Here is a 72,089-nt window from a genome sequence, read left to right as displayed (position 1 = left end):
GTAAATAGCTATAGATTAAAACCTTATTTAGGAGGTGATATTGTTCAATTGCAAGAAATAATTGAATAGGTTAATTTTGAAAAGTAGTGATTGGTATTATCTAGCTGAGGACTTAAGACTTAACACTTCTAGGAGGCAACCTATGTATGTATTATGCTAGCACCCATTATGTTCTATGTTCAACATATATTTCATGCAACTTTTATCATTCTTATGAGAGCATGCATTTGTAGTGTTTGTTTCTATGTTTTATTTACATATTAGTAAATTCCTTTCATGCATAATTTAATATTATCCTCTAAGTACTTATATATTATAATTATTTAATTAACCCTTATAAAAATGACAATTAAAAATTAAATAAAATTAGGATAATTATAAAATCCTAGATCTAATTTTGAATGAACTTTTTTTATACTTTATAGGTTGGAAAACAAATACCCAAGTCATTTCACTATTTGAGTAATTATGCTAATTTGAATTTATAAGCTATACCTTTATGAAATTAACTTTTAAATTGTAAGATGAATAATTAGTATTAAAAGTTAGATATGAGTATACGAAAATTTAAAATTATAACTAACATGAAGAAGATAATAGTAATATCATTAAGTCCTTACATTAAAATCATTAATATTATGTGAAGGTCTAAAGTAGAAGCTGATATTCAAAATAATTAATTATATACTCCATAAAAGAAAAATAAAAAGAACAATACAATAGTTCTCAAAGAAAAGGAAAAGAAAATGAAATGATTCAAAATAAAAAGTTGAATCCATTTAAAAATTGGTATCAGTGATAAGATAGTGTTGCAACTAGTGCTCCTGAGTTTATGGTTTTAATGATAATAAATATTACTGATTGAATCTTTATGTCTCTTAGTATTTGTAGTGACTATTTGCTTTTGTGTGTAGTAATATTTCAAGTACATAATGCACCATTCAATGAAGGTTCAAGGCTCAAGATTGGATAAAATAGGATATGTTGAAAGAGTCTATGATTTTTTTTATTTAATTTTTATTTTTTAAGTCAAGTCCTATAAGGGTGTATGCTAGTTTAGTGACCATGCACACACACTCATGGAAGTGATATAGTGAGAAAACTAAATGTTTTGTTTTCATAACTAATCATACTCTATGATTAACTATTCAAAAAATCATTACAATCACTAATTGTGTAATTAAAGCTATTCAAACTAATCATATTGGACGATCTTTATCATATAGGAAGATAAGTTGAAATCATGATCTTAGCTGCCAATCATAATTTAGGCTATAATTTGAAATATAATTTATGTACTAATCCTATTATGCGATAGTTATCATAGTGTATGATATAATAAAATCTTATCTAAATTAATCATGTGATAAGGAAAATGATTTTGTTTAATTTGTTTAATTTGATAGTACTAGATAATTGGAGCCAATCATACTGTATGACAAGATCCCTACATGGGACTACAATTTATCATCGCCAATCATATAAGATGATAAACCAATTCCTTTCTACTAATTGTATTGGATGACTCTTCATATCGTACTGGATGATCAACACAATCAGTTGAACTAATTATACAATGCATTAAACTTCATACAATACTAACATATATAATTTAAACTAATCATACCATATGATTTGGGATAGTACTTTACGATTATTGATGACATAATTGAGTTTTTAGGGTTTCTTGAAACCTTCTTTTCAAGCTTTCTGAAAAGTCTTTGTAAGAGTATTTTTTCCATTCACTAAGTTATTTCTTTTGAAGAAAGCTTGAAGAGAGAGCTTAGAGCTTGGGAGAGAAAGGGTGGATTTTTTGAGAAAGGGAAAAAATCCTTGTGGGTATTAAGGGAGTATATGAGGGAGTTTAACACGGTTGCTCTAAAGAACTTGCATCTATGTTCCTCCAATTGTTAAGGTTTATCTTGAGGGAAGCTTTGGGAAGATGATCTCTTTGGTGTAGAAGGACCCGGTTACTCCACTGCACTTGATAAGGTGAATGTGATTCTTGGTTCTCTACCTTCAACAGAATGGTGAAAAAAGAATCCAGGTTCTTTTCCTTCACTAGGAGGGTGAAAAAGGTTTCCAAATTCTCAACCTTCACCAGGATGGTGAAGAAGGATTAAGGTTCTCTACCTTCACCAGGAGGGTAAATAAGTATTCCAGCTTCTTTTCCTTCATTAGGAGGGTGAAAAAGGATTCTAGGTTCTTTGACTTAAGTAGAAGGCTGATAAATGACTTTAGGTCTTTTACCACAATGGTTGGTTGAAGAGATTTTTTAATGGTTTCTCCACTTAGTTGTGGGGCTAAATGAGAACAACTAAAGGTTTAGTGTAATACCTAAAGAGGACTCTGAGGAGTGGTGATTGGTCATTGTTTGACCAAACCACTATAAAATTCTGGTGTGTTCTTATTTTTTTCTATAATTTACCTTACTACACTTTTTGATTTTCAAAGGTTTTACGATAGATTTATTTTTGTAATAATTGCTTGATTAAAACCTATGGTTATTATTTTGTTGTGTTGATTAAATTGTCATCACTAATATTATAACTTCTAAAAAGTTTATTAGATTCTGCATTAAGTGATAATACTACTTTCAAGTTAGTGTGCTTAGGAATAGTTCATTTAGGCTTAACATCCTTTATAGAACTTTCAGATAAAAAAGCTAATATAAGGGGCAATGAACTAGTGAATGTAAAATTTTAACTACCATCAAATTTAATCCTTAAAAGTCAATTGTTCACTTCAATAATTAAAAGTTAATGATTAAATGTTTAACTTATAATTTCAAATTGTGTTGTAACTAGAATATCTGATTAGTTTAATTGTTATAATTTGCCCAAACTAGAAGTATAACCTTATTTATTTTCACTAATTCTCGATAGTGTTGTATTATCCTATATTTTAGTAATTTTAGATTATCATTTTTTTGTTGATCACTTAATAAGAATTATAAAATTTTATTTACTTGAGGACAAGAAAAAATAAAATATGGGGAGGATTTGAAGAGTATAAATAATGTTATATTTTATATGTTAAATTACTAGTGAAACAATGCTATTTTAGTTATGTTGTACAGAAAAGAAAGGCATAAAATTCCAAGTATCATACAACATGACAAAGTTAGACACTATACCACAGCAATGCCATCATTAACATAGCTAGAGTGCTAAATATGGATTTGGGGATGCTCAGCCTATATCTAATTGTGCCTCAACATTGTAGAAGTCAACACTAAAAAGCCCAGTCTTTATCTACACAATACCAAATACTAGTGCTAATAAGCTGAGGGATTGCCATGTGGATGCTATAGAGCTGAACTGTCAGGAGTAACACATCGATTTTACTATAACTGACCAGGACACAATAAGCCAGTGAAGTGATATATTGATTCATTAAATTATGAGTCCATTTCAACAATCACTATAGAGGAGGAAATTCTTTAGTGCTTTATTGTTAGTTCATTTTATGGGTGCTAAGATGCAACTGTCTAGAGTGTCGTGGTGCCAGAGTCTATTTTTTGCATTTTCTATAAATAGCCTATTTGTAATGTTAGTAAAGCAGTTCATTCACTAGGTTAATTTTAGTCTTCACATTGCTTCTATGTAATTGTTTAAGGAGTGATAACTTAAGGAATTTAGTGAGCACTAGATCCACTTCGTAAGAGTGTTTGGTCAATATTTGTGGAAGCAATTCTATAGGTTTAAGGAGGAGTTTAGAGGAAATCATTGAAACCATCCAGTGATATATTTTCTTCTATACCTTAAAACATGTAAGTGGTAGAGATTGTGAACAAAATTATAAGAAAAAAATACCTTAATCAAATATATATAATCCAATTTGGAGGAACCCTTAATATTTTAGTTGGAGAAATAATGAATGTAGAAATTAATGTAATGCTAGTTAATCCAACCTAGTCGATAATTTTTAAAATTCAACTAAAAATCCTAATATTAATCCTAAACATTTTTATACCCTAGATTAGATGCCCTCTATACTAAATTAGTTAAAGACATCCTTAATAAGAAGAGAAAACTTTGGGAATTTAAAACTTTAACATTGATTAAGAAGTGCAGTGTTATTATATAGAAGAAATTCCCTAAAATGTCAAAGGATCAGGGTAGTTTTACCATTCCAATGACTCTAGGGGACAAATACTATAGAAAAGCACTATTTGACTTAGGTGCTAGTATTAGACTTAGAGGTTTGACCCTCCTCAGTTACTATTTAGCTTGAGATATATTATATTTATCCTAAAGGGGTGATATATGATGTTCTTATCAAGGTAGCTAGGTTTATATTTCTTATTGATTTCATTATCCTAATTATAGAGGAGGATAGAGAGATGCCCATTATCTTTGGTAGACCTTTCCTAGTCATAGGTAAAGCTATAATATATTCCCATAAAAAGGAGCTGACCATGACGATTTAGGACTAGGAAGTGACCACAGACGTGCTTGAGTCCATGAAGTTCCCTATTCAAAGAACTAACAATTATTTTTGAGTTGATTTATTATTGAGTTAATTTATTACTATGAATTGTAAGGAAGATCTTTTATTAGATAAGACTTTGGATGAATCTTGGAATGAGGATGCTAATTATGAGGGGTTAGAGGAATCTATTTGTTATATTGGTGAGACGTCTAAGGTATTTAATGAGAGGTATGAAGTTTTTTGAAACCCCATCATTTCGTAGAACTTAAGCACATCTATGGAGAAATCACCTATTTTAGATCTTAAGGCCTTACCTAGCAATCTTAACTATTCCTTTTTTTGGAAGTAATTCAACTATTCTTATAATTATTTTAGCCATTTTAGGAGAAGATTAAAAGGGAAAGTTGATTTTGGATCTAGGTGGTTATACAAAAGCTTTGGATGGACCATACCTAATATCAAGGGAATTAATCCATCTTTATGTATTCATAAGATCTTGATGGAGGAGAATTCCTTACCAAAAAATGATACCCAAAAATGATTGAATCCAACAATGAAGGGTGAGGTTGAAAAAGAGATGCTTAAATGGTTAGATCTAGGAATTATCAACCCCATTTATGATAGCTCATGGGTGATCCCTATTCATTATATCCCAAAGAGGGGTGGCTTTATTGTTGTTCCTAATAAACATAATGAGCTTATTCATACTAGGATAATAATTAGGTGGAGGACCTATAAAGATTATTGGAAGATGAATAAAGCCACCGTGAAATATTATTTTTCCTTATCATTCATAGATCAAATGTTAGATACATTGATAAGTCCTCATTTATATTATTTCAAATATGGATATTTTGGTAACCACCTAATTCTTATAGTACCTAAGGACTATGATAAAACTACTTTCACCAGCCCTTATGGTACCTTTGCCTTTAGAAGGATGCCTTTTGGATTGTGCAATGCTCATGTAACTTTTAAATGATGTACGATATCTATTTTTTTAGGTTTAATAGCGTTGTGCATTGAGAAATTTACATATTTGGCACTACTTTTGATTCTTGCCTTAATCATTTGACTTCCATGCTTAAAATATGTGTAGAATTAAATTTAGTGTTGAATTGAGCAAAGTGTCAATTTATGGTGGTTGAAGGAATGTGTTAGTCATAAAATTTTTGAGAGAAGGCTAGAGATGGATAAAAAAAATGTTCATGTTATTAAAAATTTGTCACCAACGTCTTCTGTTAAAGGCCTTAAGGTTTTTTTAGGACAACCAAGATTTTATAGGTTATTTATCAAGGATTTTTTTTTTCAAAATTTAAAAAGCTCTATATCATTTGTCAAAAAAGGATGTTCCATTTATGTTTTATATTGGGCTCTATGATGCCTTTAAAAGAATGAAATAACATTTAATCATTGTGTACTTTTTTCTTGTATCTGATTGGTCTTCATATTTTGAATTAATGTGTGATGTAAGTAATTATGTTGTAGGTGCTATTTTAGGCCAAATGAAAGATAAAAGAATTCAAATTAAAAAACACCCTTTGTTATTTAATAAAAAAAATCCAAATCAAAACAACTCAATTAATGAAATCCCTTTGGACATATCAAAGATACACAACCTTCTTAACAGTTATAGATGGTCTGATAAGACAACTAACATTAACATAGGCTAGGCCAGTAGTTATTTTGGTATGCTTGCAGATGTCTTTCTTGAAAGTTCATTAGGGATGTTAGACCCTATGAACTGGCCAAAAGCTAATTAAGAGAGAGAGGTGAATTGTAAAAGAAGAATCTTTCAATCAAAACACAAATCAAAACCAATATCACCACAATAAGAACCAAAGTGCGGAAATTAAAATGTGGAAGTAATAAAGAAAGAACGCACCAAATTTATAGTGGTTCGGTCAAACCTTGACCTAGATCCACTCCTTGGAGGCACCCTCCAAGTATTGCACTAAACTAAGTGTTTCTCGTTTAGCCCCCACAGCTAGGCGGAGAAGCCCTTACAAAATCACTTCCACCTTCCCCGGTGCGGCGGAGTCGCCGGGTTCTTTGACACCAAAGAGATCTTTTTCTTTGGTGAACTTCCCTCGAGACAAGCCCTGAATCCGACTGTATTCAGGTGCGAGCTTACTGGAGCAACCATGTGGAACCCCTTCCACACTCCCTTGAGTCCCCCCTCATAGGATCTTCTCCCTCTCTCGAACTCCACCCTTTCCTCACTTCCTTTCAAGCTCTCTCTTCAAGTTTCCCCCAAAAGAATGAAGCTACAATGGCTGCCAAAGACACTTTACAAAGTACCTTGACATCTCTTAAATAGAAGAGCTAAAAATGACCTCATTAATGCAAGTTTCCGACTTTATCGTCCAGGCCGATAGGCATATCATCATGGATGATTAGTTCAAATATGAGGAAAATCGTTCTGAACATCGCCCTGAAATGAAGCTGGATGATGTCCAATTGGCCCGGACGGTCTTACGATCGGCCCGACTGATTTGATAATGCAAATCACTATTAATTGCTTTCCTTAATTTCCATATTTATTTAAGAAAAATTGCTCTGGATCGGCTAGGCCAATTCTGATAGGCCAGGCCGATCCTTCGGGATGATGTCCAAAAATAAGTATTTCCTAAGTAGATCTGGCGGCAGATTCTTTCTGAATTGAGCATATTGTCCTGGCCAATACAAAATCATCTAGGACGATGTGTTTTGCATAATGACGGCTGCTTTAATAAGGATGCCCTAATTAGGGTTTTTGCTTTTGAACGGATCATCCAGGCTTATATAAATATCATCCCGGATGATGTTAGCAAAAACAGTAAAATCTTGGGAACAGATAAAAAATCTTCTAAGTTACAAAGCATCAGGAGCCACACCAACTACAATAACTCAAGAAAGGAAAAAGTGTACAAACTGACTCAGACCTACTCTACCCAATCTTGAGCTGGTTCCAAATTGTAGTCTGATCGTGTGAACTTGAAATGTCAGTAGATAAGGCCGTCATAGAGAAATTGAAGTATTTGCTATCATCAAAATCATAAATCATGGATCCGCAACAATCTCCACCTTTTTGATGATGGCAAACATTTCAATTTGAATATGCAAAAAAGAATATTTTCACCTAATCTCCCCCTCACTAGAATAATACTTTAAAAATTAGGGGAGATAAAAATATTTTTGTTGTTTTAAATTTTTTTAAAAGAGAAAAAAAAAGATATAAATTCAACAGTACAGACTCCCCCTTTGATATTATCAAAAAGAGAGGAGGCACAAACAAAAAACAAAATGAATAAAAGACAAAAATGTTCCATGATCTAGTGAAAAAATAAATATTCTTAAAATGAAAAAGTTACCTCTTGGTTTTAATAAAAAACTTAGTAGAATTAGATTGACAACGCATAGCCCAGAAAAGGTTAGAAATTTAGAATTTGATAATCCAAACTCAAGTTATTTAAAAAGGCTAAAAAACGTTTTAATTCAATATCTAAATCAAGGAATAAATTAGAAAAAGAAACACTAATTATTTAAAACTTCTTTCATAAAATATATCTAATAGAATATTAATGCACGAATTATTGAATCAGGAATCATATTTTTCAAAATCAAGTATCGAAAGTATCAAGGGTTTTTTTAAGCTTTTAAGAAGTACAAGAAAGGTTAGCATTAAACTTTGTGGGCTCATTTTATGCTTCTTGTCAATTTCTTCCTTTGACTGTTTTTAGTAAAGTCAATTACAACTTTACCAAATATTTCAAGAAAAAATAGTAAGTAGGATTTTCATTTTTAGAAGGTGAATGTGTGTGTTGATCAGAGAAAACATTTCACGAAACAAGAAGAAAAAAAATTAAAGAATAAACAAAGACAAAAACACAAAATAAAATTGAAACAAAATAAAAAATAAAAAATAACTTAAAACAAAACACAACACAAATAGACAAACATGGCTTTTAACCATTATTTTTCTCTTGTTCCGATGCTTCAGAAACCAGGTCTGCCCAGGAGATTTTTTGCTTTTCATTATCTCCCAGTTTAAAATTTGCTTCGCTTTACCCTTTTCTTTTGCTGGAAGAATTCTTAAATTAGGGCAATGATTTTTTATATGACCAGACTTCCTACAACGAAAGCAAATAATATCAGAAGAAATATTAACATTCTTATCATTTTTACATTTATTCAACTTTTGTTGATGCTTATGCTTTGGTGAGCTTTTTAATTTGCTTGACAAGTCATTCCATTCGTCACCAACTAAGCTATCTCTTTCCGTATCTTCAGCTTTTAGATTGACCTACATCCACATGTCTTTGACCCAATCTTTGCTCATAGGCAATGAGTGAGCCAATCAAATTATCAATAGAATATTCATTCAAATCTTTTGATTCACAAATAGTAATTACTTTTGCATCAAACTTATCTGGTAGACAACAAAGAATTTTGTTAACTATTTCAAAATTTGAAAATTCGTTTTCTAAAACATGCAATGGTGTTACAATTTGGATAAACCTAGTATACATCTCTAAGATTGTCTCATAAGATTTCATAGAAAATAGTTCATAATCATGCATTAACATATTCAACTTGGAATGCTTGATTTCACTAGTGCCTTAGTATATGGTGTGTAGTTTATCCCAAATTTTTTGCATCTAATTGATTTCAGTAGTGCACGTGGATACTAACATAAAATCATCAGAATTTAAAGCACAGAAAAAGCAATTTAAATATTTTGCATCTAATTGAGCATCGATTAGTTCATCTCTATTCCATTGACTAAAAGGAATGTCAGTTTTAATTCTATCTGAAATACGTGATGGTGATGAATAACCAGTTAAAATCATATACCACATGCGAAAATCAATCGATTGCAAAAAAAATAGACATGCACATTTTCCAAAATTCAAATATAATATTTTCAAACAAAGGTGGTCTGGTGATTGAATAACCTTCTGCAATATTATGATTTAAAAAATTATCCATGGATCAAAATTCAAAATCTTTTAAAAACTTATTTTTTAAAAACGGCTCTGATACCACTTGAAAGTGCTATGATACCACTTGAAATTACTCAGATGACACTAAAAAGTGCTTTGATATCACTTAAAAGTTCGTTAGGGATGTTAGGCCATATGAACTGGCCCAAAGCAGATTAAGAGAGAGAGGTGAATTATAAAAGAAGAAACTTTCAATCAAAACACAAATCAAAACCAATATCACCACAATAAAAACCAAAGTGTGAAAATTAAAATGCGGAAGTAATAAAGAAAGAACACACCAGATTTATAATGATTCGGTCAAACCTTGACCTACGTCCACACCTTGGAGGCACCCTCCAAGTGTCGCACTAAGCTAAGTGTCTCTTATTTAGCCCCCACAGTTAGGCGGAGAAGCCCTTACAAAATCACTTCCACCTTCCCCGGTGCGGCGGAGTCGCCGGGTGCCATGACACCAAAGAGATCTTCTTCTTTGGTAAACTTCCCTCGAGAAAAGCCTTGAATCCGACGGTATTAAGGTGCGAGCTTACTGGAGCAACCGTGTGGAACCCCCTCCACACACCCTTGAGTCCCCCCTCACAGGATCTTCTCCCTCTCTCAGACTTCATCCGTTCCTCACTCCCTTTCAAGCTCTCTCTTCAAGTTTCCACCAAAAGAACGAAGCTATAATGACTACCAAAGACACTTACCAAGTGTCATGTCATAGCTTAAATAGAAGATCTCAAAAGGAGCTCATTAATGCAAGTTGTCGACTTTATCGTCCAGGACGATACTAATATCATCCTGTACGATCAGTGCAAAGTAAGCCCAATCAGCCGGGATGATTTGAGATGATCAGAAGAAGTTTGTTCATATCGTCCAAGATGATAATATATCATCCTGGATGATCAGAACAAATCATGGAATATCGTTCGAAACATCGCCCTAAAAAAGAGCTATCCAATGTCTAATTGTCCAACGTATAATCTCGGACGATCCTACAATCGTCCAAGATGATTTTATCGTCCAATCAAGTCATAATTGCTTTTATTAAATGCCAGATTAATTTTGAGAAAAAATATTCTGTATCATCCTTGACGATATTTTATAGTCTTGGACGATCCCCTGGATGATGTCCAAAAATAAGTAATTCCTAAATAGATCTGCCGGCAAATTCTTTCTGTTTTGAGCCTATCGTCCTGGCCGATACAAAATCATCCAGGATGATGTTTTTTGTATAATGACGATTGCTTTAATGAGGATGCCCTAATTAGGGTTTCTGCTTTTGAACTGATCGTCCAAGATGATATAAAATATTCTTAGACGATGTTACCAAAAAATAGTAAACTTTAGGGAACAGTTAGAAATCTTCCATGTTACAAAACATTAGGAGCCACACCAAATTCAATAGACTCAAGAAAGAAAAAAATGTACAAACTGACTTAGACCTTGTCTACCCAATCTTGAGCTGGTTCCAAATTGCAGTTTGATCGCGTGGACCTAAAATGTCAGAAGATAAGGCAGTCATAGAGAAATAAAAGTGTTTGCTATCATCAAAATTATCATCCATGAAAATAGATCCGCAACAATCTCTCCCTTTTTTATGATGACAAATATTATGATTTGAATTTGCAAACAGGAAACATTTTCTCCTAATCTCCCCCTCACTAGAATAAAACTTTTAAAAAATGGGGGAGATAAAAAATTTTTGTTTTTAATTTTTTTTTTGAAAGAGAAAAAAGATATAAATATAATAACAACAATACATTCTCCTCCTTTGACATTATCAAAAAGAGAATGGACACAAACAATAAGAATAAAATGATTAAAAGACAAATATAATCCATGATCTAGTGAATAGAACAAATATTCTTAAAATAACAAAGTTACCTCTTGATTTTAAAATGAATGGATTGACAACGCATAATCCAGAAAAAGTAAGAAACATTAATTTTTCAAAACTTCTTTCATAAAACATATCTAATAGAAGATCAATGCACGAATTGCTGAATTAGAAACCAAGATTTTCAAGCACAAGTTTCGATCATATCAAGGATTTTCTTAGGATTTTAGTAGTATAAAAAAAAATAAGCATATTTTTTTGCGAGCTCATTTTATGCCCTTTATCACTTGAATGGCTCTTTGAGCATCTTTTAATTTTTAATATACTTTAAGTATTTTATTTTCAATTTGGCGTCATTGCGCATCTTTTAGTTTGGCATCATTGGCCACCTTTTTTTATTATTTTAAAAAAATATGCTTTCTTTCTTATATTTTTAAAACTCCCAAATTTTTGACAGCACGAACAACTTGATTCAGAAAATTTTAAGGTGGATTCAACAATCTTGCAAAAGATTCCTATGCGATAAAAAAAATGTAGGGAGATGAAAAAAAAAAATTAGTTTCAAAATCCAATTTAACATATGATGAAGTTTTGAATCAAAAGTAAATTAACCTCTTTAAGAAGAGAGAAAGAGAAATAAAATCATGAGTTCCCTTCCTCTGACTATTTTTAGAAAAATCAACCACAACTTTCAAAAAAAATACAGGAGGTAGATTTTTCATTTTTTAGAAAAGTGATCGTGTGTGTTAATCAGAAAGAAACCAAAAAAAAATTTAACGAAAGAAAAGAAAAAAAAAAGATAAAAATAAGAAAATCACAAAAATAAAAGATCAAATAAAACATGCAAACAAAAAAATACAAACAAAGGTTTAAGAACCATCTTGCTCCTGATCTGATGCTTCAGAGATCAGGTCTGCCCAAGAAATTTTTTCCTTTTCATTATTTCTCTAGTTTAAAATTTGCTTCGCTTTACCCTTTTCTTTTATAGGAAGAATTCTTAAATTAGGGCACTGATTTTTTATATGACCAGGCTTCCTACAACGAAAGCAAATAATGTCAGAAGAAATATTAACATCCTTACAATTTTTACCTTTTTTCCATTTTTGTTGATGCTTATGCTTTGGTGAGCTTTTTGATTTGCTTAACAAGTTATTGCATTCGTCACCAACTAAGCTATCTTTTTCTGTATCTTCAGCTTTTAGAACAATCGTTTCACCTGCATCCAAAATTCTTTGACCCAAACCCTACTCGTAGGCAATGAGTGAGCCAATCAAATTATCAATAAAATATTCATTCAAATATTTTGAATCACAAATAACAATTACTTTAGCATCAAACTTATCAAGTAGACAATAAAGAATTTTGTTAACTTTTTCAAAATTTGAAAATTCTTTTCCTAAAGTATGCAATGATGTCACAATTTAAATAAACCTAGTACACATGTCTAAGATCGTTTCATAAGGTTTCGTGGAAAATATTTCATAACCATGCATTAACACATTCAACTTGGATTGCTTGATTTCACTAGTGCCTTCATATATGGTGTGTAGTTTATTCCAAATTTCCTTACCAGTAGTGCACGTGGATACTAACATAAAATCTTCAGAATTTAAAGCACAGAAAAAATAATTTAATGATTTTGCATTCAATTGAGCATTGAGTTGTTCTTCTCTGTTCCATTGATTAAAAGGAATATCAATTTTAACTCCATCTATAACACGTCACAGTGATGAATAACCAGTTAAAATAATATGCCATATGTTAAAATCAATCAATTGTAAGAAAGTAGACATGCATGTTTTCTAAAAATCAAATGAGATATTTCAAATAAAGGAGGTCTCGTGATTGAATAACCTTCTGTAATATTACGATTCCCAAAGTTAGCCATGGATCAAAATTGAAAAAGTTTTCAAACTAAGTTTTTATGAATCATGCTCTGATACCATTTCAAAGTGCGAGATGGCATTAGAAAGTGCTCTAATACCACTTGAAAGTTCGTTAGGGATGTTAAGCCCTTATGAACTGGCCCAAAGCTAATTAAGAGAGAGAGGTAAATTGGTAAAAAATATCTTTCAATCAAAACACAAATCAAAACCAATATCACCACAAAGAAAACCAAATGCGAAAATTAAATGCGGAAGTAATAAAGGAAAGAACACACCAGATTTATAGTGGTTCGGTCAAACCTTGACCTATGTCCACTCCTTAGAGGCACCCTCTAAGTATTGCACTAAACTAAGTGTCTTTCTTTTATCCCCCACAGCTAAGCAGAGAAGCCCTTACAAAATCACTTCCACCTTCGCCGGTGCGGCGGAGCCGCCGGGTCCTTTGACACCAAAGAGATCTTCTTCTTTTGTAAACTTCCCTCGAGATAAGCCTTGAATCCGGTGGTATTTAGGTGCGAGCTTGCTGGAGCAACCGTGTGGAACCCCCTCCACACTCCCTTGAGTCCCCCCTCACAGGATCCTCTCCCTCTCTCAAACTCCACCCTTTCCTCACTCCCTTTCAAGCTCTCTCTTCAAGTTTCCCCCAAAAGAACGAAGCTAAAATGGCTTCCAAAGACACTTATCAAGTGTCATGTTATATCTTAAATAGAAGATCTCAAAATGAGCTCATTAATGCAAGTTGCTGACTTTATCGTCTAGGACGATACTAATATCATCATGTACGATTAGTGCAAAATAAGCCCAATCAATGGGGGCGATTTGAGACGATCAGAAGAAGTTTGTTCATATCATCCATGATGATAATATATCATCCTGGACAATCATAACAAATTATGGAATATTATCCTGAGAATCACCCTGAAAAAGAGCTGTCCATTGTCCAATCGTCCAGCAAATCATCCCGGACGATCCTGCGATCGTCTAGGATGATTTGATCATCCAATCAAGTCATAATTGCTTTCCTTAAATGCCAGATTAATTTTGGGAAAAATAGTCCTGGATCGTCCTGGATGATATTTTATAGTCCTGGACAATCCCCAGGATGATGTCCAAAAATAAGTAATTCCTAGATAGATATGGCGGTAGATTCTTTCTATTTTGAGCCTATCATCCTGGCCGATACAAAAATGTCCAGGATGATGTTTTCTGCATAATAAAGGCTTCTTTAATGAGGATGCCCTAATTAGAGTTTCTACTTTTGAACTGTTCATCCAAGATGATATAAAATCGTCCCGGACGATGTTACCAAAAATAGTAAACTCTAGGGATTAGTCAGAAATCTTCCAAATTATAAAGCATCAGGAGCCACACTAAATATAATAGACTCGAGAAAGGAAAAAATGTACAAACTGATTCAGACTTAGTCTACCCAATCTTTAGTTGGTTTCAAATTGCAGTCTGATCGTGTGGACTTGAAATGTCAGAAGATAAGGCAGTCATAGAGAAATAAAAGTGTTTGCTATCATCAAAATCATCATCCATGAAAATAGATCCGCAACGCGATATATTATCATCCTAGATGATATGAACAAATTTCTTCTAATTGTTTCCAATCGTCCCGGCTGATTAGGCTTAAATTAGACTGGTCGTACAGGACAATATTTATATCTTCCTGGAGGATAAAGTCGACAACTTGCATTAATGAGCTCATTTTGAGATCTTCTATTTAATCTATGAAATGACACTTGGTAAGTGTCTTTTGTAGCCATTGTATCTTCATTCTTTAGGGAGGAACTTGAAGAGAGAGCTTGAAAGGGAGTGAGGAACGGGTGAAGTCTGAGACAGGGAGAGGATACTATGAGGGGGGACTCAAGGGAGTGTGGAGGGGGATTCCACACGGTTGCTCCGGCAGGTTTACACCTTAATACCATCAGATTTAAGGCTTGTCTTGAGGGAAGTTCACCAAAGAAGAAGATCTCTTTGGTGTCAAAGGACTCGGTGATTCCGCCGCACCAGGGAAGATGGAAGTGATTTTGTAAGGGCTTCTCTGCCTAGCGTAGGGGGATAAAGGAGAGACACTTAGTTTAGTGCAATACTCGGAGGGTGCCTCCGAGGAGTGGACGTAAGTCAAGGTTTGACCGAACCACTATGAATCTGGTGTGTTCTTTCCTTTATTACTTTCGCATTTATTTTCCACACGTTGTTTTCTTTATGGTGAAATGTGGTTTTAAGTTTTGTGCTTTGGTTAAAAGATTTTTAAAACACAAATTCACCCCCCCCCCTTTTGGTTTGTCTTGAGACTAGTTCATAAGGGCCTAACTTTCCTAACGAACTTTCTAGTGCTATCATAGAGCACTTTCACACTATATTTAATAACTACATGTAGGAACGCATTGCACTTTTTTTTTTGCATATATATTTTTCATATTCTACACTATCATTAAAATGTACTTAGGTTCTTAATGTAAGTAAGAAAGCCAAATGCTAAATGTAAAGTTCCTAGAATGTATCTTGATTGAGTTGTAAAAAAAGTTGTAAATGGTTAGAGGTGTTTGCATATACATAGGGAGATCCAAAATGAAATACTTTATCTTCCTTTAAGAAGCATTATATTTTAAAATATTATTGGAGACATGACACCAGAAGACAATAAGAAAATGCATTTAAACATGTATTCATTGCACAAGAAATCCAAGTATATTATGGAGGATCTTGGCCAACTTAATTTTTAGTAGACCTTGAGTTGTATATCTCTTTTTGATGAAACATAAAAAGATTTTTATTACATAATATTATTTCATACACTTCTTCAGATTACATGCATTGCATTCATATAGGTGGTAGATCTGCATTACAGGGTAGCCTTTTCTAATAGGTTTCTTTTGATGTGCAAGTTTTAGGCTTTGCAAGAATATTTATACCAATTCTACGAGGATACAGTATTTGTATCATATAAACTAACACCTTTACCTTGGCATGCATACACACTTACATTTTACTTTCTATAATGTACAATAAGCCAACACAAAAGCCTATGGAAATAGAAAGGCGGGGTTAAAGTGACAGGGCTACCTTACTATTTTCTATTGTTTAAGGCTGTTATGCAGTTAGATTTTTCTAGAAAATTTTGACTTAATTTTTTTTAGAAAATTTAGTGTTAACTGAATAATGAAACTTAGAGTTTAAGGTGTCTTTGCATCCAATTTTTATCAGTAAGGTGCATTTGATGCAATTCATATTACTAAACTCTAATTAGAAATTTGAACTAGAATCCTTGATAGTAATGTTTAAAATAGTTTTTTTTTACGTGCATTCATTAGACATACAAATCAATGTTTTTAAATTATGTGCTTAGGTGGTTAGCTGGCAGTGCTTTTCATGCAATCATAAGTCCATATGCATTTGTACCCCTATAATTTCCTTCAAGTAAGGATTATTCTGACTTAAAAATAATTTTTTTAAATTGTCAAAACTTTCCAAAATGATTGATTGAAATCTCTAAATCGAATATATTACATTTTAAATCTAAAATAAACCTAATATCAACTTTAATAAAATGTTTTATCTTTTGAGATGTAACTAACTATAGAGGTTTGTCCCTTTAGGATCCCAAGAACCCAAATTAAAATAAACCTTGCTTTAGTTTACTAAAATAGGGGTAAAATCTTTTGGGCATAGGATAAAGCTAATCCTTGGTCAATTTAATTTTTTAAATCATAGGTGAAAGTTTCTTTCATCATTTAATTTTAATTTTACATTCCCTATGCTGAGTTTGCTTATAAAATATTAATTTGTTTCTCTTTTCTAGTCGATAGTGATGCATTAATCTATCTCTCAAGTTAGTATAATATTGGCTCTGTGGATTTGACTAAAGAAACATAAAAAAACATACCATCACATTTATTTTTCCACCCCATCATTCAAAAACATAAAATTTATAGGTAGTCCTAAATAACATCTTGCATATTTCAAGGGTATTTATTATAAAGCTGGTGGAACTAATACCCTACTATTCTAAAATTTTTTTAGTAACTTATCTAGTATTACTTTTGATTGGTACTCTAAACTTCCTAATGGGTTGAATCATTCCTTCATTGAAATAGAAAGTCTATTTGTAAAGAGATTCATTGGTGCAAAACATCACATCACTATCGGCGAGCTAATAGTATAAAAGCAAAAATCAGGTGAAAGATTAGTAGAATATAGTAGGAGATGAAGGAATCTTAGCATGAAATGTGAGTTGCTATTATAAGAGCAGCATATAATAAATATCCATAGTCAAGTTACCTTTCTGTTGAAAGGCCTTTCATTTAAGTCATTGGAGAAGCTATTGAGAGAAGCCTTTAATCTCTAAGAGGAAACACCTCAATTGTCATTCCTAAAATATCAGTATTCCATAGAAATGAAGAAGAAAAAACCTAAAAAAGGTTCTATAAAAGAAATCAAGATCAGTATCTGTGGTTGATAAAGGAAAAATAGGTGATACACATTCAAGTAGAGAATTCATGTCATCCTCGTCAGTATAAGTAGGATAAACATACTTCATAATTATAAATAGTTTAGATCTTGATCATCTACAAATGGGGAATCCAAATCCCTTAAACCTTTAACAATGTATGAATTTTATTTTTTCATGTTGTAAATAAGAAGTTAATGAAAAAAGATTTTTCGTATATCTCATTTCTTTCTTCTTATGAATATCCAATTGAAAACACAAATAATAAAGAAAATAATTCTCATAAAATATTAATTAAATTAAATGAATTAAAAGAGTCTATGAAATATCTATCTGATAGGGATTTCCTTATTCTCAATGTTTAGTGTAATCCTATCAACATTAAAGTAGAAATATATGATTCACAAAGCTTGTATTAAAAAAATACAAAGATAAAATATGATCAAGAAGCAAACCAATTCATCACTTCCTCGCCTAAAAAGGTAATTGAAGTCAACCTTATAGTGGTACGGTTCTACCTCCACGAGCTTCAATAGTCGATGAAGGAAAGTAAATTACAAATAATATACTAACTTCAAATCAACCTAAACAAGTTCAAGATTTTGATGTAGTAAATATATAAGTTTCTAATGTGGATTACAATTTTTTAGCACATCTTAGAAAGTTGCAAGTGAAACTGAGTATTTACGATGCCTTGGTATTTTCTAAAGAAATTATGGAGGCTTTACTTAGCTTTACTCCTTCCAAATACATGTATGCCTCATATGGTATTAACACAATCAAGTGAAGTGTTATATTTTAAGGATGTTCCAGGAGTCACATTTTCATTTGAAGATCTGCTACTGGGAACCACGGATCATAATTTTCAATTATATATTTTTGTTAATATAAATAATTTAAAATTACATTGCATCCTTATTAATTTGGGTGCATTAGTTAACATCATGACTCTTATAAATTTTACATATTTTAAAAGTGGATACTCATAATTTTAACTCTGATAAAATGATGTTGTAAGGATTTGACAAAAAAAGGTGAGAGAGCTTTGGGTCCAATAGACCTTCACTTATGAATAGAAACTTTGAAAATAGAAGCCAAATCTCACATTATATATTACAAGGCTTCATTTAACACTCTTTTAGGGAGACCCTATCTCCATGAATAAAGAATGGCACCTTTTACCCATTCATTAATGTATTAAATTATCTCATGAGGGAGTAAAGTACTATATTAATGGTGACTTGCAAGCATTTTCAATTCTTAAAGTTGGTATATAAGAAGATGGTTCATACTATCTTCTTAAAAAATAGACAATATTTTCTAAAAAATTGAAACTGGCTAAAGTAGAAGAAAAAGAAAAAAGATGAAAAAGAAAGAGTAGAAAAAAAAAGAGGAAAAGAAAAGAAAAGCATTTTGATATCGAACACAATATTTGCTAGTCACCTACTCTTGAAAGAAGTGGTAGAATGGCTCAATGATCTAGAGGGCGAGGTCAATAAAAAAAATCAATTAATAAAATAAATTTAAAAGGAGTATATACAAATAATGAAGCTTGTAATACATATTAGTTTGAAATACAACTTAGAGGATGAAACTGATGTGTTTCAAAAGATAACAACATGCTATAGAATAAAAGAACTATATAGGACAACCAAAATTTAAAATTTCTAGAGAAGCTAACAATGATGAAGATATGGTCCAAATTACTAAGGAAGATAATGTAGATATATCTATTATATAAATATTAAAGAAGTATGTGAAAATTATAACCTTATCTGCATTATCCTTAAGTGATGTAAAAAGGTTCAAAGTGAAATCTTCTCCTCCTTCAAAACAAAATTTTAAAGCCAATGCTGTTGTGACCTCTTTTAGTACAACCACATAACATGTTGTAATCCTTATTGATCTATCCATGGATAAAATAATAGAGCCTCCTTCTAGCTGATATTCAAACTATATAAATAAATTTGCTAAGAAAGATTTAGTATCATCAGATTAGACTAGATGTAAAGACTAATAATTTTAACACTCATGTAATATAAAATATAACAAATATACATATGGATCAGAAGATAGACTTGCTATTCTACATTCATTTGATAATGATGAATATTGCTTTATCATGTCAAATAATATGGATTATAATAGTAACTTTTAGCAGAGTTAATTCTTTTAAAAAACTATGTATAGAGAATTTAGATGATATGGATGAATTTCAAGTTATGGAAACACCTCTAGAATCTGAAGAGGAGAATGATCTATAATAGTTGATATAAAAGGAAAAAAATTGTGCAAAAAAGAAGAGACACATCAAATTTTAATAAGTTCTTTTTTTAATAGTGAAGAGTTAAATAAACTGAATGAGTTACTTAAAGAATTAAAAAACTATTTTGCTTGGAGTAATATCAAGACTTTGTGGTTCACAAAATAAAAAATTCAATCAAAAGTAGTTCCTATAAAGAAAGAAGCTAGAAAAATTTTGCTCAAGGTTGAATAACATTTTATTGATGAAGTTAAGAAAAAAATCAACCATGGCTTCATTGGGGAAGAGAAATATCAAACATGGTTTGCCAGCATCATCCCAATAAAGAAGAAGAACTAGTAAATTTGTATCTACATCAACTACAAAGACTTAAAAACAACGTATATCCTAAAGATGAGTTTTTCCTTCCTATGTTAGAACTCATGGTGGATATTTATTCCTTGCTTGCAATATATTCCTTTATGGATGACTCATATGGTTATAATCAAATCAAAATGACTCTCAAAGATGTATAATGTACTTCATTTAAAACACTGATTGGAGTCTACTACTATAAAGTTATGTTGTTTGGATTAACCAACACTAGAGAAACCTACAAACAAGCAGTGATTAGGATTTCTTATGAACATATCCATCATAAAGTGGAGTGCTACATAAATGATCTAGTCTTTAGAAGTCTCAAAAGTGAAGGTCATTTATATCACATGCTAATTATTTTCCTTTGATTATGATAATTTGATTTTAAAATAAATCCTTTAAAGTTTGTTTTCAGTGTAACCTTAGAAAATTTGTAGGTTTTGTAGTCCACCACGTAGAATTGAAATCAATCATAATAAAATAAAGGTGATATTAGAGATGCCACAACCTAAAAGTCTCACTAAATTGAGATCTTTTCAAGGTCGATTGGCATATTTTAGGAAATTTATATGAAGTATTACAGTCAAATGTAAACCATTTGTAGCTCTATACAAGAAAGACGTTTATTCATAGTGGGATGAAAATTGCTAGACAGTATTTGATAGTATTATGAAGTATTTAACAAATACTATAGTCCTAGCTTTCGCCATTCGAAGGAAGCCATTAATTTTATTTACAATAGCTTTATGTGAATCTCTTATAACCTTGTTAGCTTAGGTTAATGAGCAACAAAAAGTGAACACACTTTAATATCTAAGTAGATGTTTACTTCCAACTGAAGAAATTTATTCACCCATTGAGAAACATTATTTGGCCCTAATATTTATCACTTAGAAGTTAAGACAAAATGTATTATATCATAATGTAAATTTAATCTCAATTATAAATATGTTGCATTATTTGGTAACTTATCCATTATTTTTAGGGAGATTAGCCTGATGGTTGGTGATTCTATCATACTTTTAAATCACATTTATTCCCCTATGTGCCGTGAAAGGATAAGCTATTGTAGATTTCTTAGCATCTCATCTAGTATAGGATGATTATGTGATTAATAATGAATTTTTAGAAGAACAAATAATAAAATTAGAACTAAATGAAAATTTACCTAGGAATTTTATTTTGATTGAGCTAACTCCAGTCAATAAGGGGCATCTTATGACACATCCCTAAAGAAAGATGGAATTGATATATTATTTATCATTCCAAATAAAGGTTTAATGTATTAATCTTACCACATGTTAGTGCCTTATATAATAAATGAATTTATGTATGAGGCATTGATAACCAAGTTAGAGCTAATAATCTTGAATGAAATCCAAGAGATAAAAATCTTTAGAGATATGTAGCTGGTGATCAAACAAATAGCCAAAATCTATAAAGTGTTAAAGAAAAGTTTGATTATGTATTATTAGTATATAATGCATCTTCTCAAACAAATCTTAAATATAACTTTGTATATGATTCCTTATGGAAAGAACTCTAGGGTGGTTGCCTAACAAAACAAGATAAAACTTTGGCTTATCCTGAAGAAGATTTAATTGTAATATATGTATAAGGTCATAGAGCCTTATTATTTATATGCATTGAGTATATCAAATAAAAATCCCCAACAAATTTGAAATTATTTTTACAATAGAAGATGAAATGGCGGATTAGAGAAAACTTTTCATAAAAAACTTTCAAGAAAATAAGCTACTTGATCATAAATTAATATTTTGTCAGATAAAAAAAAGAACTATATCATATGTTTTAATTAATAACACCCTATATTGAAGATCATTCAATCAGTTGTGGTTGTCTTGTTTGATTGAATAAAAAGCAAAGAAAATATAAAAGAAGTACATGCTGAATTATGTGATACACATTAGTACAAACAAAAGATGAAGATGAAAATTAAATGAATGATAGATGACTGCTTAAATGTTACATGAAATTATCCTCAATTGCAAGTACATTGTGTAGTTCTACATCATTTACTAAATGTCCTACCTCCAATAATTGCATCTTGGCCTTTCAAAGCTGGGTTACAAATATCATTAGTTTGTTTTATCTCAAGTCTTCCAGAGGTCATAGATTTATATTTATAGCTACAAATTACTTCTCTAAATGGGATAATGTTGTTCTATTGAGAGAGTTCAATGCACATTACACTTTAAACTTTTTGAAGACCATGTCGTGCATTAATTTAGCATTCTTCATCATATTATATTAGATAATGGTCGTTCGATTAAGAGCACTACAATAAACAGTTTCACTGCACATCATAATATTAATGGGACATACTCAACAATCTATTAAACTCGAGCAAATGGATTGATATAGGGCATTAATAAAACTCTGGTTTAAATCCTAAGGAAAACCTTATATGATAATAATTTTCATTGGTAGAAAATGTTGGTTGAAGCTCTGTGGGCATATCAAACTCTTATAGAACTGCAACTCAATCAATGCAATATGCTTTAGTCTTCAGTTCAAAAAATGCTATTCCTTTAGAGGTGAAACTACCTTCACACAAAATTATAATAAACTACAACATAACATCTGACTAGAATCCTTAACTTTGAATGGAAGAGAACAATGGTTTAAAAGAGAAGGGCTATAAGCTAAAGAAATCCTTGAGTTATACAAAGCCAAATGATTCAAGAACATGAAAAAATAGTTTTTCCAAGAACTTTACAGGTAAGAGACTCAATCCAAGTTCTATGAAGATGACTTTTTTCCCATAAAAAGATAGAAACAAAAATTCAAATTTACTTGGGAAAGTTTGTTCATAGTGGAGATATTATACAAAGGAGGATCTTATTATTTGATTGATTATAAATGTGATCAGCCAATGATACCTATAAATGGATTATAACTCAAGAAGTACTATAATGGATGATGTACTAAAATAAATTTTTAATAAATGAAATTTGATGTTCAAGTTGTTAGTGTTGTTAAAGTTATATAAACAAACTAGGTTCAAATGATAAAATTGGGTTTGGATAAATACACTGAAACTAATGGATTAATTTTAAAATTTCCTAAAGCTCATTTTAGATAGTTAGGCAGTTCTTAAGGATTGATGTGATCTTTTGATCGCACCTCTTTTTAGAATTTTATCCAATCAATAATACAATTTTGAGGTATCATTCTTATCAAACAATAAATATCCATTAAGAGTAATCCAATCATCAACATGTCGTCTTATATACTCTAACAAAAATATTCATTTGGTTTAATCCTATTTTTATGGAATGTTATATTCTTCATCGAGAACCCGAAAAAATAGATGTTAGGAGTTGACCCATTTTTGTTATATGCTTTGAAAAAAGTTAGGTTTAAGACCATTTTCATGGCATCCTATGTGCTCAATCGAGACCCCAAAAATATTTGCTAGGAGTAAACCCATCTTCAATATGGTGTCTTGTATTCTTCGACAAAAATAACCATTAGGTTTATTCCCATTTTCCTGGCATCCCAGTGCTTCATCAAAAGAAAAAAATAGTCATTAAGAGTAAACCCATCTTCATTAAGGTGTTCTATATGCTGGGACAAAAAATATTACATTTAAGCTCATTTTCTTTGTGTGCTATATTCTCCATTTAGACCCCAAAACTAATCTTTATGAGAAAACCCATCTTCAACATGGTGTCATATATAATACAACCAATAAATAGCCATTAGGTATAAAACCCTCTTCATTGTGATATCCTATTTGCCTCATTGTCATCTAAATTTAGCTGTTTGGTGTAAAACCATTTTCATGGTATCCTATAAGCTCCATTGTCAACTAAAATTTTTTATTTGTTATAGATCTCCCATATAGGTCTAAATCTTAGCACCTTAAACATAGGTGTGAATCCCTATGCTTCTTCTCCTTATGACTTAACCTTCTAGTGGTGTATAACTACCCTCGTGGAACCATCCTAGTTGCAATCTAAACCTTATTCTTAAAGATTTACATATTCTTCCTTTGATTATGCATTTCTTTTCAAATTCTGATTAATGGGGTAGTTGCTTTGATCTAACCATCCAAATATTCATATTTAGGAATCGATCATCCATTCAAGTCCAAATCTTTCTTATTTAGGGTTAATTTCCCATTCAAATTCAAACATTACATTATAAGGATTAGTATGCGTCCCTGAGTGGTATCCATTCTTTTGAATTTTAGTTGATCAGATGTATTACTCCGGGTATCATTCTATTCTTACCTCTCAAATATACTTTGTAGGATCATTTCCTTCTCAAGTATCCATCTAAATTCAAACTAAGACAAATCTCAAATTAATCTGTAATCAAATTTAAATACTAAACAAATCTTGGGGATTTATTTGATTTTTTGGATCAATACCAACATGTGTGATTTACTTTTTAAGTTCATCACACCTATTTGGGGTCCATTTATTAACCTTATTTATGACTGAGGTCATCTATGTTGAAACTAGTTTAATATGAATTAAGTTGTTAAACCTAAGCTTATGTCCCAGCGGGTAACCAAGAGGGGGGGGGGGGTGAATTGGTAATTAAAAATTTATCCCTCTTTTAAAAAATTTTATACTGAAAATAACTTTAGTGAATTTTGTAGAAAACATTTTTCAACCACAAGTTAAAACATTAAAAACAAAAGTAGTGGAAAAAATAAAAGACACAAGTTTTATAGTGGTTCGGTCAAACACAACCTACATCCACTCCCTGGAGCCACCCTCCGAGTATTGCACTAATACCACTAGTGACTCTCCTTTTGCACCCACAACAAGATGGAGAAGCCTTTACAAAAAACTCTCTTCCACCACTACCTAGTGTGGCAGAGAACCGTCGTCCTTTTACACTCTCCAAGTGTTGGCAGAGAACCGTCATCCTTTTACACTCTTCAAGTGTTGGCAGAGAACCGTCCATCCTTTCACACTCTCCTTGTGTAGGCAGAGAACCGTTCGTCCTTTCACACTCTCAAAGTGTGGGCAGAGAACCCTTCACCTATTCACACTCTCCAAGTGTCAATAGAGAACAGGGTATCCTTGACAGATCTTGTCACAAGAAATCTAGGAGGAGGAGAGAAAAGTGTGAAATAATTACAAATCACAAGTGGAGATTCTTACCTTTGAGTACCAAGTGAATCCTTCATGCTCTAGTAGTAAGAATCCTTCTTCAAACACTCTCTCACACTCTCTCCTTCACTCTTCCTTAAGTTGACACGAAGATCAGTAGGAAAAAAGATTATGAGACAGTTTTATACATTAATGTAGTCTAATAAGAGACATGAAATTGACAATCTTAATTACATAAAGTTATAAGCAAAACTTAAATTTAGAAAAATTAGATTTTTCTAATGAATTTAATTTTTTATTGCACTTCAAGGTATAACATTCTTAAGATAAAATTTTTTATAGATTATCTTATAGGCTAACAAACATTTCAAAACAAGATTAAAACCAAGACAAGATAACTTATATTGATATCATAAAAGAGAATATTACATTTCGTGAAATTTGATATCAATACTACATAAAACATAAAAGCTAAAACATAAAATAAAACTAACGCATAACTAAAACATAATATCACATTACAATCACATCAACTTAAAGAAATCACAAGCAAGTACATGAGTCATTATGATGGGCCTCGATCTGGAGGAGGAGGAGGAGGTACAGTATTAAAGAAATTAAAATAATTTCTTATCATGAGAATATTTGAACTTATATCATTTATCTGTTCTAGCATATATGCCATGTCTTGATTGTACTGAACATCCTGCTGCTGTAAGTGAGTTTCAATTTGATTAAATCTTTAATCAAAATGAGATTCTAAGCGATCAAATCTCTGAACAAAATCTTGATAATTTGGTTCACTAGCAGGTGCAGGTTCAGGTTCCTCCTCTGAGTCACTAATAACATGTGTTTTACATGGTTCATCTTTATTGAAGATTGCTCTAAAAGATCCGTCATTTTAGTAGAGAGGTTCTTCAAAATCTTGAACTGGATGAACCAATTCATACTTCTCTAAAATATAGGCAACAAGATGTCCTAAGGCAATGTTCTTCTTTCTTTTATGGGCGACATGACCAATTTTAGAAAGTCCATAAAGATAGTCAATGATTAGTTGGGCTTCATCTATAGGTTGGTAAGTCATAATCAAGTACGTTACTGTTGAAAGATGAGGAGTAATATTGACTCTATCACCAGCTTTAGGAATTATGGAAGTTTGAAGAACAAGCTGGATGATACGAGCATGGCGAACAAGAGAGGACACTTTAGGCATATGCTCCTTAAATATAATTCCATTAATCACTTCATTAATTTTAGTCCAGTCAAAATCAGAAGTAGGGGTTAAGGTATGGGCTCTAATCCCTTCAGTCCTTAAGTTCAGAAAAATTCCTATGTCTGCCTTTGTGATTTGTATTTTCTTTTTAAAAACATATAACCTAATCACATAATGGTTAGAATTGAAAGACATGTTTGCTAGGAAGTAGTGAAAGGTCTCTTTGTTGTAGAACTGGACCAGTGTGAGAATGAGACCAAATTGAGTGGAAGAAAATAAGTTCATTACCTAAAAGGTCAGTTGTTCTTGAATAAGAACTCTAGAAGGGGTGATCTTAGGAGAGGCAAATCTAGGAAATGACTCTTCGTTGGCTTTGGACAGAAAATTATCACTTGAGTTCTTGGGTGGACCCTTGGCTAGAACCTTTTGCCGTCTACTTGAGCTTGCCATGGATAAGATCTAAAAGAAAAAAGGGGTCTAAAAGGGATGTGTGAGTGATGACTGTTGAGTTCAAAGCCTGTCAATTTAATGAAATACAACTGTTTGTACTGACAAAATTACTTTCATCTCGAATAAAATTTAGTTAGTCCCGTACAAAAAAATTTTGTATGGACGAACGAATTAGTCCAAAAAAATGGCTTTTTGTAATCACAAAAGTAACGATGCGTTGATTCGTACAGACTTTTGACCAAACGATCATACAGACGAACAGGTGTTCATCCAGGATGATAAAAAATTTAAGATCATTTTGATGGCAGTTGAAATCATCCCCCACATCAAATCGCCAAACGTTCGTCTGTATGAACCAAATGTTCATACGTACGATCATGCATATTAAACACGACCTTATCCATTTAACTGTCAATCAATCGTACAGACATTCGAAAAGTTCATCCAGACGATCGTGATGATCGTACAGAAGAAGTAAAAAAAAATAAAAATTGAAAAATTGTACGTAAACTGTTTAAATCCGACAGTTTACACACTAAACAATTCATCTCGTACGAAAATAATTTCATCCTGAATGATTGTCACTCAATTTTTTATTTTGTTTTTAAAAACAATCAATCAAAATTCTATATGTAATAATTTTATAAAACTAAAATACAAACTCAATCAAAAAGTGAAAAATAAAAATACAAACTTAATAAAAACATGATAAAAAAAACACATAAAAATCACAAAATCACAAATACACATAAAAATTCTAACTTGAAAAACACACATCAATGTTGCAGAAACATTTTAATTAAGCATTCAAATCGATCACACCAAGCCTTGTTCTTAATGCACTGAAAGTATCAAAGGCTAAATGATTTGTAAAAATGTATGCAAGTTGATTTTTTGTAGAAACATGAATGAGTTCAATTTCTCCTTTAGATACATGATCCCTTATGAAATGATGCATGAAGTTTTTATGTTTGGTTCTTGAATGTTGAATAGGATTTTTGGAAATGCAAATAGTAGTAGTGTTATCATAATAAATTGCAATGGTGCCTATAGTTAATCCCAAAGCACTTGTGCCACACAACTTCCTAATGCAATGTATTCATCTTCAGTAGTAGATAGGGATACATAATTTTATTTTCTAATGGACCAAGAGACTAAAGAATTTCCAATAAATTGATATGTTCGAGAAGTGTTCTTTCTATCCACCCAACAACCTGTAAAGTCAGAATATGAATAACCAATTATTTCAAATGAAGAGCTAAACTTATGATACCAAATTCCTAAGTTCTGAGTTCCTAACAAATATCTTAAAATCCTTTTTACTGCTGTCAAATGTGATTCTTTTGGATCTGATTGAAATCTAGCAACAAATACACTAAACATGATATCGGGCCGATTAGCTGTCAAGTAAAGTAAGGTCAATTATCCCTCTAAATTTCTTTTGATCAACTAGATTTTCCCTTAGGGTCCTTATCAACTAAACTGAGGAACTCATAGGTATATAACAGGTTAGCATTTTCCATTTCATACTTTTAGAGGATTTCTTAACATACTTTGACTGACTAAGAAATGTACCCTCTCATTTGCTTATGCTAAAGCTAGAAAGTAACTTAAATCTCCCATTAAACTCATTTCAAATTCACACTCATTTTTTTAGAAAAACATCACAAAGATTTTATTTGAAGAATTCAAAGATAATTCATCAACATAAATTTGTATAAGAGTATATCTTTCCAATTTTTTTTCAAAAGAGAGTTGTATGCACACTTCCTTTTTCAATATCTTTCAAGTAGGAAGTTTTCAATCTCTCATACAAGCCTAGGTGCCGCGTTTCAATTCATATAATGTCTATTTTAATTTGAAAATATGATTTGGGTATTCAGAATTTTCAAAACCTAGAGGTTGTTCTACAAAAATATCCTCTTGAATTACCCCATTTAACACTTTTTATATCCATTTAATACAGTTTAAATCCTCTAAAACAGGCAAAGGCTAACAAAACCCTAATTATGCAAGTCTAGCTATAGGGGCAAAAGTTCCTTAAAATCACCTTCAATCTTATTATACCCCTTAGAAATATCTTGCCTTATTTCTAATGATATACTCTGAGTCATTCATTTTATTTTTGAATACCCACTTGTTCCATACTACATTTGATCCTTTGGCTGCAGTCAATTCCCAAACTTTATTTCTTACAAATTGATTTAACTCTTCTTGATTAGCCAAATCCAAAATTCATTTCGAATGTGCTTGATCAATATTTGTGGGTTCTATGGTTGAAAAGATGGCTGAATGATTGACTTCCTTGTTTAGTCCATGCCTAGTCCTTTCACCCTCACTTGGTTCACTTATTATCAACTCCTTTGGGTGGTTTTTAGAAAATCTCAAATATCTAGGCAAAGGGTTTTCTATCTCCAAATTTTCTTCAAATTTATTTAATCAATCTTTTGGGAGTTAATCTCAATCTCTTTCTTCTACAACATTTAGCTCTTCCAAAATTTCAGATTCATCAATACAATATGTGTGATCTCCTTAATTACCAAAGTTCTTTTGTGGTAAATACTCTATAAGATTTTCAACACTTTTGTATCCTACAAAGATTCCTTCATCTAATTTTGGTATCATAATTTTTTCTATAAGGCAGATTTTCTATTGCATTATGAATAAACACTCTTGTAACCCAAAACATGCAAATATGACAAATTAGGTGTTCTTCCTTTTAGCAACTCATAGGGTATTTTATTTAATTTAGATCTCACATTCATCCTATTCAGAACATAACATGCATTGCTAACCTCCTCAGTACAAAAATATTTAGGAAGTGTATATTCTGCCAACATGGCTCGGGCGACTTCTATTAATGTTCTGATTTTCCTTTCGACTACCCCATTCTGCTGAGGGGTTCTAGGTGCAGAAAATTTGTGATCAATTCATTTTTCCTTACAAAAATCCTCAAATATTTCATTCTCAAATTCTCCTCCATAATCATTTTGTATAGTCATAATTTCACATCCTAGCTTTCTTTGAATCCATGTCGAGAAGTTTCTAAATTCCTCAAATGATTCACTCTTATAAAATAGAAATCTAACCCATGTGAATCTAGAGTAATCATCCACAATCACAAATCCGTATACTTTCCCTCCTAGACTTACAATTACAAGTGGTCCAAAAAGATCCATATGCAAAATCTCCAATGGTTTACTAGTTCTGAGATCCTTATTGGACTAAAAAGAGGACTTCACTTGTTTTCCTAATAGACATTATTCACAAAGATGGTCCTTAGTAAAGTCTAGTTTTGGTATACCTCTCACTAGGTTCTTTTAGGTAATCCTCCTAAGGTTTTTCATGCTAGAATGATAAAGTCTCCTATGTCAAAGCCATGACTCATCAGAAATAGTTTTTAAACAAAAAGAAGTAGGAGTTTTAACGCAATTCAAATCTAGCATATACACGTTGTTTATCCTTATACCATTCAAAACATCATTTCCATTTAGGCTTAATATGCAGCTAGTAGGAAAAATTTTTACACAATATCCTTTGTCACTTAGCTAGCTTATACTTAACAAATTTCAAAGTAAAATTCTTAAGATATCCAATCATACCTGACCCAACCACCTTCTTTGTGGTGTTATCTCTAAGTGTAACATTGCCTCCACTCTTGGCTTCTAGTGATATGAATTATGCAGTATCTCCAATCATATGCTTTGAGCATTCGCTGTCCAGGTACCATATGCTCTCACGAGGTCTTGTGAGAGAGCGACCGTACAAAATTATCAAACATTAGACCTGGGAACCCAAACAAGTTTGGGTTCTCCTTTTGGCAATTTATAAATAGATGCATGTATAATATGTCTAGGTTTATGCATCTTTGGTTTCCACACCAAATAAGTTTTCTTCTTTAAAGTACAGGTGTGAGCTATGTGTCTAATCAATCCATAATTATTACATTTGACTTTTGGAAAAGGATTCCTAAGTTTTTTACTATTCATTTATTTATTTAGGGATTGCATAAATTTAGGATACAAAATGGGTTTAGTGAAATCTTCAAGTTTAGGGGGTATCCTATTATCCTCGAGAGCTTTTATGTTCAATATGTAATATGAATTCATATCTTCTAAAATTTAATTTGTATAATTAGATCTATAAATTTTGCTCTCAAATTCATCCTTAAAAATTTTAAATACTTTTTCAAGTTCTGTATAGGAAGATTTTAACCTTTCATGATTTTTATTCAAGTCATCATATTCATCAAGTAATTTTATGTGATTGTCATCAATTAAAGCATGATCTTTCTTAAGGATTTCATGTTCCTTTTATAGTTCCTCTAATTCTAAGCTCAGACTAGTATGTATTTTCTTTATCTTTCTATATGTATCATGCATTTGTTCAGAAACTTCAAAAAGTTTGTTGTAAGTCAAGTCACATACCTCTTCTTGATCTGACTGATCAAGATTATCGGCCATTAAGCATAGATTAGTGACTTCCTCTTCCTTTTCCATTTCTGACGAGTCCGAAGCTATGTCAACCTAGAAAGCTCTTTGGAATTTCTTCTTGCCCTTCTTCATAATTGGTTTCTCCTCTACCTTCTCGTTGCTAGGAGTGGCTTTGAGTTTTGGGCAATTGGTCTTAATATCTTCAGGTTTCCTACACTCATAGCAAATAACATCATTTAAAACCTTAACATTTCTATTAAATTTACCTCGATTCCATTGCTAGTGTCTCTTTTGCTTCCTCTTTAGAAGGCTTCTGAATTGTCTAGTCATTAGTGCGATGCCATCTTCATCCTCAGGTTGTGAGTGTTCACTCTCTGTCTCCTCCACTTTCAGTGCTATGTTCTTCTCCCTTCGTGGTTTACCTGCATCAATCTTTCTTTGGCTAACTCCTTGCTCATAAGAAATTAGTGATCCAAGAAGATTGTCAATAGAGTAAATATTTAAATTCTTAGACTCTGTAATTGCAGTAATTTTAGCATCATAAGAAGTAGGCAAATAACGAAGTATCTTATTAACCACTTCAACATTCATCAGTTCCCTACCCAATGCATATAAAGAGGTAACTTTTTGTGTGAATCTTGTGTACATATCAGAAATGAATTCATTTGGTTTCATGCAAAATAATTCATAGTCATGCAACATGATATTGAGTCTAGATTGCTTAACATCATTAGTCCCCTCATAAGTTATACAAAGTCTATCCCATATATCCTTTCCACTCTTGAAAGTAGAAACCCATATGTTGTCTTCTGATTTAAGAGCACAAAAGAAAATATTCAAGCATTTGGCATTTAGTTGTGCTAAGTCACGTTCTTCTATTATCCAGTCCACAAAAGGTGTTTCAACTCTAACTCCGTCAACTAGTCTAGTTATTTTTGTATACCCTTCCTGAACTAAGATCCACATATGGTAATCATGTCATTGTAAAAATGTAGACATGCGTGTTTTCCAAAAATCAAAAGGAATATTGTTGAAGAATGGATGTCTAGTTATACAGTAACCCTCAGGTGTATTTTGTTTTCTAAATGTAGCTATCTACGTTAAACAAAAAGTAGTCTAAACTTATAATTTTGAAATAAAGCTCTGATACCACTTGTTGAAACTTGTTTAATATGAATTAGGTTGTTAAACCTAAGCTTATGTCCCAGCGGCTAACCAAGAGGGGGGGTGAATTGGTAATTAAAAATTTATCCCTCTTTTAAAAAATTTTATACCGAAAATAACTTTAGTGAATTTTGTATAAAACATTTTTCAACCACAAGTTAAAACATTAAAAACAAAGTAGCGGAAAAAATAAAATACATAAGTTTTATAGTGGTTCGGTCAAACACGACCTACATCCACTTCCCGGAGGCACCCTACGAGTACTGCACTAATACCACTAGTGACTCTTCTTTTGCACCCATAGCATGGCGGAGAAGCCTTTACAAAAAACTCTATTCCACCACTACCTAGTGCGGTAGAGTACCGTCATCCTTTTACACTCTCCAAGTGTTGGCAGAGAACTATCATCCTTTTACACTCTTCAAGTGTTGGCAGATAGCAGTCCGTCCTTTCACACTCTCCCGGTGTAGGCAGAGTGCCCTTCATCCTTTCACACTCTCCAAGTGTGGGAAGAAAACCCTTTAGCTTTTCACACTCTCCAAGTGTCGGTAGAGTACCAGATCTCCTTCATAGATCTTCTCACAAGAAATCTAGAAGGAGGAGAGAAAAATGTGATGTAATTAAAAATCACAAGTGGAGATTCTTACCTTTGAGTACCAAGTGAATCCTTCACACTCCAGTAGTAAGAATCCTCCTTCAAACACTCTCTCACACTCTCTCCTTCACTCTTCCTGCAGTTGACACGAAGATCAGTAGTCAAAAAGATTATGAGACAGTTTTATTGGACTTTATATAGGAAAGACACGAAAAACCATCCAAAGACTGTTGATTTTCAAGGCTGTATATGGTGGATCATCCCGTACGATTGTCAGATCGTCCCGTATGAATCTACTTAAATCAGTTGCATACGAACCCAATGTATATAGGTACGAACTGACTTTATACCCGATCATCGTCCTGTACGAACTATGTTCGTCCAGTACGAACAATTATTTCATGTGTTGGTCTCAACAAACTGTAGGATGGTACCAAAGTTTTAAAAGACAGAGCATTTCATCCTGGGACGAATGGGAGTTCATCTGGATGAAAATTTTCCAAAGAGCATTTCGTCCTGGGACTAATAGGAGCTTGTCTGGACAAAAAGTTTTTAGAGAGCATTTCATCGTGGGACGAATAGGATTTCGTCTAGACAAAAATTGTCCAGAGAGCATTTCGACCTGGGACTAATAGGAGCTCGTATGGATAAAAATTTTCCAGAGAGCATTTCATTCTTTCACAAACAGGATGAATTGTCTGGACTATTCAGCACAAAGTGAGAATCCAGATCAGATCGTTCCGGCATGAATTGAGAAATTTGTCTGGACGACCAGGACTTATAAAAATTTTCTCACTTCTTGTTAGTTCCATTACTATTTCGAGGGGATTGGCTGACTTGATCATCCCATACGAACAAGGTTCGTCGCGTACAATTAGTGTGATTTTTAAAGATTTTCCCAAGTGTGTGTGTGCTAAGCTTATTAAATTAAAATCATTTTTTCTCAAACTCAATTACAATAAAATTACAAACTTCAATTTACAAACTATCTCATGCTGAATTTTGATTTTAAGTCTTCATTAGTGTGGAGTTTGATTATCCTGAAATGTTAGTCCACACAAGAGCAAAAACAATTTTTCCATAAAGTGTTAGGAGAAAACAAAGTTTAAAATAATAATATTTGGAATCATCAAAACTATACAAGTTGCAAGAAGATAAAATATGCAAATAATAACTCTCTTAACAATCTAAACATCAAACCATAGATAATAATCAAAATGCTCGTTGCACTACTCCTTGAATTATACTCACTCCTTAACTTTAATCATTATTCAAAATTCACCATTTTTAGCTTTAAATAATAAATCTATCAGCACTATTTCTCTAACATAGTACCTAACGCACATAACTATGTTGAGCTAGCTCAACCAAGCCCAATTGTTCAAACCCATGACTAATTTTTTATAAACCAAAATTCACATCAAAGCTTCACCAAACTAGTTAAAACTCAACTCCTCATTAATCAAATATGTCTTGTCAACTTGGCCCAATCAATAATTGACTTGATAACTCTGCCTAAAATTGGTTAAACCTGGTCTATTTAGATTAAACATTAAGATTCATATGAATCAAGTTCATAAAAACTTCAAGTCAAAACTTCTTCAAGCTTTTGAAGAGTAAAGACTATAAGAGTCCCCCTTTGACCAAGATGACTTAGTAAAGATTGCAAAAGTGGTCAAAACCCTTTCAAAAACATTTTTCAAATTCAAATTCCAACCCAATAAATCAAACCATATTCATTCAATCCAAATAGCATCTATGGACTCCTCATATTCTATCCTAGTTATATTGACCAAGTTTGACCAGTCAAAGTTGTCAAATTATTTAAAAATTCCTAAATGGTCAAAACTAGTGAAACCTTTTGAAACTTGTTAAAACTCTCAACACCAGCTTCTTTAAGACATTTAACTCAATTCTAGAATTTTCCTAATCACGATTAAACCCATCTAAAAATCCTTTTTTCATCCCAATAAAACTCTAAGTGATCCCCTTCATAAAATGCCAAAATTTTGCTTTCTAACTTAGATTGTCCTTCCCTAGTAAAGCTCTGCTCCCCTAACAACCCATAACACTTATTGAACATTCATGGAAATACTCTAAACCATCTCATCCCTCCATTTAAACCCTAGCACATGGAATAGGTAAAAATACTTAGGCCATTTTTAGATCTTGATTCCCTACTGAGAGTTTTCCTAGAGATTCCATTGCATCCATTTCACTCCTAAAGCATTCTCCCTCACTTCTCCATCCTTTCCAGCTAATGTAAACTTATTGAAGAGGAGATCTAAAGTTGTGTATATCATACTTTTTAAAAATTTATAATATTTTAATCCATGCATCATCCAACTGTGGGTCCTTCATAGAAGTTATTCTGCAAGCTTCAAAAAAGAGAACAATCCCAAGAATAACCCTTCATATCCATTAGTTATGGGTACTTTTGAAACAATAATCCTAAACCTAGGGTTTTAAATAACTTCTTAATTGTGTCAAACAAAGCTCTCAAACTTTATCTAATTAAAGTTTATATGTGAATAAAAAATCATTGAAAGTTTCATTAAGTTTGGTTTAGAAGCTAATTCATAAAACTTTAATCAAATTTTCTTCTAAAAGTTATTTAAAGGAGGAAGGCAAAATCTGGATCGTCGATCACCTGGACTATCTATATCTCATTAAATGGATATTCCAATCCGATAACTCAAAACCACACACCACTTAGGATCTCATCCGATGAAATCTGAGCCATTCATTCCAAACCATGTGGTTAAGATAGCCTAGATCGATGCCAATATGGATAAGTTATGAACTAGTGCCCGGTACATGTGACCACTATCATACCATCATGCCAATGATTGCCAATTATTGTACCACCTCCTTTGATTATGTTTTCTTAGTTTTTATTTAAATAAAATGCATTTTTATTGTAAAAAAATAGCCAAAACCTCAAAATTTTGTTGAAAATTCATTTTTAACCATTTGATGTTAATGGGTTCCATGGAACTATGGTGATAAGATCTATTTTTTAAAAATAAATTAGAGTAATTTTCATTTGAACCACCACTATGTTTCTTTAATTATTTTCCAACCATGAGTTATTTTGGGCTCACATTTAGATAGGGTAAAGTAAGAGATGTTCCAAACATCCCCTAAATTTCTCTATGCTTGGTGAAACATTTAAGTTCTATACTAGATTTTTTAAAGTCATGGATCATTCTTTGACCTAAAACTTTAAAAAATTAATTCAATCAAAGCATGTAGAGTTAGGTCACCAAACTTGTGTGGATTGTTTACATTATTTTGAGGGTTAGGTTACATTATTATTAAACCTAAGTGAATAGTGAAGACACCTAGGTAAATCAATTAGGGCTATCTCAAGACAAATTAAAACAAATTCTAAAAAATTCTCTTGACATCTAATTGAGGTAAAACTAAAACCTAGCACACTTAAAAACATGATGAACCATGAAAATTAAATTGATCTTAATTTGAGCTCATTAGGTCACTTAATGAATAAACCCTAAATTCTATCCCTATTTTGGGGCTAAGATTTCTAAAATTAATTATTAATTAAATAAAAATCAAATAAATACAAATTTAATTTTAAACAACTATAAATAAATAATAAAGTCAATTAAAAATTTAATTAATTCACAACTTTAATTTAAAATAAAAATTTAATATATAGTTAAAGAAATATATTAATATTAAATTAAAATTTAATTCAATTAATCCAAAATTTGTAGGGATTAATCCATCGGTTATCTTTAACTAATGGCATTAATCTCTTAAGCATTTTAGTTTTATTTGATTAATCAAAACCTAAACAAAATTCCTTTTATTAGTAGGGAATTAATAAATAATTAAAAATGTAATATATAATAATAAATCATAAATAAACTAATAAGTTCAATTAAAATTAGATAACTTTATATTAAATTTGAAAAATTTAAATTAAACCAAATCACTCAAATTATCCCTCTTAAACTCACGTCAACTAAACCAAACAACTCTAACATAAATTTTATACACAACTCACTTAATAAATGGTTGAACTAAATTAAGAAGGATTCCATGCATTATGTTTGATTCCTTTGGAAGAAATAAATGCATTAAATTTATAGGTCTTTAATAAATCATTAATAAATGGAAGCCTTTTATACATATACTTGATTCCATTTTGAGGGCATATATTCATTTGATTCGTAAAGTAGAATGTGGGGAGTATTTCAAAGTAATTTGAAGAATTTCATCTATCATAATCTTTATAATAACCATCTTCTAAATTATTAATAAAAAACAAAAATAGAACTTTAAGTACTCTATGTACTCATTCTATCATATACAAGGGATTGAATATATTACTTTTATGAGGCTCATGACTTGTGGATTGGATTGCACTCTTATTTCCTTATTACATGTTTTTCTTATAGTATAGAGTAATTAAAATGTACTTACACTTTAAATTTGAATGTAAAAGTAAAATTTCAATTGTAAAGTATCCATAATACATCTAGATTGAGTTGTACAAGGAGTTATAAAAGGTTAAAGTATTTTCTTATACACATAGGGCTCCAGTAGGAAATGCTTTCTCTTCCTTACAGTAGCATTCTCTTGGAAACTTATGGGAGTCAGGAAGTTAAAAGATAATAAGTTTGGTGGCCAATGTCATTTATATATGACCATATATTACATGCATTACATTAATATGGGTGGTACATTTATATTAGAGAATAGCCTTTTTCATAGGTTTCTTTTAGCGTACATAATCTAAACTTTGTAGGAATATGTATACAAGTTTTAGGATTGTATAGTAGTGGTACCGCATACATGAACAACTTTTCCTTGGAATGCATACATACATCGTTTCTACTTTCTTCAATGTAAACTAGGTCAGCACCTAACTAACGATAAGGAATAAGGAGCCTTAGAGTCGGAGCTTCCATCATTTTCCTATGGGTTAGGGCCATTATGCTACAAGATTTTCTTACAAATTATAGACCTAAAAAAATTAAGAAAAGTGTTAATTAAACAAGAAACTTAGAGTTTAGGGTGTATTTGTCATAAAATAACATTTGTTAGGTGCATTCGATCCAATTCATATTCTTGAATTTTGATTATAAATTAGTTCCATAATCCTTAATTTTGATATTTTAAAAAAAGCTATCTTATCTACATTCATTAGAGCAAGAAATCACAATGTTAAATTATGTTCTTAGGTGGTTTGTTGGCTGTGCACTACAAGAGAGCATAAGTCTAGATGCATTTGCATTCATTAAACTTCATTTTTGGAGGATTATCTTAGCCTTCAAAGAAATTTTATAAACCCTAAAATATTTTCAAAATGTTTGATTGAAATCTTTTAATAAAATATACTAAATTTTAAATCTAATATAATTTTAATATCTAATTTAATGAAAAGTTATATCTTTAGAGAAGTAATTAATTATAGTGGTCTCTATATGAGCCTAATAACTCAAATTAAAATAAACCCTATTTTAGTTTGCTAGAGTAGGGAAAAAATCTTTTTGGTAAAGATTAAAGCATATTATTAGTTTCATTTTCAAAATGGTAGGTTGATGTTTTTTATCCTTTAGGTTGAAATTTATATTTCCTATACTGAGTTTGATTATTAAAATAAAATTCATTTATCACTTTAGGTCCATAGTGAAGTGTTATTTTATCTCTTGACATGGTATAATATTAGTTATGTGTATTTGACTAAAGAAACATTAAATTAAATTATTGGTACACTAATTTTTCCATAGCTATGTAAAGGCGAATTTGTGTTTCCTATACTAGAGCTCATGGTATATATCACTTGTTTGCATGTAATATTCTCCTTTATAGATGGATCATTTGGATAACATCAGATCAAGATGGTTTCTAAAGATGCTAAATTCATCACATTAAGAACAACAATTGGAGTATCTGGTTATAAGGATGCCCATAAGCGTCAAGAATACCAAAGTAAAGTACCTACAACCTATGATAAGGATCTTTGAAGTACTTGTCAAATATAAATTGGAGTGTTATATCAATGGTCTAGTTGTTAAAAGTCACAAAAGGAAAACTATTTTCATGATCAAAGATTTATCTTCAAGCGATTTGACAAAAAAAGTTAACCATCTAAAAAATTGACCCTTTAAATTATGCTTTTTATTTCACATGAAGGATTTTTCCAGGTTCTTGGTAAGACAATATGAAATTGAAATTAAACCCTACAAAATAAAAGCAATTATAAATTTTAGACTTCCTAGAAGTCTCAATCAATGAAGTTCATTAAAAGGTAGGATAGCATATATAAAATGATTAAGTTCAAACCTAGTCAGAAGATGCCAATCAATATAAGTTTTATGCAAGAAAGATGCCCATTTTATATGTGATGATAAATGTCAAAATGCTTTTGAAATTATTAAATAGTATTTGATAACACCTTAAATTTTAATTAATCTTATACCTTGAAAGTTTTTAATTTATATACTTTAACTTTAGAAGAATTTCTTAGCGTCTTGTTAGCTCAATTTATTAATAAAGGGAACGAGAGTATGCTTAATTACTTAAGCTAATGATAACTTCCAACTAAGTTGAACTATCCATCTATTAAGAAATATTATTTTGCCTTAATCTTTGCTACCCAAGGTCGAGGAAATATATGTTATCTCATAAGGTCAAATTAATATCTATAGTTAACCCATTCAAATATCATGTGACTCATTTAACTTTGTATGGACATTTTGCCTGATGGTTAATATTCTTGTTAAAGTTTGATTTAATGTTCATTCTCCTTCTAATAAGAAAAATTTTTTTAAGCCTGAATTACTTATATTATGATATTTTGTGGCACACCTTTAAAACTATGGTAGAGAGCTCTAAAAAAATTGGCTGGAGAGCATACCCCCAAGGTATTATCTAGGAAGTGACATAGTGCCATATGGAGCATCAAATTGCCAAATTGACTAGAGCCTATTGAAGGAGATGGTTGGACTAGTGAAATGATATGAAGTATAGTGATTCAATGAACTGATTCAGTAGTATCATAGTATCACAAAGCCAGTATCACAGAGTTAGTTTGATTATTTTGAAAAAATATAAATAGTACTCTTAGTCTTCATGATAGGTTAATGGGACCTTACGGAGTTTTAATTGTGTGTAAGAATAAGTGTGAGGGGTTGATTTTGAGATGGAGTGGGGTTTATATATTTTTTTGGTGCAACATATTAGTTTTAATCATGGTGGAGAAGTTTTAAATTATTGTATCTAATAATTTGGAAATGTCTAATCCTTTTTTCTCTTATTTATCTTATGTTATATTCCTTAAAATTTATGATTCCTTCAAATAAAATGGTGTTACTGATGATGCTGTTAGACTTAGGCCATTTTCATTTTCACTTTGAGATAAAGATAAAATTTGTTTACATTCATTACCCCCAAGCTCAATTTAAACAGGGAATGATCTTGCCCATAAATTTTATCTAAATATTTTCACCATTTAAAACTACCAAACTAGAATCGACTTTAAATTATTTACAAGGTTAGATGATGAGTCTATTTATAAATTATGGGAGTGATTCATGGATCTCCTTAAAAATATCCTCTTCAAGCTCTCCCTAATTGGTTAATTATTAAAAACTTTTATAATGGCTTTAAACATACCTTTAAATATATCATTGCTGCTACTACTAATGGTTCTCTAATGTCAATACACTTTGATGAGTCATATGCTTTGATTGAGGAGATGACCACAATTAATATTTAATGACCCTATGAAAAATGTAATTCTAGAAAGTTAGTGTTTTTGAATATGACGCTTTATAAATTTTAATAGATAAAGTAGTTTTCATTTAGATAAGAATAAATATTATTTTATTTTATGTATTAATTTGTTAGTAAAAATGTATTATTTTTTTTGTGTATGTATAGGAAATTATAAGATATGGGAAAGAAATTCAACTATGGTATGGTGCTACGATGATACGGCTTCAGACACAATACCACCATAGTGCCATCATTAACACTGCCAGAGTATGCAAATATGGACATGGCAACACCTTGTCTCTATTTGATTGCACCACATCATAAGAGTCATCGCCGCAAACTCCTTCCAAATATCCCAGCACAATAATGTTGATGAAGTCAGTGCCACAAAGGCTAGTCTCTATCTACACAGTATAGTGAAGACAAATTTTAGTGCTGCTAAGTTAGCAAAGTTCCATATGGATGTCGCACTACTCAACCATCAGTAGCACTATGATGCTATAATTGTAACTGCTCAGGACATGATCTGTTAGTAAAATGATGCATCAATTAATTAAGTAGCAATTCTATGTCAACATGCATCACATAAGAGGAAACCCTTCAATATTGCATTATTAGTTCATTTTATGAGCATCACGGTGCATGTGTCTCGAGCGCAGCAGCGTTAGAATTCATTTTCTATGTTTTTCTATGAATATTTTGTTTATAATTTTAGTAGAGGTGTTCTTCAACTTATTTAATTTCATTCTTTATAATGCTTCTATGATTTTCTCTTAGGAGTGACAATTAAGAGGATTCAGAGAAGTACTAGATACATTTCATTAGATTATTTGGCTTGTGTTGTGGAAGTAATTCTATTATTTCCAAGAGGACTTTAGAGGACTTCATTAAATTTATTGGTGATGTTTTTTCTTCTATAATTTCTTTTTTTTTTGTATAATAAATATAAATAAATATTCTTCCCATATTATTCATATCTTGCTAAATTATCTACTTTTAGATTTATACTATAAATGAAATATGGAGTACTAATGAGTTCTCCTCATCAATTATTTCATTGTTTTTTCAATATATTAGGTCTTTATATAATGCACATAATGCCAAGATATGTAGTTAATATTAGTTGTAATGTGAGGCCTAGGAATAGGAAAGTAGACACAATTAGGTATGTTGGTTTGATAATATGCAAGCATAGGCATAGTGTGTCTTGTATAAAATGTTTATAGATAAATTATAAAGAGGGGGTTTTAATAGTACACGCTTGACTTAATCTTCTATGATTTTCATAGGGTGATAAACTATAAGAGTTTAGAGTGGTATTGAGGTTGGAAGAGTTTAATCTATCCTTTGCCTCTTCACGCTTAATAGAGTGCTTGGTGATGCATATGTTATCAATAACATCATTATAAAAGTGAATCATTATGAAACATGTTATATTTATATTCCATTAATACAAAATAATTTATCCCAATAATGTTTCATTTATTTTTTTAATTTTAAATTAAGTGATTGAATCTCCACAAAAACTTTTTATCTAATAAGATAATATTTTAGTAGAAGTAGGCAATTTAGGGTTGGTGGAATGAATGAGAAGCTAGTGAGAGAAGCTCTTGGTATCTAGTGAGATAAAAAATTAAATTTTACTTTGGCGATGCTTGGCAATTTTTCCTTCATGAAGGTAGATCATCCGGGAACTGGCGGCCAGAATTCTGCCATTATTTCTCATCCTTCCTCTTGTAATATTCCTGATTTGAAAATATCATCTAAATCAATTGGTTCCCATAAGATTGTTAATGGGCCTCTGGTTATCAAGAAACCATTTGATAAACCAGTTAAATCATCTATTCATGTTCATGGTAAAGGAAAGCAATTATTGAATATTTGGGCCAAATATGATACTCCTCGAAAGGATTGTAATACCAGACCAAATGAATTTGAATCATTGTCTTCAATCATAAAACTCTTTTTTAATAGATTTGGAAATGGTTCAGTCAAGCCAACTACTGAATTTGAGGTAGACTCTTCTATTCAAAAAATTATTGAAGATGCATAAGGTTTTTGGGTTAATGCTCAAAATAAATTGTCTGTTACTGATGCTCCTATGGAAATTTTGACTGTTATGATTTCATTGGATGGTAAAGGCTCTATAAATCTCCGTGCTAAATGACCATATATTAAAGTTTATTTTTCAAAAGACAAATCCTTTTTGTCAGAAGATGGAGTTGTAGTTTAATTATTTGAACCGAATGTGATAGCAATTCTAAAAGGCTTAAGTTTTTTGTTGTGGTGAAGGTTTTTGTAAATAAGACTCTAGTTTAGGTAATTGCAGAGGAATTACGGAGCCAATGGTCAGTATTTAGTAAATTTCATTTGATTATTCTTGGGAAAGGAAGGGTTTTATGATTTTTTTTCACTTATGAAGCAATGGACAAAGTTCTATCGAGGGGACCATGCTTTGTAAATGGTTATATTGTGGGTCTTGAAAAATGGAATCCTAAATTTTGAACCACATCCTTGAAAAGATTGTCATCTCCTATTTGGGTGAGGATGCATATCTTACCTCTTTATTGTTGGGATGAGGTTAATGTGGCTAGAATTCCCTCACTAATTGGTACACCTTTTTTAATATATGGTGATATGTTTCAATGGGGATGGATGATCAAAGAACTTGCTATAGTATGTGTGTGGGTGGAATTAGACAAAGAACTTCCTTTGGGTGTTTAGGTGGAAGGAATGGATGATCATTTGTTTCAAAGAGTGGGGTATGAGAAAATCTCATCTTTCTATTTAAAATGGTGGAAAATTTTTCATATGATTTATGCTTGTACCAAGGATAAGAAGGAGGATGTTGGAGGTGGTGTGATCAATCTGGATGCACATGCAGATTATTCTGGGAATCTTTATCTTTGGATTAAAATGATGTCTCATCTTATGGACCTTGGGTGTTTGTTGATCATAGAAGGAGGAGGAAGGGTGTTTCCATAAATCATAAGAGGACTTATTTACCTATGTCTATTTTTGGTGTTCAAGAATGGATGGTAGATTTGAAGACCTCTAAACTAGATAATATTCACATTGGTTTATCAGAATCTTAATGGGCTAAGCTTCTTGTGGTTATTGAAGAGCACATTTGGGTTATAATCAAGCTGTTAAGGAGGATGGATTTATTTTGAAGGAATCAACTTTTGTTAGTATAATATCTGATGAAAGAAGTACGAATTTATCTTCTATTGCTGGTAAGGGTCTTTCTGTTCCTACTTCGGTTATTTCAATTGATGATTATAGGTTCAAAGTATAGGAGACTTTTTGTGGGGTTGAGGAGAATTTTACAAAACCAGGGGTGAATGAGGTGAAAATTGATGATGTAGAAGAGGGTGAATGGGAGAATTCATATGTTTTTAATAAAACTTTGAAGGAGTCATTTGATCAAATTAATAAGGAGAATGATGTTGATATCAAGGATGAGGTTGTTGACGATATGGGGAATGGTGGATAAAAAATTATTAAGCCCAAATTCTTAGAAAAACTAAGGTTCCTTGGTCCTTTAAATTCTTCTTTAAGGCATAAAAAGATGGATAGTTTAAATAAGAAAATGAGTGGGGGTCCATCCCTCTTAGTAGGAAAATAAGTTCTTTTGCCTTTTGAAACTGTAGAGGGGCCAATAAAAAAGAAGCCTCTCTTTATTTGAAGGGGTTTGGTAGAGATTGGGATGTTTTCTTTGTTGGTATTGTTGAAACAAAAGTTTCTTCTATTGATAGATGTAAGGTTAGAAATTTTTTTGGAAATGATTGGGATTTCTTTTTGTTTCCTTCTAAAGGATTATCAGGTGGTATCTTGGTGTTATGGAAGTCTGATTTGGCATCTTTTTCTTTGTTAGAATCTTCTTCTCAATGTGTTATTGAGAAGTTAAATGTGGTTAATAAAGGCATTTGGGTGGTATCTACTGTTTATGGTCGTAAAGATTTGTATAATAGAAGAAAGTTATGGGATTGTTTGGAAAGGCATTCTAGTGTGAATTTTCCTTCAGTAGTGGGGGAATATTTCGATTGAATCTTGTATCAAGAGGAGAAGAGAGGTGGAAAGAAATTTTCTTTTTCATTAGGTCCTCAAGAGAAGAAATAAGTTATGAATATCAATGATTTTCATGACGTGAGATTGGTTGGAAAAAAATATACATGGTGTAACAAAAAAAGTGGTAGTGCTCACATGTTAGAGAGGCTTGATAGATGTCTATTGAACTCTAAAGCTTTAGAAATGGTTCATCAGACTTTAGTCTCTCATTTGGTCAGGATTGCTTTGGATCATTGTCCCATTGTTATGAGGATCTTCAACATGAAGGATTGTAAAAAAAAAAAAAAATTTGCATTTTGAGGATGTTTGAATTTTGTAGCCTGCTTTGGCAGCAGTGGTGATTAAATCATGGAACAAAGCAGTGGGAGGTGATGCTATGAACGTCCTTAATTGAAAATTTTATAGAGTTTTAAGTGATTTACATTTATGGAGCAAAGCCAAGCTTAAGAGCTTATTAGAATTGAAGGAAACACTAAAAAGAGAATTTGCTGAGCTTCAAGTGGAGGAAGCTAATGGCATTGATCTATCTAATAATAGCCTTTTGATTCTTAGATCCAAGATCAATGAATTAAATGCCACTCTTGCCCATTTGAATACTTGGTGGAGACAAATGGCTAAGGTGAAGTGGGTTTAAGAAGGTAATTTAAATTCCAAATTCTTCCATGCTTTTGCTAATTGTAGGAGGAATGGTAATTTAATTAACCAAGTGAAGAATGATGATGGTATTTTGGAGGAGGATCAATTGGCTATTAATAATATCTTCTTTAATTTCTTCAACAATAAATGGAGGTATAGGAACTATAATTTGAATGGATGGCCTTCTTCTTTGCCTTCTTTATGTAATGAAGACATTAAACTTTTAATGCTGGTTTTTCTTTTGAAGAAGTGGAAAATGTTGATAAGAACCTTGGTAGGATTATTTCTCCAGGAGCGGATGGTATTACATATTCATTTATAAAAGCGTATTGGAATGTTATTTGTGGCAAAAAGTGGTTTTAGACAAGGTTGTCCGCTTTCCCCATATTTATTCATATTGTGCTCTCAACTCTTGTCTAATGGTTTTTTTTTTCAGAAAGTAAGGAATATGGGAATCAAATCTGTATCTACTGCTCCAAGAATTTCTCATCTACTATTTGTTGATGATATTCTTATGTTTTCAGAATCCAATATCAAGTATTTAAAGAAGATTAAATGTATTATCATTGATTATTGTAATTGGACTAGTCAAAGTGTCAATATCCCAAAATCTTCTATACTTTTTGATAAATCTGTGAATCAGAGCAATAGAAGAGCTATTTCTAATTTGTTTTGCTATGAGGATGTGAAAGAGTTGTGTTATTTGGGTATTAAATTTTCTTTGAGAAGGCTTGCTTTTTCTGATTTTCGTAATTTGTTGGAAGAAGCTGCACTTAAATTGAATGCATGGGGTAACAAATTCATATCGTTAGCGGGGAGACAATTGTTGATTAAAAAAGTTGTTATGTCTATTTATATTTTTTATATAATGAATTCTTTAGTTCCTTTAAGCATCTTAAAATGAATTGATAAGATGTGTAAGAATTTTCTATGGAATAAGCTTGGTGGTAACCATGGCCTGCATTATCTTATGTGGAGTGAGCTTTGCAAACTGAATGTTGGAGGTAGAGGAATTCATTTGGCTATTTCAATAGCTGGACCATTGAGGAAAATGTTTTTTTTGGAGTTTTCTTAATAAACTTGATTCTATCCTCAATAAGTCTTTAAATGCAAGATATGGAAGTGAAGTTTGGAAAAATATTTCCAAAAGGAACTTCTCTATCACCTGAAAAATTTTAAATAGTGGAGCTAAATCTCTTCGGCCTTTGGTTATGTGGAATATTTCTTTAGGTAATTCTATCAGTACCTTAAAAGATATATGGGTGTTTGAAAAATCTTTTGACAAATGGCCAAAATTCATTGTTGTGTTGGATTGATAAATTTATTGTGGATGGTAATTGGAATATTATTGAGCTTCTTAAAAACTTTTGGAAGCCATTTGTTGATACTATTATGCAAATACAAATATATCCAGAGATGTTGAATGACTGACTAGAGCTAGTAAGAAATTTTTATGGTAAATCTATTCCAACAATGGCATTGGGTATTGCTATAGAAGAGTTACCGGAGGTTGAGTATTGGAGATAGATGAAAGTTGAAATTTCCACCTCGTTTGAAAATCTTATGGTGTCGGTTATGGAAGAATGCAATCCCCACATCAGATTTCATATATTTTAGAATAATTTTGGATTACAACTACTATCCAAGAGGGTGTAATACAACAGAGAATCCTGAATATGTTGATATGAATTTCTCAAAAATCATTCAAGCTATGCATTGGTTAATAAATGGGGTTTTCCAGTTCCTATGTTCTCTTCAATTCTAAATTGCAAAATTAGATTTAAAATGTTATTTAAATGTAATCCTTTCATTGCAAATCTTTTATGTTCTTTAGCCTTCTTCTCTTGGAAAAATAAGAACAATGTTATTCCTGGTGGAAGGGAAATTGGTTTGGCCTCTATTGTCTCAAATGTAATTAGTTTTGCATCTATTTCTTTGAAGTTTAATCTTTATTTGGATCACTGGGTGTTAACCAGCTTTCTTAGCTATTTTCACTTTATTGGCACCCTCTACCTGAATAGATTAAAGACAATATTTATGCTACTATATTCTTAACTATTTTTCACTTTATTGGCACCCTCTACCATAAATGGAGATTTCTCCTTGATTTTGGATTTAAATGTATTCATTGGGACAGTGGATATTTGGAACTACTTTCTTTCTGGTCTTTAAAGAGAGTGATCCAAAAGTGGATGTTTGCAGCAAGAGGCATCATTATTAAAGGGGATAATATCAATATCATCAAGTATTTGCAAGGGTCAGTTGGCAAGGTGGCTCCGAATGTTCATATTGATGAGGTGGAAGACTTGTCCTTTCTTAAAGATCTTGATAATCTTTTATTTCATTTTTAAAATAAAAGTTGTAATATATTGGCCGATTATTGTGCTAACTTTGCTTTAGATGGTATTTTTTTTGGGATGAGCTAAGTTGTAATAAAGTTCCTCCTTTTTTTTCTTTGTTAAAGGAGGATTGTGATAGGCTTTCTATCACTTAGTGGGTTGTAATAGGCTTGTTTTTCTTTAATGCTAACTGTAGTTTCTCAAAAAAGAAAAAGAAGTAGGGAGTAATAGTATTTACAAGTAAATATTCATCCTCGTGGGATCAATACTCTACTTTATCACTATATTCTTGATTTGTCACATATACTTGAGTATATTTAATGGAGATTTTATAATTTTTTTTTAAAAAATATAAAATAAGCATTTTTTAGGGATTGATAGAGTCCTAAATCATTTTCATAATTTTTTAGGTTACTATAATGCCCCCATCACAATTCTTGTAATTTTGATAACCTTAAAGTTAACTCACCTCAAAATTCACCTATGACTATAAAAGAGATAATCCTTAGAGCCTCCAATGATCTAGCATAGAATCTATAAATGAAAATAATAATATAACATTTTTTTCAAATATATATATATATATATATATAATCAAGGCTGGAAAAATAATCCCAATTTCAGTAGGATAAATAACCAAATAAGTATTGATTCCGAAAATTCAAAATCCCCAAGAGGTAACAAATTATAGGCCTATTAGCTTATGTTTGACCATTTATAAAATTATTGCAAAGATGCTCTTGAGTAGATTGGAATTGGTTATTCATAAATTAATCTCGACGGATCAAGCTGCTTTTATCAAAGGACGCTCCTTGTCAGATCATGTTCTTTTAGCTCAGGAAATATTCAATAAATTTCGGTATTCTAAAGCTAGGAAAGGTCTATTGGCAATAAAGCTTGACATGGAACAAGCTTATGATAGCATGGGATGGGATGCTTTAAGGCAAGTGCTTTCTCATTTTAACTTTCCTACTAAGTTTAAGGAACTCATTTTACAGTGTATCTTAAATCCCAAATATTACATTTTGATAAATGAAAAGAAATCAGATTGGATTAATGGAAAAAGTGGATTTTAGCAAGGTCCCTTTATCCCCATATTTGTTTTATTCTTTGCTCCAAATCCTTTCTGATGCTCTTAATGGTAGGAAAGGTGATATAGGGATTTCTATTTCTCCCAAGGCTCCTAGAGTATCCCATTTGCTTTATGCGGATGAATTTTTGATTTTCTCTGAATGTAATAGCAAAGTTATTAATTAATTTGAAAACTATCATTAATAATTACTGCTTATGGTCGGGGCAAAAAGTTAAAAAGGAGAAGTCTATGGTTATTTTTGGCAAGTTACTAACATAGAACTAAAAAAGAGAATTTCCAAGCTTCTTAAATTCAATGTGTGTCAAAGATTGAATTATCTTTGGGGTAAAGATGACATTGAGGAGGATGGTAACTTCGGATTTCTCTAGACTCATGGAAGTGGCAAGCAAATAGATTAAACATTTGGGGACAAAATTCATATCTTTGGAAGGCAAGATGGTTCTCATTAAATCTGCTTTCCTCTCTCTTCCTATGTTCTTAACTTCTATCTCCCTTATTCCCTTAAGCATTTGAATGAATTTGATAAAATGTGTAGAAGCTTTTTGTGAAGAAGAATAATGGCAATACAGGTATTCACTATACCTCTTGGAAAAAGTTATGCAAAAACCAAGGAAGAAGGAGGTAGAGGACTATCTCTGCTGTGTCTAGGATTGGTCCTTTACGGGCCAAACTAGCATGGAACTTCTGTACAAAGCCTTCTACCATGATGAATCAAATTTTAAGAGCGGAAATATGTGACGATGTCTGGTTAACTCCAATGAAAAGAGATTGCTCTTCGACGTGGAAAATCATCACTATGGGAGCTCAATATCTTAGAAACATTGTTAGATGGAATGTTTCTAATGGAAATTCTATTAACTGGATGTTTGATAGCTGGATTATGGATAGAAGCTTAGCAAGATGGCCAACATTTGTAAACTGTTCTGAGAACAGTGATTTAAAACTGAGTTATTTCATTGCTAATGGGAAGTGGAATTCTGATCTGATTCAAATACATTTGGGGAACATCTGAGGGAGCTTATTCTTTAAGTTCCAATTCAAGACAGAAAAGGATTTGATAGCATTGAGCTTAATTCTAAATTCTCAGGAAAGTCAATTGCTGCTCTGGTTTTTCAATCAGCTTCTCATAAAAATGATGATTGTTCGATATGGAGCTCGATGAAGAAATTGAAGTTGAGACCGAAGATTGAGCTGTTCTGGTGGAGGCTGTACAATGACGGCTTACCTTCTAATGATTTTCTAGTGAGAAGGAAATTGAGCAATTTCTCAGGTTGCCCGAGGGGATGTATGGAAGATGAGAATGAATGGCATATAGCAGGTAATTGTTCAAAGCTTCATGAAGTAATCTTTTTGCTCAATAAATGGGGATTCCAAATTCCTATCTTCAACAATTTGCAAGATTGTTTTGAAAGTTTAAAGAAGCTTGTGGGGAAAAATTCTATCATTGCCAATATGTATTGTACGTCTACTTGGCTAGTGTGGAAAATTAGATGTAAATTGATTCATGATGGCATAGAAGACTCCAATAATTTCTTGGCATCCTATGTGGTTTCTACATCTACATTCAGCAATTTTTTTAATCAAGTTCCGGAAAACTGGGATACTAACCAGCGTGAGCTGTTTTGCTCTTGGTATCCTCCTCCAACCGGTTGGATTAAATTAAATGTAGATGCTTCTATCTTATCAAACAATGTGGCTGGATTTGGAGGTGTAATAAGAGATGAGAAAGGTAGATTCCTTCTAGCTTTTGGAATAAATATTATGCATTGGGATATTGCTCAAATCGAATTGATGGAAATTCTTCACTTGAAGTACATATTTCGTGATTGGATGTTTGAAGCTCAAGGAATCATTATTGAAGGAGATAATTTCAACATTATCAATCTTCTTCAATCGGCTATGAAGAATTGGAAGGTTAGTAAACGCATAGAAGAGAAATTCTCATTCCTTCTTGATTTCAATCAGGTTATGTTTTCTTTTAGTAAAAGATGTTGTAACAAATTAGCGGATATATGTGCTAATTTGGCTTTAAAGAGTTAGTTTACTTGGGAGAACATTGATATTAAAGATATTCCTCCTTCATTCCTGTTCTGCTTGAAGGAGGAATGTGACTCTTTAGGTTTGATTTAGGCCTTGTTCTTAGGCTCTTTTTTTATTATTATTAATGCTATTTGCATTTCTTCAAAAAAAAAAAAAAATAATAACCAAATAAGTGGTACTAATTTGAACTCCTATTAACCAAATCAAGTAGTAAACTAGAATTAACATTTACAAAGTTTGGTAAACCATAGACTTACTCATCCTCCGCATTTCATTCAAGAAATCAAGCTATGGATATGAAGACTTTATTAGAATAATAGTTTTATAAATGGGGATGTAATTGCAGAGACAAACTACTACCTTTACCAATTTCAAAGTTAATTAGATCACTTTTGGTATCTTTAACCAATGGATCCCAAGAAACTTTAGCTAGTAATATATAATATACCCACATGGGAAAGGGTAAAGAGGAATGTAAGGTGATTAAATTGAGGAGTGATAGAGAGCTAGAAGAAATGAATATAAATAAGGATCAATCTGAGGAAAAGACATTTATAGAAGACTCAGTAGTGATACCCAAGGAACCACCATGATCTCAAAAGGAAGTAGAAAACCCAACTATTGAATCTATTGAGAGGCCACCACTACCAAATACCTAAAGATTACCAAAGCAGATTTTGGATTAGCAATTCTTGAGATTTTTGAAGTTAAATATTAACATTCCATTTTAAAACCCTTAGAATAGTTGCTTATTTATGAAAAGTTCATGATCTTGAGTATAGATAGAAGGTTAGGAGATTTTTAGACTTTGTCTTTGACTTAGGATTGTAGTGCAAACTTGTAAAAGAAACTTCCTCAAAATCACAAGGATCATTGTAGTTTTAGCCTTCCTATTTCTATAGGGGAAAATTTATCTGATGGGGCATTATGTGATTACTTTGTGCAAGGATGACATTAGAGGGAGAGAAAGATATTGTATCCAAATGATTAGTAAAGTCCCTTGAATTTGGATGGATAGGTTTGAATAACCTATACATGATCCCTAGGTATGGTTTTGAAACCATTTCTTATTGAGATACCCATTCTATAGTTAAAAGCCTTTATGGCCTACTTAAAGTATTCCTTCTTAGCAAAAAGGTCAACTTTACCTATAATCATTTCTAGTAATTTAGGAGAAAATAGAGAAGGTAGATTGATGAGGGTTCTCAACACATATAAAAGAGTTTTTTGTTAGACTATACTTGATATTAAGGGTATTAATCCATCTTTTTGCATGCATAAGATTCTAATGGAGGAAATTTCCATTTAAAAAGCTAACCCCAAAGGAGACTGAACCACCCTATTATGAAGAAGTGGTAAAGTAGGAGATACTTAAGTTGTTAGATATAGGAATCATTTAACCCCTTTTAGATAATTCTTAGGATAGTCCTATATCATATGTTCCCAAGATTGGATGCCTAACTTTAACAACCAATGAAAAAAAATTGATACCAACTAGGAAAGTTTCTTGTTAGAGAATATATATAGATTATAGTTAAACTGAACAAATTAACTAAGAAAGACTGCTTTTCCCTACCAAGATAAAGATAAAATATGTATAGCCAACAACATAACGTCTTAAAAGATAGAAATACAATTTTAATATTAATTTAAAATAAGAAATAATTTTTATAATTTTCATAATTAAATGTAGCATAGTGAAGATATTAATATCTCGGAAGATAAAATGACATTCAACAACCATTTGGAAAATAAAAAATTCCAGGATAAAGATTATCTAAGCCCAAAGAATTTTCCCCTACTTTAGTAAACAAAAGCAAGATTTATTCTTTTAATAAGACTCTGAGTTACTAATAAAAGAAAGACTCTATGGTTAATTAAATCTTAGGAGAAACTTTATATAAAACTCTTGATTGAAGTGGTAAATAAATCATTAATTGATATATAATGATTGAACACAAAGGATTTTATCAGAATTTAAATAATAGTGAAAAGATGAAAGTTAAACACTTATTTTTGAATTTGCAAGAGAAATTGATGAAATTTTACAGAAACCTAGAACGCTGTTGGGAGGTTATGTTTAGAGGCTAGCAACGACCTAGATTACCCTCAAATTAGGGATGAACCCCTTGAATTTGAGGAAGAAATCAAATCAACAATTGATGAATTGAAAGAAACCAATTTGGGTACTGAAGAAAATCCATGCCCCACTTACATAAGTGCTTTGTTAAATGAAAATGATGCCAATGATATGGTACAAATCCTGACAAAGTTTAAAGACTGTTTTTCTTGGAGTTATGATGAAATGCTAGGATTAAATCCAAACATAGCAGTCCACAAACTTTCCATTCAACCAAATGTTGTTCCAGTCAAACAGGCTCCTAGAAGGATGCGTTTGGAGATTGAACAACAAGGGATTGAAGAAGTGAAATTGAGTGGGATTTAAGAAGAGATCTCAACCCTAGATCTCCAATTTTGATTTGAGAACCAATTCAGCCTAATTTCAACAAATTAGGGCTAAAATCGAGTTTGAATCTTGACTTGGATCGATTTGGGTCATTTGGGTCCGATCTGGTCAATTTTATTTTAACCTATATAATAATGGGACTTTAGAGATTTAATTCATTATTTAAATTTTAGGCTTATATTGAGAATTTATTATATGTTCAAGATTAGTTTGTCCAAAAGAAGTGTAGGAATTATGAAGATGTACAAACTAAACTAACATCAGCTATGAGTGGATTGCCAGCTAACCACCTAGGCATTTTTGAAAAATATATAACTTTAAGTCTAATCAATGCAGAATAAGTAGACTATTATTTAATCAGGAATTAAGGTTCATGTTCAGATTTCAAATCAATTTTTAAAGATGCTAGGGGTTCAAATGTACCTTACTAATGAAATTTGAAACAAAATTTTCTATAACATTAAAATTTTTGTATATAGAAATCTTCATGTCCAGCTTTCTAAGAAAAATTTGGTAGCATAACAATCCTATACCCACAAGAATAATAGTCTCGGCCCTATCCCTTAGGATATAACTTTCTTGCCATCATCTTGCATGTAAATTTTGTATATATAGTAGGAAAAGAAAAAAAAAAAATGTGCCCGCAAGGGGCTTTCTTTACCACAAGTGGGGCTTAATGGAGCATATAGGATGCCATTAAAACGGGTTTATTCATAATGGCCCTTTTTAAGGAGTCAAACCATATAGGCAACCGTAGAAGAGAACTTAGACCTAACAACTACTTTTTATGAAGATGAATCCTAAATGAAATAATGCTCAAGTGTAAGGGCTTACTCTAATCCTAAAAGAAAGTATAAATTTTTAGATTTTTGTATGAGAATATATGATTTATTCTTTTTATTAGAAAATTTTTCTCTTAATTACATGGACATTATCAAAATGTCAAATATGAACAGATTCAAAAGTGAAGGAAGAAGTAGATTGATACTAACTAAACCAAAAAGGTCTAAGGATTTAAATTTTATTGACCCATATCAAGCTCTCTGAAGCTAAACTAAGGGTTCCCCTATATATTTTTAAATTGAAATATTTTTTGAAAGATTTAAAACAAAAAAATAAATTAATCCTTTAATTATTATCATAGGATTTTTATTTCCAATATAATATCCATGCATGATGATGAATCTAGGATCATGATTTTAAAGTCAAATAACAAGAAAAATATCTAAGGAAAATGAATATTCTGAGATTTAATGTTTTGAAAAAGAATCCATTTAATTTTTGGTACACTTTGTGCATCTTTTATTATTTGACACACTTTCTGCAACTTCTGTTTTTATGGCATGCTTTGCAACTCTCTTATTTTGGCACACTTTGTATATTATTTATTTTGGCGTGCTTTGTGCAACGTTTTTTAAAAAACTTTACACATCTTTTTATTTTTAGCATACTTTATGCATCTTTTTATTTTTGGTGTACTTTATGCATATTTTCATGTTTTTGGTAAAAGGGCTTTCCTTTTTAAGACTTTAAAATAACTACTATCATTTTCAAGATTATCTTCCAAACATAAGGGAAGAAAACCAACTCTCTTCTATAAGGAAAAATGATCTACAAAATAACTTCATACCTTGACAAGAATAAAAACATGATCAAGGAAATTCTTTGAATAGATTTGTGATCATGCCAAAGATGCCTATAAGATACAAAATTTGTAGAAACTTTGATAAGATATTTCATTACTATACTTATTTTGTTATGATATATATATTTAAATTAAAAATAAAAGTCTTCCCATACACAAGAGGTGGGAGGGAGGAGGATATATTACCTTATAGTTTTGATCAATGATAAATTTTTATCATTAAGTATTTAATGGAGTCAATCACAACTTTCTTCTTTTAAGATTCAAGATAGAGGACAATTTCTATTAAGAAGGATAATCAAATACTTTCTAACAGAAACCTAAACCCAAGTTCTAAGAATTTTTTTTTTTGAGACAAGGTTTTTTATTTAAAACTTATTTTTGATTTTTTGATTTTCTAATGATTACGATCAGAACCAAGACTAAAATACTTTGGACCATTGGTAGTTTTAAATTTGGAATTTTTATTTTCATGGATTTAAATAATGACCAGGTTTAAAATACTAAGGAATGTTTTCAATCAGGGGTATTTATTGTTTTAGGGTTGTAAACCAAAACCTAGTCTGAAAGAATGAGTAATTAGAGTTTGATTTTAATGATTTAACAATAAATCCAATTCAAATGACTTTGAGTTGGAGGGACAAAATTGAAGCATGATTTAAGTTTGGATTTTTGGACAATTATTTGAGTAGGACCCTTGACCATAGATTTCAAATATAGAGGATAGAGTTTAAAATTATTTAAATTTAGATTTAAATAATGACTTATGTTAAGATAATTTATACAAGAGGGGTAAGGAATTTAGTAGAGATTTTTTTTAGATTTTGGAATGACATATTTCTCATATCTTAGAAGGGAACTTGGGTACGATTTTTTTAATTATGGGTTCTAATTATCCTATAAGGGCAAGCCCCTTTAGTTAATTACATCTCCAAAGAGAATACTCTCAATTAAGGTAAAGAATAAAGTTATTAAATTTGTATTGATTTAAAGAAATGCTTTGGCTGTCAAGATTTTAGTTTATACAAGCTTTAGATTACAAATTACTGACTTAGACTTGTAATTCATAAATAGTATGGATTTTAGATTTTGGAATGAAGCAAAGATTGATGGGTATATTTAATCTAGATTTACATATAGCTAGAGTGAGGTACCAGCTAATAATCCTAAGCATAATCAATTACCATTTGCTTCCATAATTAGATAGGTTCTATCCTAGGAATCAAATAACTATAATTAAAAAAATTTTATAATTAGGACTTTATAATATGTACATCATCACATGATAAAATGATGCAAGAATAATAATATTTTATAAAAAAAATTTATCCATTGATAATTTCTCAAAGTACAACCTCTTTTTTTAGGGGAAACCCACGGAGGGGCCTTCACGTTGATATAAATCAAAAAATACAAAGTCCTTAAAGGGACTTCGAGCTCTCTACTGCTCAAAAGAAATATAAGAATAAAAATTAAAAAAACCCTATGAGGTCAAGGTTCCTGCTGCACCAAAATACAAAAGAGCCTAGATAAAATCTACAGTGCACAAGAAGGGGCACCCAAAAAAAGGGGAAGAAACCAACATAAGCTTTCAGCGTGAACTTCCTGTTCAAAAAATTAGTAGAATAATGACCTGCACAAAAAAGATCCCGCAAAATAGAGAGCAAAGCACATCAAGATAGGCACAAAAATAACCAATAGTAATGGAAAAGAAAGTAGCACCAATGTAGCATGTTACAATCAATCGTGTAACAACAAAAAGTAGCCATCCTAGTCCTCTAAAAGTAGTAGGACCTCCTCCAAAAAATCACATAAATCAAAATATCCCAAACAACCAGCCACGGGTAAAAGCAGAACAGAAATAACTAGCAAGAACAATAGCTAAACCACCACAAATCACAATAACTAAACATAGTACCCAGCACACACCAATAATAAAGGATGTGGATCCAAAAACTAGTCACCAACATAGGAAACATCCAGTCATTACTAGAGGGCATCGGGCATAAAGAGACCAGGAATGAATAAGCACACCAACTTTATAGGGTAAGACCTAATGCCACTCCATCCCAACATAACAGGAAAAGGAAGAAAACACCACCCAAAGGGGAAGCCACCCCCAATACACCAGAAATACACCTTCCATACAACAATAAAGTCCCAGAAAGCATAGCCAGCCTAGGCCAACCAGCATAGCACCAGAGAGCCAAAACCAGAAATCACAGAGCACCCAAAAAACATAATAGAGAAGAGAAAGCCAACTAAAAAAAATAATCAATGAACCTGACAACATCCCAAAGATGTTCAAACAAAACCTAACCCACCAACAGTCTAGGAAATGGCCACACCTAGCAACCCGAGAAGCCAAGACTTCCAAAACCAACAAACTCCTGCCCACCAAGAACTAGCGGGAGGAGAGCAACAAATAGGCAACCCATCAAAAAAAGGTTACAATCATCACTCAACCTGAAAACACCACAACACAAACTTAAGAAAACCATCTAAACCAAGAAAATAAGGAAACCCAACATGACAAAATAACCCAAAAAAAAAACCAGGAAACCAAATCTAACCAGCAAAGCTAGAGCACACAAATATCACAAGTAACCAAATAGGAAATAAATTAACTTCTGACATATGGGTGGGGTAGGAAATGTTCTCCAATCTTAAGAGGCCTTTAAATGGAGCAGGGGCATTGGCTTCCATAAGGTCCATAAAATAATCAATCCCAACGCTAAACCGAGCTAGGTAAATTGCACAATCATTGCCTTCCTTAAGCACATGTGAAGTGTCAACATAGATAAAAGCCATCAAATGATTAATATCCCTAATAATATAAAAAGTCTTAGAGTTACAAATCGATTCCACGTCATTAAATAAGCATTAAATATTAAGATAAGGCTTAATCTCAATAATAATACTGGCAATGTAAAGGGACATACAACTTCTTAACCCATAAATAATAGAAGTAAGAATAGCAAGAAGAGAATTACCATTAAAAGGCCCTGCGAAGCCAAGATAACATTACCATGGAAAACTCTGATGATACCTCCACACCCCATTTTGCTATTCTCATACTCAGTACTAACATTCAGCTTGAAACAACCTACAACAGGTTTAACCCAAGACACAAGATGAGGAAGGGAAGGAAGCAAAGATTCCTCTAACCTGAAACCTAAATCAAAAGCAACATCATAACAATTTTTGAACCTTTAATAAAAGTAAGTTAATAGAAACCAAACTAAGTAGTTTATCTTTCACATTTTTAATGACCCTCAAAGGCTCCATTCTAATACCTTTAAATAAAGAGTTTTTTCTTTCCAACAAAAGAAACCATAATATCAAGGACGGGGTGACATTTCTAATGTGGAATTTAGACTTAACAAACCAAGCATTGAGATGAGCATAAATAGACATATTCACATTAAAAACATTTAATTTGAAGATATAATCAAAAGAAGCCCAAGTATTAACTGCTAAAGGTCCCAAAATAAAAACATGATGCATACTTTCCAAATGAAAACAACATTAGCACTTAGAAGGAAGGATGAAATCTCTTTTGATCAAATTGTCATCAGTAGGAATAAATCTATGTAATATTCTCCAAATGAAAGTAGAAATAGATGAAGGAATGCTTTGTGCCAAATCATCAAAAAAATGGAAGTAATAGAGTTCGTAGGCCTAAAATCATGCAAAGAATCTTTTAATCTAAGCATGCCATCACTAGCCAACTTACAAAAAAGCACATCATTAGATTCAAAGTTAATAGGAAAAGTGAGAATTTTTTGAATGATACAATCCAGAAGAACATTAGCAAGATTATCATAATCTGAATAGTTATCATTAATAAAGTAATTAACCTTAACTACAACAGTAGAAGTAGAATTAATAAGAGAGTCAATAAAGCAAGAACTTAACCATTGATCCTGCTTGAAGAACATATTTGCCTCCCAAGGCCCCATGTGAGATAGGCTCCACCTCCCTCTTGACTTTACACATCCTCTGCCAAATTTTAGAATCATCAATATTAAAAGCTCAAGTAGAAGGATACTTCTTTGCACAATATTTAGAGCATATAAATGTAGCCCACATAGAAAAATTGGCATGAAAATTAAACCATAACTTGTAGGAGAATAAATGGGTAGGACAGCCATGCTTTTGCAACCAAGGACGCCATCTTTTAAAACCTCACAACACTTATCCTAAGAGGTATAAGAAATCTTTATTAAAATGAAGCTTTCAATTTGGGAGCAAGGCGATTATGAAGGCGATTCCTTCATCAGATCCTGAAGCAATTCTATTGCCAGATTCTGAAGCAAGGTGATCCTAAAGGCAGTTTTGAAGGCAAATTTGGAGTCTCTTTTGGCTTCCGGTGTTTCTCTGTCGGTCTGGTGTGGCTGATGGAGGTTCTTGGTCATGATTTTTTACTGGGGAGGCATTCAATTTGGATTTTTGGATTGAATGGTGTGAGAGGATTGAATGGAGTGGAGGTGAAATTTTGAATTTCTTTCATGCAGTTTCTTGTATGGAGGCTAGTTTGGCGATGTTTGACCGTCAGCCCAGTTTTGGCAGATGTTGGATTATGTTGCAAACATCCTTCATATTTTACTTTTATGGCTCTATGTGGAAATGATTTCTTGGATTGTTTATAGCTTAATGATTTTCTTGCATCAAGTTTTGAAAAGGATATGCTCTTCAGGAGGTTTCTTTTAGTGTTCCAAAATTTTTTCGGCGGCTTTATCGCTTTGATATGCAGATAGTTTTGGTTATATGGATTTTCTAAAAAGATTTGGGTGGATTTTTTGCTTTTAAATGCAGTCCCTTATCTTCTTTTGAGTACTTATGATGGCAGATTATGTGCAATGTAATTGATGAAAATAGAGCTTTTGAAGGCTGCTTTGTAGATTGTTTGATGAAAAATTTTTCTCACATTACTCAAGATTTTTGAGTAATTGTGGAGGATCTACTGTTGCGATCATGGTCAATATTCCTATGGTTTCTTCTTCGGATGCTGCCTTTATTGTATTTTTTTTGCTACCTTTGATTGGAGCATCTATGGAATATAGCATGGGCAATCCTAGATGTTTTGCTGATAATCAGAAGTGGGATCCCATCCCATTTAAGGTTATGGTTGTTATGGTTTTGTTCGTTGATGTACAAGGATTATTTGTTGAAAGATGGAAGTTCATGGCGGCTTCCGTTGTTCCTGATGGAGTTGTTTTCTTTGTGATTTCTTCTAGTTTTAAGGGAGTAGATATTCTGTTTCTTGTACATATGTTTCATTATGCTGTTGTTTATGCAGTTATTTGGCTGCATTTGATTGGATTTTCTATGGAAGATAGTTTGGATCTTCATAGATGGTTTGTTGTTAATCTGAAGTGGGATCCAGTTCCATCTATAATAACAGTTGTTACAATTTTGTTTTGTCATGTTCAAGGACTGGTTGTGGAAGGATGGAAAAAGATGGAGAATTCTGTCATTTTTTTGGAAAATGATTGTTTGAGCAAGTTCTTATATGTTAAGGTGAATTCTTCTTTACTAAGCATGCAGCTTAAGCTCTTAGGGGCTGCTAAAGTCCTATCTTGGATAAGTGGTAATGGCATGTTAGGAGGATCAATCATGTTGGTCAGGTTGTTTTCTTTAATGAAGAGTTTCTTTTTGTTTGGATCTTGGAGGATAGAGATGGTTTTATGGCTACTTGGTTCCAAGATTTTCAATATTGGTTTCTTTAAGGTTTCAGTGAATTCTACAATAGATTGGAGCTCGTTTTCCTCAAAGGATGTTGATGGTGATCCTTTAGATGTTTTAGCAGCAGTTTTAATTGTTTTTGTTATTTTTCTTCTAGTAGTTTGTCGTTTGTTTTGTTTTTTTATAGGTTTTCTCCCCTTTTTGAAATTATTGTAATGAAATGTGAGATTTTTACTAGATTTTATTTTCTATCTTTTGGGAACTCTGGGATACTAACCAACATTTTAGGTTGTTTCAATATTTGGTGTCCCCATCACCCCAATGGATTTAAAATAGAATTTAGAGGATCGCATATCCATTATGATAGTTATAAAGGGCATGTTTTTGGTTTCTAGTTTGTAATAATTTTTTCTTTTTAATGCAAATTGCATTTCTTCAAAAAAAAAAGAGGCCTAAGAAATTTTAGTGTTATTACTAGTACCTTTCCAAAAAACTTGTTATGGCTTTTATCAATTCTATTACACACCATTTTAGTAGGAAGGTTTGAAAAGAATAGATAGGAAGAGAACTGAGAACACTTCTAATGAGAGTAATCCTACCCCCAAAACTCAAGAATTTAGAATCCCAAGACTGAAGTTTATTTTGAACAAAGGTAATTAAATCACCAAACAAAAAGGATTTCTTTCTACCTTTAAATAAAGGGATACCAAGATACTTGATAGGTAACTGGCCATGCATAAACCACGTAAGGTTTTTAATAGCCGAGATACAATCAATATGCACATTATTGGAAACAAGGAAGCAGCATTTCTGATTGTTCAAAGACAACCCACTAACAGAGTGAAAGTAATGAAAGAAATCCATAAGTTTATTAATCATATTATGAGAGGCATTAATAAAAATGATAAAATCATCAACAAAACAAAGGTGAGATATAGGAAATCCTCCCCTAGTCCTGAAGTAAAAGTTGAGGTGTTTTTTAACAGGTTAGCAATGCTTCAAGACAGAGAATCAACATCATTAATGAAAAGGACAGGGGACATAGGGTCACCTCACCTTAAACCATGAGAAGATTTAAAGAAACCAGAGCTCTTACCGTTGATAATCATAGAGAAAAAAGGACATTTAATGCAATTTCTAATAAGGTTAATAAAAGTCAAGTTAAAACCAAAACAATGCAGAATGTTATAGATGAATTGCCAACTTATATTATCATAGGCTTTGGAAATATCAAGCTTGAGGATAGAATTACCACCCCTCGTCTTAACATCCAATCATAGCAAAATTCGTGGGCCAGCAAAATATTGTCAGAGATGGCACGACCTTTTACAAAGCCCATTTGGAAAGGAGAAATAATCTTTGGAAGAACAGTAGTTAAGCGAGACATAAGAATTTTGGAAAGCAGTTTATTGAGAAAAGTGGAAAGACTAATAGGTCTAAGTCATTCCAATTACTAGCATTATTATTCTTAGGGATAAGAAAAGTAGAAGCAGAAAAAAATTTTTTGGCATAGTATGAACATCAAAAAATCAAAAACAACAACAAAAAGATCTTCCTTAATAATACCCCAAGCTCCTTGAAAAAATTTAGTGGTGAAACCATCAGGACCAGCCAAAGAGTTACCATTCATATCAAAAAACAATATCTTTTAATTCCTCGAGAGATAGAAATCTAGCAAGAAGATCATTATCCTCCATAGAAATGAGAGTGTGGATAATGTAAGGGTTGACAATATTATTAGGGATAAACACCTTATTGAGCCTATCCTGAAAGTGATGAACAACAAACATGACAATCTCCTCAACATCTTAAGTAACAGAGCCATCCTCACAAATGATTTTACTCATAGAGTTCAAAGAACATTTCCATTTAACCAAAGCATGAAAGTACTTCAAATTATTATCACCTTCCAATAGATGCTTAGTAGTATCCTTTTATTTCTAATAGGTTTTCTCTTGAGCATGAAGATTAAAGAGATTAGCCTTAGCCTCTCTAAGGGAAGCAAAGTTGGCATCAGAAGGAAAACTTTGATAGTTAAGCTCAACTTTATTGACCTTCTCTTCAGCATTTAAAATATTAGTAAAAATATTTTTAAAAACATTATGGTTCCATTAATTTAAAAGATGCTTAAGTCTTTTTAACTTAAACCAAAGTCTATTCATACACACAATAGAGTTATCAGGAAGCAAATGTGCATTCCAATTCTCTTGAACAACATTAAAAAAAGAATCATGCTGAAGCCACATATTTTGAAAGCAAAATTGAGGAAAAGAATTCACATGTCTAGTATTCAGAGCAAGAAGTAAAGGAGAATTGTCAGAAAGAGTCTGACAATGATGCGCAATAGAAATAGAGCTAAAGGAATTAATCCATTTATCATTATAAAATGCAATCCAACCTTTGCTATAAATGACCTCTATTCCAAGTTAACTGGTTACCAGAAAAACTAATGTCAATAAGATTACAATCAAGAATAATATTATTAAAATCATCCATATAATGAAAATTAGGAGAAGATCCCACAGTACGTTCAGAAGGATTAGAGATGGCATTAAAGTCACCACCCACCAACCAAGGAACACGGCACATACTACGAAAATCAGTTAATTGCTCCAAGAGAACTTTAAACATAAATAAACAAGAACTAATGACTAGTTTGTGAATGTGTATTTATACCTGATTGTAAAACAAGGTTTTTGCTCTTCCTACCATGTTTACCTTGAGCTTTAACAAAGCTAATATCATCTCATCTCTAGCAAAACATTTAGCAAAAAATTATAATTCCTGAGTATCAATAAGAGCATCATAATTATGTTGAGAGGTAGAGGAAGACTTACAGTCAATAATCACCTCTTTTTCCTTACCCTTTTGAGGAAGCTCAACTTCCTCCAACAAATCTTCATCTTCAGTAACATTACTATTCAGACCAAGTCCAACATTTTGTTTTTCAAACAATTCCTTTTCACTAAATAGTTATCAGTATTAATAATGACATTAGTAACAACATCTTCCTGATTATGAGCAGAACAAAGAACAGTATCAACATTAGCAGGTTTGTTAGTATTTAAAAAATAATTCATTATAGGTAATTTAGAGGTAGGAGTATTTAGAGAAATAGAATCCATTAAACCTTGATTTTCCAAGATGTCATAATCACTAGGAGAATAAACTAATGTACTAATAACATCAGCCTGTTCAGTAGGAGGAGCCTCCAGAGTGGATGGGTCCAATTGGGTAGGTGACTTAAGGAGGGGGGTAGGGTCATTCACTAATGGTAAAGAAGCATAAACCAAAGGTAAAGGCACATCACCCAACTTAGAATTATTTCTTTCAATCTCAATAGAAAGCAAATTATCATTCTTAATAAGAGGACCATCTTTTTGTTGAGATTTTATGGACATAGCTTTATATTTGCAAAGGTGGGGATGAAACCTAAAGCATTCATTAAATCCATGACCATGCATTTTACAATTAGAGGAAAAAATAGGCAGGTTTTCAAATTCCACTTTTTGAAAGTAACTATTTAGCTCAGAACCTAACCAAACTTCAGCCGGGTGCTTCTTAGAAACATCAAGTTCCACAAGAACTCGAGCTATGAAGGGATGAGATATGGAAACAATGGATTGATCAGTTTATAAAGGTCTTCCAGAAATCAAAGGAAGGCCAAATAAAATTTGTGAATTAAAAAAATGCAATCTCAAGTTAGGAAAAGAAATCCAAGCAGGAGCAATAGGCGATGCTTCCCTCACATCAAAGTTTGGCGTACATTTGAGAAGACGCATTTGACACATTTGAATAAAGTAAGATCTTCACGTGAAGATATGACTATAATCAAGGTCATTTGTTAATTGGATCACAGTATGACGAGGATCCAGCAAACAAACATGAAAAGCACCAGACAATTTCAAGCTAATGAAAAATTTTCAGATAACATCCAAATTGAGGCAGTGCAAGAGGAAATTACCAACAAGTGTAAGGGAAAATGGGGTGACTAACTGAGACACAATTGATTAATAAAAAAAAAGAGTCAGGCAACCCTTAAATGAAGAATGCACAAAGTTAAGCTTAATATTAGAAGAAGATGATCCAAAAACCACATCCTTGAAGGATTGAGAATGGACTTTAGGTAAGGAAGCTAACGTGGGATAGATGATGACAGAGTTGTCATCTCCCAAAGATAAAACTGAAAGAGAATTGAGGATGAGAGTCCAAACTACTAATAAAGCCAATGATTATGAACAATAATCGAGAGTCCTTACTAGGATGCCAGAGGATTGAGAAACACAAGCTTCCAAATGGCAACCCTAAATCGCCCCAAAATCACAAGGGAGAGCAGGGCACCATGAGGGACATACAACTTCTTAACCCATACAGAATATAAGGGCAATCCCCTTTAGTTAATTACATCTCCAAAGAGAATACTCTCAATTAAGGTAAAGACTAAAGTTATAAAATTTATTTTGCTTTAAAGTAAAGGTGGCCATAATACACCAACAATAATCTTGGATTTGTATTCTTATATAATGTAGATTAGAATATTATTGTTTATCTTTTCTTGAAACTTTTTTGCTTGAAATTTTTTTATAAAATTCCAAAAGATAATGACCTTCAAAGGTAGAAGAACCATTTCCAATTGAAACATATACGTAAATAAATGTTAGGCTTATATTTGTAATGCTACTAGACATCCAATTCAAGATAGATATGTTGCATAGAGTCCTTGAATTTTAGTAAGATGTTTTAATCCTTAAACACTTTTAATACAATACACCCATAGGCGGATTTAGGGGGGGGCCTAGGGGGGCACGTGCCCCCCCCCCCTAAATTTTTTTATTTTTGCTTAAGGGAGCTCATGGCTGTCATTAGCTTTTTTTCCATCTCTTCTCTCCTCTCTCTCTCTCTCTCTCTCTCTCTCTCTACCAATTTAATTTTATAGATTCAACCTGTTCCACTAGCCTCTCTCTCTCTCTCTACATGAGGATGAGATTATTTTTTTTCTCTGCATCTTCACATCAATAGTATTTTTATAATTAAAAATTTCATCAAGTTTTTTTTTAAAAAAAACTCAAATTCTGGTAAAAAATATGTAATTAAAGCCAATAAATTACATTATAGGAGAATTATAATATTTAAATTTAAATCAAGAAGCGTAAAAGATGTTTATTATAAATTTTTAAAATTTATAATTTAATATTTACATTCTATCAATTCATTCATTGCATTGCCACAACATACATAAGGAGCATAGCCTCCTTAGGACAAGTAGCCAGTTAGATTGAGGTATTCCAGACTAAAAAATTTATTTATAAAGTGTATCTGATTTAATTCATTGAGTTATATATTTAAGAAATTTTTGGTGATTTATTAAAATTTTATATTTTTTGAATTATTTAAAGAGCATGGTTTGACCAGTTGTTAACTATTTGGTTTCAAATGAGTTATAAAGGTTTTAAATTTTTCATAAATTTTAGACCAAATTATGATTTAAATTCCTTTAAGTTTGTGTTAATTGAAGTTTTATATTATTAGTTATGATTTTTACAACTTCACAATTTTTACAAAAATTAAAGTTTTATAAATATTGACTTTCTGATTTACATTGAAATCTAAAAGTTTTAGATTTTTAATAAATAATGGAACAAATTTTGAGTTTAATGCTTTCGAGTCTGTGTGAATATGATTTTTAGTTAATTAGTTATGAGATCTATAAGTTCAACGTATTTTAATTAATTAATTAATTATTTAGTTATGAGATTTTTTTTATTTTTGTACAAAATTAAGTCCAAACCTCTTGAAATCTTTCTCATGTTTCATTGATGGCTCCTTGGGATTATTATAAGTGTTTAAAATATTTTAAAATTTTCAATTTTTTAATTATTTAATATAGTTAATTATTAGATTTTCATGATTTTGAAATTGATATAAAATTTTAAAGAATTTCAAGGGGATTTTAATTTTTCTCTATTAAGGCTTTAATTTTGACTAATCTTCTTATAATTTATTATGGAATAATGAAAATTTAAGGATAATTTAGTGTGTCAATCTTGGGTTCACTAATTGAGAGACTAAACAAACTCCAAGTGTAGTGAAATTTGAAACATAGATTCATTTGAATATGTGCCTAAAAACAACCGAATTTGAGTTCATAAAAGCCTCCCTTGGCGTCTTAATCTATCTTCAAAGGTAAATTATATAACCTTTGATGACTTATTTGTGCAATCTACTAACTTGGTTTGGGGAAAATTAGTGGCATTTTAACCCTTTTAGACAAATAAATATTCCATAAAAGAACTAAACCCTAATTATGTGTAGATTGAGAGTTATGAAGTTTCATAGTACTGAGTAAAATCATGGCCAAAAACTTTTAAAAATTAAATTCACCAAGATCCAATAATCACCTAGGCCAAGGAAAATTAGGGTATGCAGGAAAGATGCCATAGTTTCATAGTATTAAATCTGGTGCTTATAGAAATTTAAGCTCAATTTGACCACTAATTTGGGATTAATTTAATAAATTTGGTTTTCCATCAAAATTAAATTACTCACTAACCAATTGCAAAAACAAATTAAAATAAATTATAAATTAAAATTTGGCTCAATGAAATTCCATTAAGTTTAGGAACACATAATTTGTGTTATATTTGAATTTATGGTAAAATTTTAGAGTTCTTAGCATTTATTTGAATTATTTAAGGCTATTAAATTGAATGTATTTATCGATCAATCATTGGTAAAGATTTGTGTGACATATTTCATGGGATTGTAGCTCTTAAACATGTACCAAGTAGAGGGAAGCTACTTATTAAAGTCAAATGGCTTCCTTTTTTTTCTTATTTTAGGGAAAACTCACAAAGGGGCCTACGCATTAAATCAGGAAAAGTTGCACGATCCTTAAAGAGACCTCAAGTTCACTACTCCTCGAACGAGCTACAAAAAGAAAGAAAGAAACAACTTAAGAGCTCGAGGTTCCTACTAAGCAAAAATACAATTAACCTTAGGTACAATCTACGATACATAAGAACGAGCAACCAAAAAGCGGCAACCAGCTCCATCTTCCCTTCCAGCGTGAGCTCACTACGAACACCTGCATAAACAAAATTCTACAAAAAATGATGAATCACAAGATAAACATAACATAAATTAAAGTAGAATCTAGCAAACAAATCCCAGCCGTTATCAACAAAATTGGTTCTAATAATGCTGAAGTAGATAATACAAATCACCAAATTAATATCCACGAAACAACATGTATATCCTAGCCTCCAAGCGTGGGAAATAATGCCAAACTAGAGGAAATCAATACCAACAACATTGATAACACAAATGAAGGCCACCAAAGAAATGAGGGATAGAGCAAAGTAATTCACCACAGAAATAGCAAGACCCCCTACAACTTTGAAGGTAAAACACACAAACAACACCAAGATCGAGCAGCAAATAGGATAAGAACCAGACAAAAAATAATAATAAAAGGCCAATTGATAGTAAAGACATGATCCAACTGGTATAGCCTAATAACAAGGATACCACAAGACCAACTCAACATGGAGAATAATAACCCAACTAATCAGGCCAGGCCCCCAAACTCATGAGAACTAAGACAAAAAAACTTAGAGCCCTAAATACCATCAAATTAAAAGTTATTGATGTTCCAGGAATAAGAACAACACCATTAAGCAAAATCAAAGATGACTCATCTCTAAGTAACCCCCACCAACAACAACAAAGCCCTCCTTGCTAGTAAAACTAATAGTTGAGAAATAACCTAGTTGGAAAACCTCAATAGCAAGGATGTCAAAATAGGACAAATCTGGAAAAGCCAACCAAACGATCGAACAAAAAACCACTGGAAAACCAAGCCACCAAACATAAAAAAACCAAAACAATAAGAATTAGTGCCACAAGCCCCAACAGCATCTGACACCGAGAGGCTCTAGAAGGAACCCATCAACAAAGGGCCAAAAACATCAAAGAAAACCATATTGAAACTCACCAAGCAGCACAATAAGCTAGTACCCAAAGAAAAACAAAATAGCAAAAAGATAGAACTCAATGGGGCTAACCTCCAGCAATCCAAACAAGAGAGATCCCCCATGGCAAAAAAGAAAATACCCATAATCTCCATCAAACCATCCACATTAACTCCTAATATAAGGGATACCAATTTTATCAAATCTTAAAAGCCCTTTTAAAGAGATAGGTGAATTAACAGCCAAAAAATCTATGAAGCAAGCCAAATCACCCCCCAAAGTTGGGAAGCTAATTAGCACAGGCATTCCCCTCCCTATACACATAAGAGAAGAAACATTACTAAAGATCGTTAATTATTTAATATCCCTAACAAGACAAAATAAATACAGGATTACACACTAAATCCTCATCATTATTTAAACAATGAATACTATAAGTAGAGTCAACTCGAATCCCAATGTTAGAAATATCATGGGATATACATGATCTCATCCCATAAAGAATAGCAGAGAGTTCAACAAAGTTAACATTACAGTTCTATAAGGGTCCCACAAAAGCCATAATAACGCTCCCATGACGATCCCTGATAATCCCACCACACCACAAGATGGAACCTTTAGGAACACCAGCCACATTCAATTTATAAGAATTATTAGAAGGTTTAACCCACTAAATATACCTATGTTCAGAAGGAGAATGATCCTCTTCCAACCTGAGGCCTAAATATATAGCAATAAAGTAATAATTCTTAAATTCTTGCTGGAAAGAAAATTAATAGAAAAGGGACTCAAAACTTTGTCTTTCACATTTTTGATAATCCTATGATGGTTCATACCCACACCATTAAATTAACTTACCATCTGTAGGAATGAACCTATATTAAATTTTCTAAATAAAAATAGCAACAACATAAGTAATAGTTTTATGCCAAATCATGGAAAAAATATTAGAACCCACATTCTTGGTTCTAAAAACAAGCCAAATATCCTTTAATCTCAAGGCCCCATCTTTGGACAAATTACATAATAAAAGATCCTCCAAATCGGTATTTAGGGGAAGGTTAAAATTTGTTGGATAATTGAATCAGGAACCATATTAACAAGTTTATCATAATAACAAAAGTTTTTAGTAATGAAAAAATTCACCTTAACTGCATTAGAAGAAGAAGTATTTATAATGGAATCAATGCAGTGATTACCCAGCCATTGATCTTATAAAAAGAAGATGTTCCTACCACCAAGCCCCCAAGAGAGATGAGGCTCAACAACCCTTTTAACCATGCAAAGACTTAGCCAAACTTTAGAGTCACCTTTGTTAATGGAGCAAATAGTGGGATGCCTACCCACACAATATTTGGGAAACATAAAGTTAGCCCAAAGGATAACTTAGCATGAAAGGTATTCCATAACTTGAAAGAAAAGAATAGGACAAATAAAATATACACTTACACCCAAGACACCCTCATCCAACACACCACAACACTTGTCCCAAGAGGACAAGATAATTTTGGAATTGCTATTACTCCCTTTCCAAAAAAAAATTATTGATAAGTTTATCAATTTTAGTGCAAATCGTCTGAGTAAACAGAGAAGTTTGGAAAGAATAAACAGGGAGAGAAAAAAGAACACTTCTAATAAGAGTAAGCCTACCACCAAAACTCAAAAAACTAGAATCCTAGGACAAAAGCTTATTCTGAACCGAAGTAATCAAATCATCAAAAAGAAATGTTTTCTTTCTACCTTTAAAAAGAGGAATCCCTAATTACTTAATATGTAAGTGGCCTTGCACAAAACCAGTCAGGGCTTTGATATCCATAATATGAGCATTAGACATTTTGTTAGAGGCAATAAAATAATATTTATGCTTGTTCAAAAGAGAGTCTACTTATAATTTTAAAGTTAGATAAGAAATCCACAAGTCTATGAATCCTATTAAAAGAAGCATTCATAAAAATTATAAAATCTTTGGCAAAATATAAATAAGAAATAAGAAAACCCCCCAAGGTTTTGAAATAGACACTAGGGTGATTCTCAAAGAGTTTAGCAAGGCCTCTAGAAAGATACTTAGTCGTAATAATGAAAAGAGCAGGAGAAATAGGATCACCCTATCTTAAACCATGAGAAAATTTAAAAAACAATCAGAGCTTTTTCCATTAATAATAATAGAAAAATAATAACCTTTAATGTAACTTCTAATAAGACTGATAAAAATTGAATTAAACCCAAATAAATGCATAATATTTTAGAAAATGTTCCAATCAATGTTGTCATAAGCCTGGAAATATCAAGTTTTAAGATAATATTGCTACCTCTTACCTTGACATCCAGATCATGGAAAAATTCTTGAGCCAAAAAAATATTATCAGCGATAGCCTGACCTATAACAAAACTCATTTTATAGGGAGAGATAGTTTTAAGAAGAATAAAAGTTAAGAGACTTATAATAATTTTAGAAATCGACTTACTAAAAGAGGTGCAAATACTAATAGGTCTAAAATCATTCCAATTACTAACATCATTGCTCATGGGAATGAGAACAATAAGAATCGAGGTAAAAAATTTAAGCATAGTGTGACTAGTAAAAAAATCCAAATAGTAGAGTAAAGTTTAATATTATAAATATGCCAAGATTTCTAAAACAAACTTAGTGGTAAAACTATACAATCCAACCACAGAGTCACCATTCATGCCATGAACAATCTCTTTTAATTCTTCTAAAGAAGGGGGTTTAGAAAGAAAATCATTAACATCTAGCGAGGTAAGATTAGGAATAATAGAGGGATTTTCAATATGCCCAGAAGTAAAATCCTGATTGAGTCGGTTATGAAAATGTTGAACTGTCAAATTAGCAATTTTCTCAACATCCTTAGTAGCATAACCATCATCATGATTAATTTTATTAACGGAGTTTTTGGTACGTTTCCTCTTAACCAAAGCATGAAAATACTTGGAGTTGTCATCAACTTCAATAAGATTCTTTGCAACAGCTTTTTGTTTCCAAAAGACTTCTTCCTAACCTTGTAATTTAAAGAGGTACTCTTTAGCCTCCCTAAGAAAAATGAAATTATCATCAGTAGGAGACATTTGAATTTCCACCACATTGTCATGATCATTCACAACAGATTGAAAAGAAGCAGTATTAGTGCAATTATTATTAATCATTATAAAATCCATATTATGCAATTTTTTGTTGATAACACAAGGACTAATAGATGATAAAATAACATTATTTTGAGA

Source organism: Dendrobium catenatum, unplaced genomic scaffold (assembly GCF_001605985.2).
Source record: "Dendrobium catenatum unplaced genomic scaffold, ASM160598v2 fragScaff_scaffold_1557, whole genome shotgun sequence".
Lineage (NCBI taxonomy): Eukaryota > Viridiplantae > Streptophyta > Magnoliopsida > Asparagales > Orchidaceae > Dendrobium > Dendrobium catenatum.
This window is presented reverse-complemented; position numbering follows the sequence as displayed.